Source organism: Erpetoichthys calabaricus, chromosome 6 (assembly GCF_900747795.2).
Source record: "Erpetoichthys calabaricus chromosome 6, fErpCal1.3, whole genome shotgun sequence".
NCBI lineage: Eukaryota > Metazoa > Chordata > Cladistia > Polypteriformes > Polypteridae > Erpetoichthys > Erpetoichthys calabaricus.
Genome location: NC_041399.2, coordinates 202383336 through 202455424, shown reverse-complemented (window position 1 = coordinate 202455424; position 72089 = coordinate 202383336).

Here is a 72089-nt window from a genome sequence, read left to right as displayed (position 1 = left end):
TTTAAATTCCGTGGCTGCAGTGACTAGTTGCCATTTTACTCGCTACTTGATTGGTCACAGTGCCAACAGACAGACAGACAGACAGACAGACAGACAGACAGACAGACAGACAGACAGACAGACAGACAGATAGATAGATAGATAGATAGATAGATAGATAGATAGATAGATAGATAGATAGATAGATAGATAGATAGATAGATAGATAGAACTAAGCAACAAAATAACAACAAAATAATAGCCTCCCCTCTCAGACTGACTTCCATTAGCTAACCTTCTCTTGTGCAATTCCCTTTAATACACTAAATTATTGAGCTGTGCCCAGTAGAGAGCATTGGCTCAACCAGGTTCAATACCAATTAGTAACTTTTGTGAGTAAGTATGGGTGCTCATGTGAGCCTGTCCTGTGTTAGACTGGCACTCTCTTAGGATGGGATCCCATCTTTTAGCACAATGCTGTAGGGATAGGCAATTCTCATTGACCTTGACTGAATAAGCAGGTCATACGTGTCTAAAGGTGGGTTTGGGGTCATAAATGAAGGAATACTTTAGACAAAATTAACTAAATAAAATACATAAAAGTACTGTGAAATGTGACAATAATTAAAAAAAAACAGCATGAAATGAGAGAGTAAATAAATAAATATGTCCGTCATATTCCTCCAAACACAACATTAAACAGGCCTTGAATTTAGAATTGTCATTTTCACTCATCAAAGCTGACAGGGTGGGCACTAGTGATTCCTGTGTTTTAATTTGTGAATTGTCTGTAAAGTGAACTGAAACATTTGCCCATCAAATGCCACATTTACGGCAGACACTTAAGATGCAGGTTCCTTAAGAATATCCCCATGGAATTAAAAAAGCTTATCTTATCTTAACTGATCTTATTTCATCTTACCTTATCTTATCTTACAATGCCTTCTAACTTTACATTTTTATTGCCTTATATCCATTCTGGCATGTATTCAGACCAAAGTGTGTGTGTGTGTTAATTTATGTAATTATTTAAAGAGATTCTGTTAAAAGCCAAATTTTTCTCTGGCACAAATGAAGTTCTATCTATCTATCTATCTATCTATCTATCTATCTATCTATCTATCTATCTATCTATCTATCTATCTATCTATCTATCTATCTATCTATCTATCTATCTATCTATCTATCTATCTATCTATCTATCTATCTATCTATCTATCTATCTATCTATCTATCTATCTATCGTGAACTTTAGCCCAGACACAGACAGACAGACTCAGAATGTCCCAAAAACACACACATATATTAACGTTCTGCACAACAACACAGTGCACAAGCCCTACAATGCTCAGTCCTTATCTCTTTACTGTCCTTTTCTCCTGCTGCCTCCACTCCACTGTCGCAAGCTCTTTCCTCTGCCTCCCGACTCTGGCTGAATGAGGCGGCCTCTACTATAACACACCCGGATGTGCTCCAGGTGCTTCGCAATGATCTTCTGGCGGCATTTCCTGGTGTGGCAGAACTGCTGCAGACCATGGCTCCAGAACTGTTCAGGTGCTCCCTTGTCGTGGCTACGGGCCCCTGCAGGGTTGGGCTTCTAAGCTCCAGTCCCTTGGCCCCAATGTAAACCAGAGGGGCTTCCCTCTTGTGACCTGGGGGAGGTACTGCTGGTGATATGTCCACTCCCCCAGTCCTCTCCTGAAAAGGGCATCCCGACCATCTATCTATCTATCTATCTATCTATCTATCTATCTATCTATCTATCTATCTATCTATCTATCTATCTATCTATCTATCTATCTATCTATCTATCTATCTATCTATCTATCTATCTATCTATCTATCTATCTATCTATCTATCTATCTATCTATCTATAGTGCATCCGGAAAGTATTCACAGCGCATCACTTTTTCCACATTTTGTTATGTTACAGCCTTATTCCAAAATGGATTAAATTCATTTTTTTCCTCAGAATTCTACACACAACACCCCATAATGACAACGTGAAAAAAGTTTACTTGAGGTTTTTGCAAATTTATTAAAAATAAAAAAATTGAGAAAGCTCATGTACATAAGTATTCACAGCCTTTGCCATGAAGCCTCAAAATTGAGCTCAGGTGCATCCTGTTTCCCCTGATCATCCTTGAGATGTTTCTGCAGCTTAATTGGAGTCCACCTGTGGTAAATTCAGTTGACTGGACATGATTTGGAAAGGCACACACCTGTCTATATAAGGTCCCACAGTTGACAGTTCATGTCAGAGCACAAACCAAGCATGAAGTCAAAGGAATTGTCTGTAGACCTCCGAGACAGGATTGTCTCGAGGCACAAATCTGGAGAAGGTTACAGAAAAATTTCTGCTGCTTTGAAGGTCCCAATGAGCACAGTGGCCTCCATCATCCATAAGTGGAAGAAGTTTGAAACCACCAGGACTCTTCCTAGAGCTGGCCGGCCATCTAAACTGAGCGATTGGGGGAGAAGGGCCTTAGTCAGGGAGGTGACCAAGAACCCGATGGTCACTCTGTCAGTGCTCCAGAGGTCCTCTGTGGAGAGAGGAGAACCTTCCAGAAGGACAACCATCTCTGCAGCAATCCACCAATCAGGCCTGTATGGTAGAGTGGCCAGACGGAAGCCACTCCTTAGTAAAAGGCACGTGACAGCCCGCCTGGAGTTTGCCAAAAGGCACCTGAAGGACACTCAGACCATGAGAAAGAAAATTCTCTGGTCTGATGAGACAAAGATTGAACTCTTTGGTGTTAATGCCAGGCGTCATGTTTGGAGGAAACTTGGCACCATCCCTACAGTGAAGCATGGTGGTGGCAGCATCATGCTGTGGGGATGTTTTTCAGCGGCAGGGACTGGGAGACTAGTCAGGATAAAGGGAAAGATGACTGCAGCAATGTACAGAGACATCCTGGATGAAAACCTGCTCCAGAGCGCTCTTGACCTCAGACTGGGGCGACGGTTCATCTTTCAGCAGGACAACGACCCTAAGCACACAGCCAAGATATCAAAGGAGTGGCTTCAGGACAACTCTGTGAATGTCCTTGAGTGGCCCAGCCAGAGCCCAGACTTGAATCCGATTGAACATCTCTGGAGAGATCTTAAAATGGCTGTGCACCGACGCTTCCCATCCAACCTGATGGAGCTTGAGAGGTGCTGCTAAGAGGAATGGGCGAAACTGGCCAAGGATAGGTGTGCCAAGCTTGTGACATCATATTCAACAAGACTTGAGGCTGGAATTGCTGACAAAGGTGCATCAACAAAGTATTGAGCAAAGGCTGTGAATACTTATGGACATGGGATTTCTCAGTTTTTTTATTTTTAATAAATTTGCAAAAACCTCAAGTAAACTTTTTTCACATTGTCATTATGGGGTGTTCTATCTATCTATCTATCTATCTATCTATCTATCTATCTATCTATCTATCTATCTATCTATCTATCTATCTATCTATCTATCTATCTATCTATCTATCTATCTATCTATCTATCTATCTATCTATCTATTTAAAGTCATTGCTTCATACAGGAATTCTGGGTGACTTTTTATTGCATTTGTTTTCGTTGTGCACAGTCACAAATCTGAGTACTCACATTAGTAAAAATGGTTTGGGTAAGTCAAAGAAATGAAGGAAAAGGAAATCAGAGGGAAGGAACAATTGAAGAACCTCCCCACTTTTTAGTACACAGTATGTAAACAATCTGAACAGGTAAAACGATGTAATCAGTAACCATGTAATCAGTAAGCTTGTTACGTTTGCAGATAATTCCAAACTAGGTGAAGGGCAGATAATCGAGAATCGGATAAATTAATACAGATTTGCGGCAGATGAAATTTAATGTCAGTAAATGTAAAGTGTTACATGTAAGAAGTAAAAATGTTAGAGTTGAATAAACAATGGGAGGTCGGAATCTTGAAAGTACATTTTATGTGGAGGACTTATAAGTCATAGTAGACTCCTCATTACCTATATTCAGACAGTGTACAGAAGCAATCAAGAAGGTGTTAGGTTACACCACAATGTATGGAGTACAAGTGAAGATTTAAGTTATATGACACACTGGCGATGCCTCACCTGGAGTACTATGTGCAATTTTGTTCCCCATATTAGAAAAAAGACAGAAGCACTACAGAAAGACCAGAGGGGAATGACTGGGCTGGTTCAGAGACTGAAAGGTAAGAGCAATGAAGAGAGGTTGAAGGAGATGAACCTATTAAGTTTAAGCAAACAGAAATTAAGATTGAAGTGTTTAATATTACGATAGTGGTATAGTAAAACCCAAGTTTTATTTTAAAATAAATATTTTAACTAAAACTCATGGACACAGTTAGAATATTGTTAAGTGAAGCTTTCTTCACACAAAAAACCATAGACATTTTGGGGCCGAGTACAGGAACGACAGACAACAAGAACAATATTTGAGGCATCCCATTTAATAACAGTCTAAAGCAAATGACAGTAAAGGCCGTATTGGCAAGCGTGCCCAGGCTTATGGGCCAAAGAAAAGTTTCTCTACTAATAATTAACAAAGGAACCAAAAAAAAGGTTTTATCGTCAAATTGCATTTGGAGCTCCGTCTCTCAGCCAAGTTATCGTGTCTTCCAGAAGTTGCGGTACCCTTATATGTAGATGGGGCGAAGTCAAAACTGCATGGCTTCACGTTGCTGCAGGAGAAAAGGAATAGAAGACCATTAGCGATATCGCCCCCCCCCCCCCCCCCCCCCCAATCTCGGCAGATTATTGCAAGTACATACCTTGGCAGGGCTCAGGAGGAGAACACCAAACACACATACATGACAACGTGAACAAATACCAAGTAGTGTGGCAGAGAGTGGAACTTTATGGACTTTCAGATCTCGACTTGATTTTATTTTGGCCCAATCAGGTGAACAGCATGGATGAGCTTCTTGGGATAAATGGTATGTTCTCATCACGATTTTTCTTATATTCTAATGTGTAACTCATAAAAAAAAATGCATTACCTGATGTGATCGAACATTTGAATTGCATTCCCTTTTTTCTTATCCTTATCGTCATTAATCAATCAATCAAATGCCTGAATCTTACTATGTAACAACTTGGAAAAGCATGCCTACTTATTGTTTAATTAAATATTTCCGAGCGGAAAGTTTTGGTAATGACACATCTTAGTTCAAAAGTTTATTTAAACTACAGTGCAGGCCACAAAAGAGGAATTTATCCCTATGGTTTGCACACTTTGTTTAAACAGAAGTTTGAGGTTTTCACAATATTTTCAGCTCGGCTCAGTTTCCGGTCTAATCCACCTGTAAAAAGTTCAAATGTTAACTGTTAGTTTTGAAGGAATTCGTTACAGTCAGTCCATTTCTTTCTTTCTTTCTTTCTTTCTTTCTTTCTTTCTTTCTTTCTTTCTTTCTTTCTTTCTTTCTTTCTTTCTTTCTTTCTTATTGATTTTAATTAGAAGCAAATAACATTTCATACAATCAAGTCAAACTTAACAAACCAAAATTCAACTCCCACCCAAGAGAAAGAGAGGAGAGCCAACAACCTTAGCAAACCTTTAAAAGCAACAAGGAAGGAAGGGTATCTTTTTCCCTGATATAAAAGCTTGCTCTAAAATGTTATTGATTAGATCCTGCCATGTTTTAAAGAAGTCTTGAACAGATCCTCTGAGTGAGCATTTGATTGTTTCCGTTTTTCAGTATTGTTTTCAGTGTGTCTGAACCTCATTTCACCAGCGTGCCATTTCTATTTCCCGTAAAGCCTTCTTCTCAGACTCTGTTGTTACTTTTAGAGGTGCCTTGCTCGTCTCCTGTCCTTTGTTATACTTCCCATCTTTGAAGGCAATTCTGAGTGTGGCTCCTGTGGCTTTACTCTTCCTCGTGTGTCTCACACTTGCACTTCCCCAACTTTGTCACCAAAGCCAAATTGACCAATCAGATTGCAATTAGCAACTATGTGTTTATTATATAGCAAATGTTAACATTTTTATTTATGTTTATTCTTCATGAATTTTTGTCCATTTATGTTTATTATTTAGTTTCATTGTGTGAGAATTTATTCTACCAAGTTCTCCCTATATTATGTACACCCTAGCAGTGGCACAGCTTAACCCTAACCCTCATTTAGTGCTACAGAAAATCAAAATCCAATGAAAATCAGGACACATTAGAAAATAATTGTAAAGTATCCTAATCTTGAAAGCACTTCCAAGTAAAGGAAGCTGAAAAAGTAAACAGCAAAAACAAAAATTTATAGGGTGCTTAAATTATTATCAAGTTAGACTTTGCAGGGTTGTTAAAATGTTGAACTGTCTTATGGATGATATGGGCTGGCATAATGTTTAGGACAACTGGCGTCACAGGTCTTTGTGATTCCTCAGGTGGATTTTATTGCTTCATATGATGTGCTCCCTGTGATTTTTACTTGTTGCCAAAAATCAAAATATTTTTCTTCAATGGATAAAGTGAAGACAAAAACGGCAAGCCTGTTGAAGAGCCTCAATGGAAGATACGTATGGAGCGGTGTAGAGATTGGGAGGGGGAGTATATAGAAGGTGACAATGTTTAGAATGCTGGAATTCATCATTAAATATTTTTTTTTTTTTACCAATCCGGTTATTTTTGTGTCTCACCTTGTATGGCTGCAACAGGTCCTGGCACACTTATGATGATGGGACTGCTGACGGCAGTCGCATGATGAATTCTGAGGTGTAGAGAAATATCTGATTCACTCAAGTTCAGCAAATGCCTCCAAACTCATTGGATGACGCTTCATCCTACAAGAAAACAATAATCCAAACATATTGCTGGGGCAACACAGGAGTTTTTGTAAGCTGAAAAATGCAAAATTCTTGGCCAAACAATCCACCCGATTAAAATCCTTATGCTGAAGAGAAAACTTAAGGGACAAGCCCCCCAAAACAAGCAGGAGCTGAAGATTTCCGCACTAGAGGCTTGGCTGAACATCGCCAGAAAAGACCCTCAGCACCTGGGGCCTCATGTATAAACAGTTCGTATGGACAAAAATGTTGCATACTCCCGTTTCCACGCTCAGATCGTGATGTATAAAAACTAAACTTGGCGTAAAGCCACTCACATTTTCACGCCAGCTAAATGCTTGGCGTACGCAAGTTCTCCGCTTGGTTTTGCAAACTGCCGGCACCCAGTGTAAAAGCAGTGCTTTTGTTCCAGTGTGGTTTCCCTTTCTTTTTTAGATCCACATCCCTGATCTTTATCAAATACACTGAAATTAACAGCATATTGATTATTAGTTTAAGGATTCTGATTGTAATTAACCTGTAACAATATAATGGTCCACAGAATGGCCAGACTATTCCAAATACCATAGCTGCTTTAGCGTTGTTAATCTCAAGTATTTATTCCACTGTGTCTGAGCGTGGAATCACAGCTCTACAGCAGCTGATTGGAAAGAGAATTATCGGTATACAGCATTAAGCACACGCTGCCTCAGCCATGCTGTCTATTTGAACTGCTCTCATACGACAAACACTTCAGAGTCTTTCCTGTATGGACCTCGCAGTTCAGAAACAGTTTCAACCCAAGAGCTCTAAACACACTCAATCATTCCATCAAGTGCTCCTTGTAGAACTGTTTGTACTTATAAGTACAATTACCTCATTGTAAACTTGCGATACAGTTATAATATTGCACAACCTGAGCCACTTTATAAAGAGCATATTTACATATGATGACAATATCATTTTTAAGATGAAATGCAGCAAAATCTGTCTATTACATTATACAGATAAAATGTTAACATCATAATCTATATTGTTAATATATTAATATGTGAGGACAAGTTGGCGCACCGCTAGCGATGAGCTGGTGCCCCGTTCAGGGATTGCTCCTGCCTCATGCTGTATTCTTGCTGGGACTGGCGCAACCCTGGATGGATAGATGTATAGAATAATTAAACACGAAGATATTTCAATGTTCCTTAAATGTTTTGAAGAATCGGCGTTCTAAGCTTACAGATGGTTTGACATCTCAGATCTGATTGTGTGGTGATTGGATACTTGGAGAAAGAAAATTAAGGACAGGAATTGGAGGTTAGTACGTTTGAAAGAGACAGAACTGCTGCAATAATTTCATCAAAGGTCGCGCACAGCACAACAAGCATCTTGCGGGAGGCAGGAACAATCACTGGACAGGGCGCCAGCTCGTCACTATCACTGCACCACCATGTTCCCATGTTTAATAACATGCTTTCATTCCTATCATCATGAAAATGATATCACGTATACATCTCAGTATTTTAATTATTCAGAGAGCTGTAATATTATGAATGTAATGGTTTGAGTAGTGAGAAAAGCACTATATAAATGCAAAGAATTATTATTATTATTATTATTCTGTGTCCTGTCGGAGCAAGAGAAAGCACATAGTGATTCACACAGACAGAGCACATAGAAGAACTCATACAAAACAAAGCATTTAACGTGCTACTTTAGTTACAATGAGATTTGAGAAACTAGTAAATTAAGCGATTTTAAGATGAAGTTTATGATGTTCTACTTTAATGACAAAATAAACTATGTGATTAAAGTGGAAATTTCAAGATTAAAGTTGACATTTCATGCTTTTTTCCCACTGTGTGCCTATTTTTTTTCTCTGTATCCTAATAAGCTTTCATATGACGCTCAGACGGTGGGATGCGACTCACCTTTTCACAGCGACTTTGATATCTGACAACTTCTTTTTTATTTCGAGCACTGTGCAACTTTGTGAACTTGAGCTTTCGAGTTTCTCCAACACTCTAAGTCACTCAATCAACTTCCTTTTGTTGTTAATACCACTGTTTAAACCAACAAATAGTAAGTTTTCCCTTGCCTCCACTTGGTATTCTCTGAAATTCTTCTATTTTCCCCCGTGCTTTTACCATTGTCTTTTCACGGAACGCTGCGCTTAAGGGCTATTTATATTGATTTGCATATTCAAAGAGGCATAATACTGGGAGGAGTTGGGGAGTGGTGGCAGGTGCGTGCACCTGTGTTGCTTTTCATGCTGACCGGGATTTATGGAGCGGAAGAATGTGGAAGTTGGCGAACGCACAAATTTATGCATCTGGATTTTTTGTGCGTGCGCACATTTACGCTTTTGTCCGTATGCCATGTTATAGTGTGAATTCTATGCACGGCGTTATGCATGAGGCCCCTGGTGATGTCTATGAATCTCAGACATCAAGCATTCATTGCATGCAAGGGATATGTGACAACGAACTAAATAGACCTGCCATTGCTGAGTGCCAAACATTATGGTGCCCAGAAATGGGGGGACCATGTCAAAAAAAAAGTGTTGTCATTTCCACATGGCATGACCGAAATGTATGCAAATCCCCTTAAATGAAAGTGTGCCATGTGCACTTTAATCACAACATCTGACTTGTTTGATTTGTAATTTTAAACTGTGGAGCAGAGAGGTACATCCAGGACAAATGTATCTTTGTCCCAAACATTATGGAGGGCAGTGCATGTAGTCTTTTTAGAAGAAACAGTCAGACAATGTGTGTATTAAAAAAGGACGTGCGGTCGTTCCCAGGTCAGGAGATGTCAGCATGTCCTCTCCACCCCTAACCTGTTTTGGCATTTAGTGAAATGTGTTTGGGAATTGAGACCCATTGAAGTCAGAGAGTTTTAGATTACACTTTTCAGCCGTGCACACATTAATGAGCAACTATTTTGACAAGAATGTGTCACAGTGATGTGAAAGTCTAAGGAGCAGAAGAGTCAATGCGAAAATTTGTTTTGACACCGGTTTTTAGTTTCAGTGTTGGTAGAAGTCAATTCTCTTTATAAAAGTTACATTAAAGTTAAAAACAAACAAACAGCAGTAGAATTTCAAAGCACAATTATGGAAGATGATGGAGAATACACATTATGCTATGATGTACAGTGCTGTGAAAAGGTGTTTGCCTCTTCATGGCTTCTACTATTACTGCAAAAGTGTTAATGAATTCTTAACCCTTAAACTGGCACATACCAGGGGTGGGGGGGGGTGGGGGGGGGTGGGGGGGGGGTGGGGGGGGGTGGGGGGGTAAAATATTGGACACCAAATATTTTTTTGCTGCACTTCTTAAGGAAATGTCACAATTCACCAAGAAAAAGTGAAATTTTAATGGAACAAATATTTTTTTCATGCAAAGACCATCACGATTACTGCAACACTGATCATTTTACACACTGCCAATGAACTGTCAGTCAGTCAGTCATTATCCAACCTGCTATATCCTAACACAGGGTCACAGGGGTCTGCTTGAGCCAATCCCAGCCAACACAGGGCGCAAGGCAGGAACAAACCCCGGGCAGGGTGTCAGCCCACCGCAGGGCACACACACACACACACCCACACACCAGGGACAACTTAGGATCATTAATGCACCTAACCTGTATGTCTTTGGACTGTTGAGAGAAAACCCACGTAGACATGGGGAGAACATGCAAACTCCACACAGGGAGGACCCGGGAAGCAAACCCAGGTCTTCTTACTGCGAGGCAGCAGCGCTACCACTGCACCACCGTGCTGCCCCAAACGAACTGTTAAAACTAGAAATAAAACTACTGCAACAATCTATTATTATATGTACTGTAGAAGGTGCAACTGATGCCATTGATGAAATTCAGTAAATCACCAAGCCAACTGCGCTTCAACTGGCTGCATGCAAGCACACAGAGGCCAACGCTGATGCTTGCAGGCCAGTGTAGTGCAGCGGCTGAATCCCACGGACAGTGAGGCTGCGGCAGTGGTCATGAGCTGGCTGCTTAATGAATGCATGACACGGACTGATCAGCTCCAGTGTGCTGGCAAGTTGCATTGGGAACCGACTTTAGTCAGTTGTGGCAGTTAAACTTATGTGGCACCTTATGAGGGGGTACTGGGCTGTTGTGAAAAGACCCTGTGATGCCCAATATTGACATATCATTTAATGCCAGGTGTGTTTGCCTTTTTCTGTAGCAGGTTTACTGCTAAGACCAACAGGCATCAATTTAAACTACCACAGAAATTTTCAGCATTTCCTTGGCAGCTTTTCTGAAAATTTAATCTAGAAAAATAAGATGAACTGAAACATAAGAGCTCAAGAGTTCAAGAGGCATCCCACATGGAGTAGGGAGTGTGGAGTCAACCCAAACCGTCATATACTCTGTCCCTTTAAATCAGGAGGAACTGTAGTGGCAGGTTTTAATTTAAAAAGTCTGAGACGTTAATTGCTAGTGTGCTGCTGTTAATGGGAATTCAGATGACCAGCTGGGCAAAGTGTGGAGAAACTGGGGGGGTCAAAAAAACGAAGCCTAGCCACAGATTAGCTAAATTTGGGACCGATATTGTTCCACTGTTCACTTAGACCTGCCGATCATCTCCTTTTAGTACTTTACTACATAGTCTAGTTTTCATCGTCACTTTAAAGCAGGTTAATTTGAACAGAGGCAATATATCTATTCACGTTCTCTTAGAATGAAGTGCAGCATTTGACACCATTGATCACGGTGTTCTTATAAATCGCCTTAGACAATGGGCATCTTAAATTGGTTTCAGTCTTATTTAACAAGTAGAAAATTCTTTGCTAGTTGTGGTGATTGTACTTCTGAGATCTATGATAATGTATTATGGTGTACCACAAGGGTCTACAGTCTTCTGTGTTGGATGTTTTGTTCAGTCTACATGCTTCCATTAGGCCAGATTATACTGAAATACAAGCTGACCTACTACAGCTATGCAGATGACGCACAGCTTTATGTATGAATACTACCTGATGGCTCTCTGATTCAATTTCTTAATAGTGTTTCTGATTGGAGGAGGGGCGTTTACGCATGGCGCAGTGGCACAGTGGGTAGCGCTACTGCCTTGCAGTTAGGAGACCCGGGTTCATTTCCCAGGTCCTCCCTGTGTTGAATTTTTGTTCTCCCTGTGTCTGTGTAGGTTTCCTTCAGGTACTCCGGTTTTCTCCCACAGTCCAAAGACATGCAGGTTAGGTGCATTGGCGATTCTAAATAGACCCTAGTGTGTGCTTGGTGTGCGTGCGCCCTGCGGTAGGCTGGTGCCCTGCCAGGGGTATGTTTCCTTCCTTTGCGCCCTGTGTTGGCTGGCATTGGCTCCAGCCATCCCCCTGTGACCCTGTAGTTAAGATATAGCGGGTTGGATAATGGGTGGGTGGATGGATGGATGAGTGGATGAGTAGTAACTTTCTCAAACTAAATTATGGAAAAAACAGAAATCTTAGTGATTGGCAAATATGGAAAAAGTGAGGGTTTTAGAAATAAACTTGATCCCTTAGATTTAAAAAGTCAAGGCCATGGTAAAGAATTTAGGTGTAATCATGGACTCTGACCTAAACTTCATATCACATATTTAACCAGATTAAGAAGATTAACCAGATTTCGACGACTGCATTTTTTCACTTAAGGAATATAGCAAAAGATAGGCCTCTTATAACATTTCAAGATGCTGAAAAATTAATGTTTTTAGTCGACTAGATTACTGATATGGACTCCTAATCAGTCTACCTACGTAAGACGTCAAACAGTTTCAGTTAGTGCAGAATGCAGCAGTTTAACCAGAAAAAGAAAATCATCATTGTTTTGTCTTGGTAGAGTAATATATTACTCTACTTTCCCCTTTTGTATTATTAATATGCAGCCTTTGTCAGAATGCCTCAGATCTCACAGACTCACCACTGTTTATAAGGTATTATAGTCTATAACTTTTCCCCACCTTCCCTACACCTACATCTATAACCTCAGACAAGTAGGTGTAGTAAAAGACAAGCTGGAGTTAAGTTACATGTAAAATAATGTATTATTGATAATATTCATAAATAATAACAATATGCAAAGTGCATTTGAATATTGGCAACCATACAACCTAATAAATGGTGATGTGTAGTTTCAGGCGGCACACAGACTTGGTAGTTACTTAAAATGTCTCTGGTTAAGGCATCATTTGTGGTCAGCTTTCTTCAGAACAGGCCGCATGCCTGTCTCAATATGGCTCTTCATTGTGTTGCCCTTTTCAGTTCATGGTGTGTGTGAGCTGCTCCTTCATCAGTTGGTAAGAGAAAGAGAGGGTGAGATAAAGCAAGCAAGTTTATGGGTTTTCTGTCCAACCCCTACAGCCAATAGGGCGTCATGGTACTTAAAGGCTTTTGATACAAGCCAATTCCTAACAGCCATAATTCAGACCAATGGGGCAAAGAACATCTTAACACCTGGCACCCCCCAAAACCATATGTTAAGGTAAAGCTTGGCAGTTAGTCAGTCTGGCATTTCCTATGGGAGTTGAGACACTTCAGACAAACATTAACCAAACTTGTTTCAGGCACTCCCCCCCACAACCCTATCGTAAAATTCAAAGAGACCCATTCCTAAAAGGGGGGTTGGGGTAAACATAAATGCTTCTCACTAATGTAACGCTAATATTACATTGCTTTGCCTAAGTTACAAATAAAGACATACAAAATATTTATAAACTTGTATGCAAAAATTTCACATCACAGCAATCATAATATCTTATCCAGGTAAGAGCGGCGTCATTAGCATCCTTAAGATCTTCATCGGTACATGTAGGGCCTCGGGAACATTTATGGAGAATGTGGTGCATTGTTTAGGTGGGCTCACCGCAGGGACATTCGGCACTTCTTGTGAGGCCCCATCTAAATAGGTTGTCCCCTGTTTTGCCCACCTTTGACCTAGCTCAGTTAAGTGCGACCCAGTCTTTCCTAGAGAGGGATGTTCCATTGGATAGATGCTCTTGAGGTGTAGGAAGAGCTTCATTGGGAGGGCTACAGTCAGTCTCTCGCCACCTCTCAAGCCTATGTCTTGTGGACTGCTTTGGATTAAGGGGTTCCATTGTGGCGAAACTCCGACGAGAAGTTAGTCAGCGATTTACCTCCTGGTGATGGTGAAGTGGGTGTCTGGAGTCCATCAGTTGCTTGAACCTGTCTACTCTTGAACTACTTTCTCGTCATATATGGGGAGGTGCGATCCCAGGCAGCCTGTATAAAGCAGGAAGGCACGTTGTTCGCAATGTGCCGGTGATGATTCGGCATGCACTGTTTAGCTCAGGGTCAACCTTGTTGGCATGGGTTGACCTAGCCCACACTGTTGTGCAAAACTCTGCTGTTGAATAACGGAGTGCCATAGCCATTGATCGCAGGGTCTTAGGGTCTGCTCCCCAGGATGTGTTTGCTAGTTTGCTAAGGAGATTATTCCTGCTGGATATCTTCTTTTTGAGTTTAAAAATATGTTCTTTAAAAGATAGTGTCCTGTCCAGATTGATGCCTAAGTAAGCAAGATGTTTGGTGTTCTTCAGTACTTCGTTATTCTGCCTGATCTCTGGAGTTGTGTTTGCTTGTCTGTTGAAAGGTACAGACCTGTGTCTTCCCTGGGTTGGCATTAAGGAACCATTTAGTGTAATACTCTGGGAGGTTGTTGAGGGCATTGGTAAGTCTCTTTTGGATATCTTGGAAGGAAACAGACTGGGAGGCTAAGCAGAGATCATCTGCATAAATGGACCTCCTAATGTTGGTCAACACAGGCTGGTCGTTGGTATAGATATTGAACAGAACAGGAGCCAGCACTGAACCTTGAGGAAGTCCATTTTTCTGATTCCTCCAGCGACTCTTTCTACCGTCCAATTCTACGTAGAACCTTCTGTTGAGCAGTAGTGACTCGATTATATGAACCAATGGAGTGTTTTGTACGGTTCTAGCAAATTTCAAAAGAAGTGCTCTGTGGTTCACTGTATCATAGGCAGTGGAAAGGTCTACAAACACTGCCCCTGTAATTAGTTTCTGCTCAAACCCATCTTTAATGTATAGAGTTAGGTTCAAGATTTGGCCACAACAGGATCGACCGGGGCGAAAGCCCGCTTGCTCTGGTGACATTTGATCCACGATGGTTGGGGATATGCATGCCAGTATTATCCTTTCATATACCTTATATAAGATGCATAACAGTGAAATTGGGCGACAACTTTTTGGATCTTCTGGGTTTTTTCTCAGGTTTCAGTAGTGCCACAACTTTTGCTCTTCTCCAGATCTTCAGGATGCAATATATTTAGTTTTATCACCAAAGTGCTGTATGAATTCTGTTGTAATCCAGCTTTACCACGCTTCAGTTTTTTTAAAGCGTTATTCAGTTCTTCTATTACAAATGGATGTTGCTGGTGTTCATGACTCAATCTATGTCTCTTTTCATTTTCTTGAGATAACCTTTTTCCTTACTTGGTGGTTTCCCGTGAAGTAACAACTGGTGTGCCACCTCATTAGGTGTTATAGCTGCCGTACGTTTGGGAGGTTTCTTATCAGAATTTAGTTTCCTAATTGTAGCCCAAGCCATTTTGCTATTACTAGTCATATCGATGTTCATTATGACTTCCTTCCACCGATCTTTCCTTTCCCCACTTAACAAGGTCATTAGGGTTTCCCCGAGCTCTATTGTATTCTCAGCAAAAGGGTCCTCATTATATACTTGAATGTAATCTCTGTAAAGCCTTAGTTTCTTCGCTGAGGCCTAAGATGTACTCTTTCCTACAGCCCCTTGGGATGTTACATTTAGAGCACTCCCATACAGTATGCTGGAACTCTGCATAGCACTGTGGGACGGGTCTAATATTTAAGATGTCAGCTTCCAGGTCTGCTGCAAATTTCTCCCATTTGGCTTTCCGAAAGTTAAACCTTGGTTTTGATTGTGTCTCTCTAGGTCTTATTATAGGCTTGATGTCAATTAGGATCGGTCGGTGTTGGGATTTAGGTATGGGATTTGTGGTGGACTTTTTGAAGTTTGGGTAGTGTCTTGATGAGGCAAAAACCAGGTCTGGAGTGTGCCCTCATTTCCAGCGAGCACTTTGGAAGGATGGCTTGTCTTTGGCATTGTAGAGAATTGTGAGGTTATTAGCTATTGCCCATTCTTCCACAGCTTCACCATCTTTATTGGTTTGACTGTATCCCCAGATGGTATTGTGACTATTAAAGTCACCTACTATGACAGTGGTTCTCAAACTGTGGGGCGGGCACCCCTAGGGGAGCGCGAAGATGTGAAAAAAAGAAAACAAGAATCGAAAATATGAAAACTACATCTATTGAAACCAAAACAAATTAACTTAAACTGCATTCTGATACTAGAAAAATCAATATAGAGTTAGATAAGTGTCAAGAAAAGTTAAGTAGGTATAATAAAATATGCATCTATGATATATCATTAATTTAAAGAGAACAAATTGGTATTAGTGGGCTCCATTCAAAAAACGTTAGGGGGGCGCATTTAAAACTGTTATGAAAACTCGGGTCGCAAATACTTAAAGGTTTAGAAACGCTGTACTATGAGGTGAGCTTTTGGTTCAAGCTGGACTTCCTGAGGCCAATTAAATTAGGGTTGGAGGTGGCTTGTATAATAAGATGATGTTCAGGTGTTCCATTTCCACAGACAGGATCTCAATCCCCTCGTTTGTAAAATCTCTGCTTGTCAGGATGGTGGAGTTGTCTCGGACATATATCACACTTCTGTGAACTGAGCTTGGATGGAAGATGACAAGGTCCATTCCTGGTATTGTGGGAGGTGCAGAGGTCTTATGGGTCTCCTGTAGGCATATAACGTCAGCATTGAGTGATTTAAGGAGTTGTGCTTTGTTGGCAGACATGCCTTCAGCATTGAAGGTAACAACTCGAAACTTGGACATTTTCAGGGCTGAGGGTTTATCCTTTTAGTACCCCTGGATGAGTGCAGTGGACTGTGTAGTGTAGCAATTGGTCTCTGTCTGGTAGGGCAGATTAACAGTGGCACCACGAGAAGGTTTGCTACATGCTCCCAGAAAAAGAAAATGTGAGCACATCATACCAGTCTTAGCATCGTTACATTGGTTACCCATGTCATTTAGAACTGACTTTAAATTACTACTAATGGTGTTGTAATGGACAGCATGCAGAGACTAGTATCCCAGCCAGGAATTAATATTAATTCTTACCCGGCCCGGGAGGCCAGCACAATGGAAGGACTGGTGAAGGTGAACACTAATCAATATTTTCTCCCCAATATGCCAAATAGCAGCCATCCTGGGTTACAATTCCCACACAGACATCCACAGGGCATGCTGGGACCTGTAGTTCCAGGAGACAACCCTTTTGGGTTCCATGGAGGCCACCAGGGGGAGCTGATAGGATTCACAATTCCTGCTTTATGGGACTTCCAATTGAACTGTGAATCCCTATATTTTGGAATGCCTGTCCATCTCTACACTCTTTGTTGTAACCTTAGATCTTCTAATGGCTGTCTGCTTATAAGAGCCAAGCTTAAAAGACGTGGTGAGGCGGCCTTTTGCTGTTACGCACCTAAAATCTGGAAAACTTTACCAATAGAAATTTTTCAGGCTAATACTGTGGTGCATTTAAAAAAAAACTGCTAAAAATCCATTATTTTATCTTAATTAATTATCTTAATAGATTACATACTGTCACACACAGGCACTTAGGAGGCAGTCAACAAGCTCAAAGGTGAGTGAAACATCACGAGACAAAGGGGTTGATTTGCGGTACTAACGCCTCTCTCTCGTCAGACAAAAAGAAGACAAAACATACCGTAATTCCGATTTCCAACATGGCCGCCCAGAAATCACTTCCGGCACCTTCTGATGACTATACTTCCGGCTCCTTTCTAACTAAGGCAGAGGTGTTGAACTCCAGTCCTGGAGGGCAGCAGTGGCTGCAGGTTTTCATTCTAACCACCTTCTTAATTAGTGACCTGTTTTTTGCTGCTAATTAACTTCTTTTGCCTTTTTTTTAATGAATTCGACTCAGAAGCCTTAGTTTTCTTTTTCCTTAATTAGCAGCCAAGCAATAATGAGACACAAAACAAGCAAACAGGTGACCAGCTAACCACATTATCTGAACATAAAGAAAGGTGAGGGTCTGAGTAAGGTTGATCTCTCAGGTTAATAATCAGAAACAAAAAATCAACAGTTTGGGAAATGTCTGCTGTTGGAGAATGAGAGCAGCAGCAAGCCGTGGAATTAAACAACGGGTTTAATTAACAGCAAGAATTGGCTTTTCATAAATGAACTTGTTCGGAGTGAAATTGGTTGTAGTTTGAAGCTCTAGTTTAGCTGGTCATCTGTCGGCTCGTTTCACATCTCATTTCTGTTTGGCTACCATTTAGTGAAGAAAAGAATCAATTGAGAGGACTGAATCCTTAAAAACAGGGCTATTAAAATGAAGGGAAAAGGAGATAATTAGAAGTGAAAACTGGTCAATTGTTAGAATGAAAACCTGCAGCTACTGCGGCCCTCCAGGACTGGAGTTCAACACCCGTGAACTAAGGGGTCTGAGTCAAGTTAATTAAAACTAAGGCAAAATAAGTTGATTAGCAGCAAACACTGGTCACTAATTAAGAAGGTGGTGTGAGATGTGCCCGAACACCACCAGACAGAGACCATGTCTTTATAAAAAGCACACGTTTATTCACAGTTCTCCAAACACACACAGTGCTTCCAGCACCAATCACCCCTAATACGAGCCTTTCTCTCAGTGTCTGTGAGCTGCCTTTCCTCTCTCCACGGGAGCTTCGTCCTGTTCCCATTCCCGACTCTAGCTCCCGGATTGTAGGAAGGTGGCCCCTTTTATGTTCACCCGGACGTGCTCCAGGTGCTCGATGATGCTCTTCCGGCAGCACTTCCATGGAGTGGCGGAAGTACTGCTCTTGCACCCAGAAGCACTCTGGGTGTGCTTGGAAGGATCTTCCTCCATCTTCCCAGGTGTGGCGGAAGTGAATGTTTCCCGGGCTCTCTGAGGCTCGGGGCGCCCCCTGGCTTTCGCTACGGGCCCCAATGGGCTTGAACCTCCTTGCTCTTTTCCCGTGGTCCTCTCAAGATCCAGGGCGGTTGCCCCCTCGTGGCCTGGGGGACATATACGTCACCTCCCGGTCCTTCCAAGAGTCCCGGCTGGGTCTGTCCCCCAGCCTCCTGTGACAGTGGTTAGAATGAAAACCTGCAGCCATTGCGGCCCTCCAGGACCAGAGTTTGACACCCCTGATTTAAGTGCTTACTAATATTAGGCAGAATGCCCAGGGTGGGGTGGGTTTTTTGGGCTGGGTGGTTTTTTGGCCTTGGAAACCTTGAATTTTTTTTTCTCCAGTATAACAGGAGTTTTTTTCTTTTTTTTTTTTGTTTTCATCTGTTTCTCATGGCCATCTGACCTTATCACCGAACTCATCTTTGGAGACCTACATTATCATATTGAATACTAGGGGGCTTTGCCCCCTGCTCACTTCGCTCGCCAAACCCCCCACCCCCACAGCCTGTGCTACATGCCAACCACTTCATGTCTCTGCCACTCACTTTCACCAAACCACAAATCTTTTAATTCTCAAGGATAGGCCTCTTCATTGAGAAGAAACACTACTTTTCCCTGATGGCAACATGAACAAGTCTCCAACTTAAAGTTTAAATCCGAACAATATATTCAATCTCTTTTCGCTGTTCCATTATTTCACCAAATAATAATTTCCATTTGTTTGCGCTAATGCAATCTTTACTATCATTTTTTTGAGACTTTCAAATTTCATACTTTCATTATCTCTAACGGGCGGCACGGTGGCGCAGTGGGTAGCACTGCTGCCTCGCAATTAGGAGACCCGGTTTGCTTCCCGGGTCCTCCCTGTGTGGAGTTTGCATGTTCTCTCTGTGTCTGTGTGGGTTTCCTCCCACAGTCCAAAGACATGCAGGTTAGGTGGACTGGCGATTCTAAATTGTCCCTAGTGTGTGCTTGTTGTGTGTGTGCGCACCCTGCGGTGGGCTGGAGCCCTGCCAGGGGTTTGTTTCCTGCCTTGCGCCCTGTGTTGGCTGGGATTGGCTCCAGCAGACCCCCGTGACCCTGTAGTTAGGATATAGTGGGTTGGATAATGGATGGATGGATTATCTCTAACTTGCTCTGCAACGTTTTTGAATTCTTTATGACATTCTACTTTGTCATCTACTCTTTGTCTTTTATTTCCAACCCCGGCGTGGTTAAATCTTCTTGCACAAAGTCTCGTCTCGCGGAATGTGAAAGTGTCTCTCAGAAAAAGTCACATCTCGTCCCAGGATATTTTTTAATATTACAGTAATCCCTCCTCCATCGCGGGGGTTGTGTTCCAGAGCCACCCGCGAAATAAGAAAATCCGCGAAGTAGAAACCATATGTTTATATGGTTATTTTTATATTGTCATGCTTGGGTCACAGATTTGCGCAGAAACACAGGAGGTTGTAGAGAGACAGGAACGTTATTCAAACACTGCAAACAAACATTTGTCTCTTTTTCAAAAGTTTAAACTGTGCTCCATGACAAGACAGAGATGACAGCTCTGTCTCACAATTAAAAGAATGCAAACATATCTTCCTCTTCAAAGGAGTGCGCGTCAGGAGCACAGACTGTCAGAAAGAGAGAGTAAAGAAAAGCCAAGCAAAATGACACCTTTTATTGGCTAACTAAAAAGATTACAATATGCAAGCTTTCGAGGCAACTCAGGCCCCTTCTTCAGGCAAGAGATGAAAGCAAACAAATCAATAGGGCTGTTTGGCTTTTAAGTATGCGAAGCACCGCCGGTACAAAGCTGTTGAAGGCGGCAGCTCACACCCCCTCCGTCAGGAGCAGAGAGAGAGAGAGAGAGAGAGAGAGAAACAAACAAGCAAAAATCAATACGTGCCCTTCGTGCTTTTAAGTATGCGAAGCACCGTGCAGCATGTCGCTTCACGAAGCAGCTGCACACAGAAGGTAGCAACGTGAAGATAATCTTTCAGCATTTTTAGACGAGCGTCCGTATCATCTAGGTGTGCGAACAGCCCCCCTGCTCACACCCCCTACGTCAGGATCAGCGAAAGTCAGCGCAAGAGAGAGAGAGAAAAGTAAGTTGGGTAGCTTCTCAGCCATCTGCCAATAGCGTCCCTTGTATGAAATCAACTGGGCAAACCAACTGAGGAAGCATGTACCAGAAATTAAAAGACCCATTGTCCTCAGAAATCCGCGAACCAGCAAAAAATCCGCAATATATATTTAATTATGCTTACATATAAAATCCGCGATAGAGTGAAGCCGCGAAAGGCGAAGCGCGATATAGCGAGGGTCACTGTATAGAGAGACAACTCTTCTACTAGTTATATACCTGTTTTTTATTATCATATACATTCATTTGTTTTCCTTTCTCTGTTACCTATCCTTTAATATTATTGCCTAATCTTATGTGTTTTTCTTTTCTTGTAACTTTCTCTTTGACATCTTGTAAAGCACTGGTTTGAAAATGTGCCATAGAAATAAATGTTGTTGTTGTTGTTGATCCACTGCTAGCACGGTACACTGAAACTGACCGTTTAGGTCTGCTGAGCAGAATACCTGCATTCTGAAAATTACAACATAAATAAAATACAGAATGACAGCTAAATTGTGCATTTGCTTTTGCATAACTAATGAGCTTAACAAGCCTTTCTGGTTCTGAGTAAAAGTAGGCATTACAACATTTGAGCTGAAAAGACATGAACTACAAAGAACCTTTAAGTCATAAATAATCCTCAGTCTCATTACTTAATATTTCACTGGATGGGAGCTTTTCCAAATCCCCAAAATGTTTTATTTCTTTTTCCAACTAACTAAAATGCAAATTCTGTTTTTATTGGCCAATGTGTATGGGAGTAGAGCTTGGATCACTGATTCCTAGCAGGTATTCACTAATTGCCAACTATGTTGACACCATGACATGATTAATGACTTCACCGCTGCCTGGACACACAGCAAGATGTTAGAACGTTCCTTTGCTAACAGGCATTAGGATTAAGGGTCTCTGCGTTTCATCCAGACATGACACAGTAACAGGCCGTCTGGTTCACAACTGTCAGCTTCCTTCACCCTTTCCTCAGTTTTGTTACGTTTTGTTTATAGATTGCAGAGAATGGGCAGACCCCTGTGCAGCGGGCTGACTGTGACTTACAGGACATTAAAAATAAAAAAAAAAATAAAATAAAAAATAAAGACAGATGACACGCCAAAGAAAACAGCGAGAAAACAGAAGTCATAATAAACAGCCGGCTCATAATGGCCTCTCCAGTGACAATGGCTTTGCAGGGAAATGTTCATTTAGTTCACTTACTTGATTGTGGGGGGCATTCTTACAGTTTTTTTCTCCCTTAGTTTTAAAATTTTAACAATACATTTAACAGGGGGCACCACCGAGTCCTCCCAAACCCCAGACAAAACCACACCAAGAGAGTCCTGGGTGCAAATAAACATTTTTTGTGTTCACCAAATACTTTTTTACAGTCCAGTTCACAATACTCCTACTTCTCCTCAGGTGAGCTTCGCCCCTCTGGGCTGGATGGCTTCCTTTTATGTTGGACCTGTGAGTACTTCTGGATCCAGGACATAGCCCGATGGTAGCACTTCCGGATCAAGTCGATGCCCAATTGAAACAGGGAATCCTTCTCCCTGCAGCACCCTACTGGTGGCACCCAAAAAAACACCAACAGGGTTGTCCCTCAGGACTACAAATCCCATGGATCCCTGTGGGTGTCCATACTGGTTCCACGGCAGTGGAGCACTGCCATCTATTGTACTGGGGGAGGAACTGCTCTTGAAAAACAGCCCCCCACCACCCCTAGTCCATCTATTAATCTTTCCCCCCGAACTGGAATAATAAATAATATGCCTCCTCTCATGATGTCCTTCCATTATGGTTTCTCAGCCGGGCAAGGATCTACCATCCATACCAGTTGGGATGCCAGTCTATCCACCATGCTGCTTACACAGTCAGTGTAAAGTCAGTTGTTAATTTAAATAACAGATAAACATCATAATTAAGAAGTCATATGAATTTAAAAAAAGAGAAGGGCATCGAGCTGAACACAGTTAGTTAATGTTGAATTATGTAATGTATCCAAAATAGTAAAGTTTCAAAATTTTCCCTAGACTTCTCTGTGTAAATGAATATTTGCATATGCATTTTATGTGCTACAGCCTCACATGACAGCATGCTGGATTCAAACCCAAATAGACTTTTAAAAATCCTGGTTCTTTATTGGCACTTTATGGTTCTTTACTGAGTTGTGTGGTACCTCATAGAACCATTGCTTGACCAAGCACACTATTTCAGTCTTGGGAAGGGTTCTTTACATATGAAGCTTTTTCTTTGGGCTTGGAAAAACGTCCTAATATGTACAAAATATCTTGAAATCTTTAATGTATGGTAGGCTGCAGAACACAAACGGATTAAGAAAACCAGGACTTGGCCTGTTATTGGAAAAGCTGTGCAACCAGATGGAGTCAGACCTTGAGTTCTTAAGACTTGTGCTGACCAACTTTTGGGGTGTTCTCTGTCACCTGTTCAGTCTGTCCCTAAGGCTTCAGAAAGTGCCACTGCTGTGGATTGGATGTATGCAGCAAGAGTCCTTTTCAAATCGTGAGCTTCTCACAAATCTAGTCATAGTTATTCACTGTATGGAGCCTGTTACAGATCTAAATAAATAAATGGACCATTCTGGAACCTTCATGTGGATGGGTCTTTGGGGAACCAAAAATGTTCTCCCTTATGGCATCGCTCTGAAGAGCCACTCTGGTACCTTTATTTTGAAGAGTGTGCTTACTGTCTGTGTTAGGTTTGCACATTCTCCATTAACCTCCCTGGGGTTTCTTGTAGGTGGGCCTAAAACTGCCCCATGTGGACTGCTTAATTTGATTCAGGATCATCGTGGGCCCACAGTATGTCTAAAAGAGCTGAGCCATTTCAGTTTAAGAAAAGGAAGATTAAGAGGTGACATGACTGAAGTGTTTCAAATTATGAAGAAAACTACCCGGAACAAGGGGTCATTTCCCACTCAGTGTGACCCATCGAATGGAGCTCCATGGAACGTCAGCCTGAAAAGAGCTTCTTGTTTTTGTTATTGTGCTCAACTGGCCATTTTCTTTGACGACTAAGGGGGTGATCATCTGGTTAGTGCCCCAACTTTTCAATGTTGTTCATTATCATAAGGACATACATATAGCTGTGCAGTGGTGGGATTGCTACCATATGAGATCCCTGGTTTCTGTGTGGAGTTTGTTCATTCTTACTACGCCAGCTGTCCCAGTTTTCCTCCATCGTCACCAAAGACAAGCATGTTTGGGGAATCGGCATTTTCAAATTGACTGTGTTTGGGTGGGTACATTAGTGGGCCCTACAATTTACTGATGCCTGGTATCTTCTTTGCTTCTGATGCATGCCAAGACTGGTTCTGGCCCCTGATAACCCTTGTGAGGGATGGCCCATGTCCTTACCCAGCCGGGACACCCTCAGAATGGAAGTAGAGCATGCATAAGGCATTATCTCCCCTGGGTCCCAGCAGTGCCTCAAATTCCCACAGGATATCATGGGACATGGAGTTGTTTGACTCAGCCTTATTGGGTTCTGGGGGTGCTCTTAGGGGGTGATGCAGGGCCTGAGGAGCCCTACTTCATCGGGCTTCCACAAGTGTTTATGGAAGACCAGAAGTAATCCCGGGTGGAAGATAAATGGAGCTGCCTACCTCACAAGGACTAGCCAGGGTCAGGAGGTGGAGGACAAAGCTTCCTGGAGGAGGAGTGGAGACGGAAGAAGAAAGAAAGAGAACTAGAAAGACAAGACAAAGGAAAGAAAAGAATTGTGCTTTATTGCGCTTTGTGGGTACTGTGCTGGGTGCTGGTGGGAAACGATTTTCGCTCGGGAAAAGCATTTCCCACTGAAATAAGAGCCTTGTGTGTTGCAGAGACTTGTGCCTGTGTCTGTCTGTGTCAGGTTTGGACAGTTGGTGTTGCCCCCTGCAGGCCACATCCCTGACTTGGAAGCAGTGGGCTTAGGAATGTCATGTTCTAATGCTATAATGTTGCAAGATTATAGAAATTCCTTGTTTTCCTGTTTTATGTGATCGCTGTATTCTACCATAACACTACCCAATGTTCAGATGTTTTCATAAGTTACTAACAGCCTAATCTTTGTAAAATCTTCTGCACGTGCACCTGGTATTTGTGTTCTTTCTGTCATTTATCAGTATACATAGTCTTTATTTGTTACTGCAGGACTTCGTCACATGCTTTTTGCTATCATAACTGCTGTTTTTTTTAGCTTTATCAGTGATGCAGGCACTTCATAGACAAAACACAACCTGAGCACAACATCTTTCAAACAGATCTGTCTTTCACGTGGTGTAAGACATCATGCACTGAATAAGCTGTGTACTGTAAGGAACATTTTTGCTTTTATTTTTTCGTTTGAAGTTTTATCTTCCCCTGCTGCCTGGCAAAGGGTAGAAAACACAGTTCTGCAGGGTTTATGTAATGACCCTCAGACCATCACTGAAGACCAAGTAAGGAGACAAATGAGGAAGATACACACTGGAAAAGCTGTGGGACTAGATCTTTGAGTTCTTAATGCTTGTGCTGACCAACTTTTGGGGTGCTCTCTATCACCTGTTCAGTCTGTCCCTAAGGCTTCAGAAAGTGCCACTGCTGTGGAAAACATCGTGCATGGTTCCTGTTCCAAAGAAGACAGGCCCCTCTTCATCTAATGACTACACATCAGTCTCCCGTCATTAAAACCTTTGAGAGGCTGGTCCTGGACTATATGAGTCCTCTTGTGGTAGACCACCAGGACACACAGCAGTTTATGTATCAGACCAAGACTGGAGCGGAAGATGTAATTATCTGTCTGCTCCACAAGGCTGGACAAAGCTGGCAGCACTGTGAGGATCATATGTTTTGATTTCTCCAGCGCCTTCAATACAATCTAACCAGCCCTGTTAAGGGGTCACCTCAGAGATCTGCAGGTGGATGAGCCTATGGGGTCCTGATAATGGAGTATCAGTCAGGCAGACCACAGTTTGTGAGACTCAAGAACTGTGTGAGCAACACTGGAGCACCACCAGGAACAGGCCTGTCTGCTTTTCTCTTCATTCTGTACACCTCCGACTGTAAATATAACAGCAGGTCAGGTCACCGGCAGATATTCTCAAATGATTCTGCACTTATGGGGTGTATTGATAAGGGGGAATGAGACAAAGGTGAGGAGTTGGGGGGAGAACTTTAAGAAATGCCTGCAAGTTCACATCAGCAACATCAAGGAACTGCTTATTGACTTTCACCGCTCCAAAGAGCCTCCATGTCCGGTCCTTATTCAGATTATGGATGTAGAGGTGGTCCACTCCTACAAATACTTGGGGGTTCACATCAATGACAGCTTGAACTGGTCTTGGAACACAGAAGAGCTAGAGAAGAAAGGGCAAAGCAGGCTCTTTTATTGTAGGAGACTGCATTACTTTAATTTGAATAGTGACATCCTTCACATCTTCTACAACTATGTGATGGCCAGTGGGATTTTCTACACTGTGGTGTGCTTGGCTGATGACATCACTTCAAAAGAGGCCCACCGAATTAACAAGCTAATTGAAAGGGCAGGCTCAGATATAGGATGCTTTTTGGAACCCTGGGAGCAGGACCAGTACCAACATTAAGGTGAATTAGGCATTCGCAGATCATAAGGGGGAAAAACCCAGCCACTTGGGTTAGCTAAGCTTGGCCTAGGGTGCAAAATAACCAAGACCTGGCACTGCCCATGAGGTCAACATGAGGGAAGAACAAAAACAAAACTGAGTGCCATTATGAGCAATGCTGTACATCCTCTCTGTGACACACAAACACTGAGGACTTTCAGCCAGTAAATTATCAGCAGAAGTGTGTTAGGAAATAAAGGGGGCTTCCTTTACACCAAAAGCAATATGTCTGCATAATGCCTCACTGGAACTGGGACTGCAAATGTCAGAAGTTTTCTTTTTCTTTCTTTTTAATTTTCTTGCTTTATAGTCATTCTGGTGTGTGTTCAGACCAAAGTGTGTGTATATTGATTAATTTATTTACTCATTTACTTATATACCTTTTTATGTCATCATAAATGTGTGCTTAGGAGACAGTTTTATGGGCTTGAAAATAAATGTTTCTCAGCCAAGCCAAGGGGTGGAACTGTCCAGTAATAAGATGCTGCAGATGTTCTATCAGACAGTTGTGGCGAGCGCCCTCTTCTACGCAGTGGTGTGTTGGGGAGGCAGCATTAAGAGGAAAGACGCCTCACGTCTAGACAAACTGGTGAGGAAAGCAAGCTCTATTGTTGGCATGGAGCTGGACAGTTTAACATCTGTGGCAGAGCGAAGGGCGCTCAGCAGGCTCCTATCAATTATGGAGAATCCACTGCATCCACTAAATAGTATCATCTCCAGACAGAAGAGCAGCTTCAGCGACAGACTGCTGTCACTGTCCTGCTCCACTGACAGATTGAGGAGATCATTCCTCCCCCAAACTATGCGACTCTTTAATTCCATCCGGGGGGTGGGGGGGGGGTAAACGTTAACATTTAACATTATACATAGTTATTGTCTGTTTTTCACCTGCATTATTATCATTCTTTAATTTAATATTATTTATTGTATCAGTATGCTGCTGCTGAAGAATGTGAATTTCCCATTGGGATTAAGATTACATCTTGCCTGAAGAAGGGGCCTGAGTTGCCTCGAAAGCTTGCATATTGTAATCTTTCTAGTTAGCCAATAAAAGGTGTCATTTTGCTTGGCTTTTCTCTACATTCATAATGGCTAACACGGTACAACACCCTAGTACCATTGGGATTAATAAAGTATCTATCTATCTATCTATCTATCTATCTATCTATCTATCTATCTATCTATCTATCTATCTATCTATCTATCTATCTATCTATCTATCTATCTATCTATCTATCTATCTATCTATCTATCTATCTATCTATCTATCTATCTATCTATCTATCTATCATATAGTGCTGTATCTTCTATCTATCTATCTATCTATCTATCTATCTATCTATCTATCTATCTATCTATCTATCTATCTATCTATCTATCTATCTATCTATCTATCTATCTATCTATCTATCTATCTATCTATCTATCTATGCAATGGGGACATTTGGATGCATAAAGCAGCAGAAACACAAAACCTAAATATGCAGACAAACAGTAAAAGTAATACAATCAATCAATCAATCAAATAAAAATGAATGAATAAATAACTGGTATACTCTAATGATGCTCTCTTGAGTTGGGCCTGGATGGACACCCAGGTTATCCTTCTCTATTTCCCTGGCTAAGGGATTAAGGATGTTGAGGGAATGCTGACTGAGGTTGACCTTGAAGTTCCTGGACTTCTCATCTTGCACCCTGGTCAAGGAGCTTTGACAGGTTTACTTTATATGCCATAAGACATCAGGCCACCATAGTCCTGTATTTTTTTCATCCCTAACCCTTCAATGAAACTTCTAGTCTGACACTCCCTACATGTTAGCATTTTACTTCCAGAAAAATGTTATATCAAAATCTACACCAATCAAGCATATATTTTTCTCTCATCTGGAAACCGTTAAAGCGTGGCAAAATTTATTTTGGTACAGGGCATTAAAGGGGCACAGCTAGAGAGGAAACACTTGCAAGCACTTCACCACTGCTAGCATCCATTGGCTAGGCTTTGTGGATGCTGCCAAATTACATTGACTTAAAGAGTTGGGGAAAGTGAGCCCAGATGGCATCCCCTCTGCCCCTAAATGAGTGGTCCAACACAGAACCACTGACAAGAACATGCAAACAGCCAGTGCTGATGCATGGTGCTGGTGTGTGGCCGAGGAAAGAGTCAGTGGTTTGGGCTATGCAATAACCCTTAGGGAGTGACATTCCTTACTTTCCACCCCAAAAAATTTGGAAAGCCCATGAAATCTCATTTAAGCGAGTTTTGCATCTTGCAATTGTAAAATCTAATGCAAAGCAAATATTAGGGGCCATTACCTGAAAGTGCATGCAAAATAAATGATTACATAACATATTTAACTGAGATATAGATTTTATTATATAATTAATATTTCTTTATTTCCAATTCTAGTTTCACTTACATTTATCAAAATTTTGAGGTTTAATATTATCTTCAAAAGCATACCTACATTTGGATTATCAGCTAATTATTTCAGGGTATAATACTTGAGTAACGGAAATATTTTGGTTCAAAAGTTCATTCTTTACTGCAGCACACAAAAGAGGAACTGGTTTTGTGGTATTAAATGAACTTCTTGTCCTCAAGTTCAACCCATTACATACATTTTAAATCTTCACATGCCAATCTTAACTTGTTGATATCTGAGCACCTCCAGTCCATTTCTGACCTGATTTTGTTCTTAAGCTGAACTGTTGCTAGTGGGTCAGGGTGTCCTGTTTTCTTGACAGTGCACAGCACGTGACGTCATCATGATGACACTGTAAAATGACACTCACTAAGTAGTGGTGGAGAAAGACAGAAGGTGATCATACTGTGTATTATTTCCAGTATTGGACTGATTGAAGCCTTTCAGAAAATTATTATTCATTAAACTGCCTGTTCTGTAACTTAAAATTGTGTCTGGTTGAGTTGTGTCTGGTGTTTGAGGCTCTGGGGCACTCCCTGGTGGCCACAACAGGTTTGGACTGATTGAAGCCTTTCATAAAATTATTATTTATTAAACTACCTGCTTTAAAATTATTTATTAAACTACCTGTTTTAAAATTATTATTTATTAAACTACCTGTTCTTTAACCTTTAAAATTATTTATTAAACTACCTGTTTTAAAATCATTATTTATTAAACTACCTGTTCTTTAACCCAAAATTGTGTCTGGTTGGGTTGTGTCTGGGAGTTTGAGGCTCTGGGGCGTCCCCTGGTGACCACAACAGCAAATAAAAACCCTGTCTGTAACATAACATCATGGACCTTGTGTACCAGCGTGCATCATTCAAACATTCACCTTACTGTGCCCAGATCCACTGTATCTGTACATTGAGTAGTTTTCCATGGTAGGGCAAGGAAGAGATTTTACATTGCTTCATTAATTATCAATTTTCCCTGAGGAAATCCTGGCAATTAACTAATTAATTTGGTTCGGCTCCTACTTTATTTATTTCCACACCTTTATCCTTTGCAAAAGGCCAGTTCCAACCGTTAGAGCTATATCAAGGTAACTGAAGCACACTTGTTTAAGGAAACAGAAGAATACAATTTACTGCTAAACACCAGGATTATAGAAACACACATAACTTGCTGATATCTGAGCACCTCCAGTCCATTTCTGACACGATTTTGTTCTTAAGCCGAGCTTTTGTTAGTAGGCCAGGGAGTTCTGTTTTCTTGACAGCGCCCTGCACGTGACGTCACCATGATGTGCCAGAGTAAAATGACACTCGCTGAGTAGTGGTGGAGAAAGACAGAAGGTGATTAAACTGTGTATTATTTCTGGTATTGGACTGATTGAAGCCTTTCAGAAAATTATTATTCATTAAACTACCTGTTCTGTAACCCAAAATTGTGTCTGGTTGAGTTGTGTCTGGTGTTTGAAGCTCTGGGCCGCCCCCTGATGGCCACAACAGCAAATAAAAACCCTGTCTGTAACATAACATCATGGATCTTGTGTACCACTGTGTATCATTCGAGCATTCACCTTACTGTGCCCAGATCCACTGTATCTGTACATTGAATAGTGTGATGGATGGCCGGCGAGAGTTTCCGGCCCTCACCCCCAGGCCGCCAGGAGGAGCTCTCCCGACAGCATGGATGTGCCCCGAATTCCAGCAGGGCCTCATGGACTTTGTAGTTTTTATACACAGCCCTGCTGGATACCTTGGGGACCGCTGGGAGTCGCTGTAGGGAGGCTCTGGGACTCTTACGTGCCCTATAACCCGGAAGTGTGTCATGATCACATGACAAGAAGAAACGACGTGCTTCCGGGTTGAAGAAAAGGACTTTTTACCCTGGCCCGGAAGTAATAAGGACTTGTGGGTTATGGAACAGGAACACCTCCGGGTCAGGGGGTATAAAGGACCATGGGAAAGCCCAGACATTGAGCTGAGCTGGGAGGAAGGGTGGCGAAGTGTCTGGGAGAGGAAGATTGGTATTGTGATTGTAGAGAATAGTGTTTATTGATTATATGAGTAGTGAGGAGTGGAGGGTGCTTTGTGCATGTGATTATTTCAACATAAATAAGTCTTGGACTTTTACCTGGTGTTTGGAGTGGTACCTGATGGTTCAAGAGGTTGATAAAAGCCCCTACTGCTACAGTAGTTTTCCATGGTAGGGCAAGGAAGAGATTTTACATTGCTTAATTAATTATCAATTTTGCCTGCGGAAATCCTGGTAGTTAACTAAATAATTTCGTACGGCTCCTACTTTATTTATTAACAACACCTTTATCCTTTGCAGGAGTCCAATTCCAGCTGTTAGTGCTATATCAAGGTAACTGAAGCCCACTTGTTTAAAGAAACAGAAGAATACAATTTACTGATAAACACCAGGATTATAGAAACACACATGCCAATCTTAACTGGCTGATGTCTGAGCACCTCCAGTCCATTTCTGACACGATTTTGTTTTTAAGCCGAGCTTTTGTTAGTAGGCCAGGGAGATCTGTTTTCTTGACAGCGCTCTGCACGTGACGTCACCATGATGTGCCAGTGTAAAATGACACTCGCTGAGTAGTGGTGGAGAAAGACAGAAGGTGATCATACTGTGGATTATTTCCAGTATTGGACTGATTGAAGCCTTTCAGAAAATTATTATTTTAACCTGGCAGGATCTGATCAATATTATTTTAGAATAAGAGAAATAACCATTACCGCATTTAACTCCCTTCTCTATCTCTTATTTACATATATATTTATTTCTCCCTTTCCTTTGCTTAATGTTGTCTTAAAGTAGTAAATGACTTGCGGGTAAATGCAGACAGAGGCCATTTATCTGTTCTCATCCTCTTAGATTTGAGTGCCGCATTTGACACTATTGATCATAATATTCTTAAGAATCGCCTTAGTCAATGGGTGGGCCTCTCTGGCAGTGTCTTAAACTGGTTTGAATCCTACCTGGCAGGGAGAAAATTCTTTGTTAGTTGTGGTAATTATAACTCAAAGACACATGATATTCTATATGGTGTTCCACAAGGCTCTATCCTGGGTCCGCTGCTCTTCTCAATCTACATGCTTCCATTAGGTCAGATTATCTCGGGACATAACGTGAGCTACCACAGCTATGCTGATGACACACAGCTGTATGTATCAATAGCACCTGATGACCCTAAATCTCTTGATTCGCTAACACAATGTCTAACCTGTATCTCAGAATGGATGAATAGTAACTTTCTCAAATTAAATAAAGAAAAAACCGAAATCTTAGTGATTGGCAATAATGGATACAGTGAGGCTATTAGAAATAAACTGGATGCATTAGGATTAAAAGTCAAATCGGAGGTAAAAAGCTTAGGGGTAACCGTTGATTATAATCTGAATTTTAAATCGCATATTAATAAAATCACTAGGACAGCATTTTTTCACCTAAGGAACATAGCAAAAGTTAGACCTCTTATATCATCGAAAGATGCAGAGAAATTAGTTCATGCGTTTGTCTTTAGTCGACTAGATTACTGTAATGCACTCCTCTCAGGACTACCCAAAAAAGACATCAATCGTTTGCAGTTAGTGCAGAATGCAGCTGCTAGAATCCTTACCAGGAAAAGAAAATCCGAACACATTTCTCCAGTTTTGATGTCACTACACTGGTTACCTGTGTCATTCAGAATTGACTTTAAAATTCTGCTTATGGTTTTTAAAGCTTTAAATAATCTCGCCCCGTCTTATATATCGGAATGTCTGACACCTTGTATTCCAAATCGCAACCTCAGATCCTCAACTGAGTGTCTCCTTAGAATTCCAAGAGCAAAACTTAAAAGAAGTGGTGAGGCGGCCTTCTGCTGTTATGCACCTAAAATCTGGAATAGCCTGCCAGTAGCAATTCGCCAGGCTAATACAGTGGAGCACTTTAAAAAACTACTGAAAACACATTACTTTAACATGGCCTTCTCATAACTTCACTGTAATTTAATCCTGACACTCTGTATATCCAATTCATTATAATAACCATTCAAAATCTGTACTAACCCCTACTCTCTCTTCTGTTTCCTTTTCCGGTGTCCTATTGGTGGTGGCTTGTGCCACCACCATCTACCCAAAGCACCATGATGTTCCAACAATGATGGATGGATTAAAAGCCAGAAGTCTGTATAACCATCAGCATCAAGTGACTCCGTGAGAACCCTAACTACAAAGAGGACTATTTCATTTATGTTAGGTAGAATGCCCAAAGGGGACTGGGCGGTCTCGTGGCCTGGAACCCCTACAGATTTTATTTTTTTCTCCAGCCTTCTGGAGTTTTTTTTTGTTTTTTCTGTCCACTCTGGCCATCGGACCTTACTCCTTCTTATGTTAACTAAGGTTGTCTTATTTTAATTTCTTATTTGTCTTTTATTCTTCTTTTCTTCATTATGTAAAGCACTTTGAGCTACTTTTTGTATGAAAATGTGCTATATAAATAAATGTTGTTGTTGTTGTTATTAAAAAGACCTAAGCAATTCTCCTTTAGCTAAGCTCTCCTTCTCAGGGGTGGGGTTTGATTTGTTTTTAATTTGTTTGGTTATAAATTGATCTGTTTGTATGGAATGATTACAATAAAATATTAAAATGAAGAAAATTATTATTTATTAAACTACCTGTTCCGTAACCCGAAATTGTATCTTGTTGAGTTGTGCCTGGTGTTTGAAGCTCTGGGCTGTCCACTCGCAGAGTAGTGGTGGAGAAAGACAAAAGGGCGTGGTCTCTGGGGTCGTGACCTCGAATCAATCAGTAGAAAAGATAAAAGATCGTCTCTTTTGTGCTGAGTATTAACAAACCTTCGAAACCTTTTTGAGTTCTCTTTGTGATTATTTTTCACGCCTTACCTGTTTTTTGACTGCTTATTGACTGAGATTTTTGCCGCTCGTCTGGGTTTCAGTCACCTTGTTTTATTTTTTATTTTTGTTTGTTTTGCCCCTTTGCCCGTACCTCCCGGTTTAACTCAAGATACTAGTGATCTGTTGTTCCTGCTGAGTCAGGACAGTAGTGTGTCAATGCTGTGCTTCAAGGGGAATTCCTGTAGATGTGTCCTTGCAATGAGTACCTACAGTATGTAAAAGGACGCCCTCGGGGGGGATCCCCTCCCAGTCACCTGCCTTACCTGACCAGACGCTGCGTTTCTGCAGGAGATGAAACGTTTGTCAAAGTAGAAATTAGCAGAAACTATAAAGACCAAACCCTAAACACCAACACCAGAAAGAGATGATAGAATCAGAAACCAGAATGTGGAGACAGAACACGTGTTTCGTTTGATCGAGTTTTTATGGATACCGAATGAATCTTTCCTCTAGATTTAAACAGTTGCACTAACAGTGTCAGAGGGGAACATTTTTGTACACTGTGTGGTATTCTTTTTTCCTCTTTGGCAAAGAAACTTGTAAATATTAAATGTAAAAGCCAGTAGATGAAAGGGCAATAGACACTCATTGTTGGGACTCGGGTGATAAGTGGAAAGGCAGATTTCCTGAGTAATTATATCACAGGTTATTGTGGCTGGCTGTTTACACGACGTAGATATTTACCTGTTTTGATTCAGTTGTTTAAACAATGAACATATTGTGCAGGATGGCTGGGGACTCTACCCAGCTGGGACGCCTGGAAGGACCGGGAGAGGGACAATACCTCTCATGGACCATGCATCGGGGCCACGGGATCGGAGCTTGGAGGCTTGGCCCAGTTGGCACACCCAGAGTGCTTCCGGGTGATCATGTGGCACTTCCGCCACACCAGGAAGTGCCACCAGAAGATCATTGCAAAGCACCTGGAGCACATCCAGGGGTGTTATAAAGGGGGCCGCCTCACTCCATTAGGGGAGCCGGAGTCGGGAGGAAGAAGACAGAGCTTGTGAGGAGAGGAGTGGAGGCGGCCGAAGAAAAAGACAGAAAAGAGAGGAAAAGGACAGTGAGGCATTGTGGGGTTTGTGCACTGTGTGCTGTGTGTAGCAGAAGAAAATAATAAAAAGTGTGTGCTTTTGGACATCGTTGTGCCTCGGTGTGTGTCTGTAACCGGGCTGGTTTTTTACAATATGTTGTCACACACGTGAGAATGGGAGCCAGCTAAAGGGCTGGAATAACATGCCAGTCCAGGAGGTGGTGAGGTGCACTGACTGTTTCTCTAGATCCTCTACAGACCATTCCCAGGAAATCCCACAGGGCTCCGGCACCTACGAGGACGTCACTTCCAATTCTGGTGCCTATAAAGACATGACGTCTCATTCTGTTCCGGTGCCTACTTGGACATCACTTTCCGTTGCCAGCGCCAATGAAGACGTCACTTCCATTTCTGGTGCCTACAAAGACATGACGTCTCATTCTGTTCCGGTGCCTACTTGGACATCACTTTCCGTTGCCAGCACCAATGAAGATGTCACTTCCAGTGCTGGCGCCTATGAGGATGTCAATTTCGGTCCCGGCGCCCATGAAGATGTCATTTCCGGTCCTGGGGCCTCATGTATAACGCCGTGCGTAGAACTCACACTATAACATGGCGTAAGCACAAAAGCGGGATTGTGCATACGCACAGAAAAATCCAGAAGCAGGAATCTGTGCGCACGAAAACTTTCACATTCTTCCACTACATAAATCCCGATTTGCGTGAAAAGTAACGCACGTGCACGCGCCTTCTGTCCCGCCCCAACTCCTCCCAGAATTACGCCTCTTTGAATATGCAAATCAATATAAATAGCCTTCTGTTAAAAGACAATGGGAAAAGCACAGGGGAAAATATAAGAATTTCAGCGAATACCAAGTGGAGGCAAAGGAAAAACATACTATTTGTTGGTTTAAACAGTGGTATAATCAACAAAAGAAAGTTGATCGAGTGACAGAGTGTCGGAAAAACTCGAAAGATCAAATTCACAAAGTCGCACAGTGCCCGAAATAAAAAAGAAATCACATATCAAAGTCGCTGTGAAAAGGCGAGTTGTAGCCCACCGTCTGAGTGTCATATGAAAGCGTATTAGGGTACAAACAAAAAACATAGGCACACAGTGGGAAAAAAGCACGAAATGTCAACTTTAATCTCGAAATTTCCACTTTAATCACGTAGTTTATTTTGCCATTAAAGTAGAACATCATAAACTTCATCTTAAAATCGTTTATTTTACTAGTTTCTCAAGTAGCATGTTAAATGCTTTTTTCTGTGTTCGATCTTCTATGTGCTCTATGTGTGTGAATCACTACGTGCTTCCGTTCTTTCTCTTTCTCTGACAGGACACAGAATGCATTACATTCGAGATATTACAGCTCTCTGAATAATTAAAATACTGAGATGTATACGTGATATTATTTTCATGATGATAGGAATGAAAGCATGTTATTAAACATGGGAACATGGTGGCGCAGTGATTGTTCATATCTCACGCAAGAGGCTTGCTGCACCATGTGCGACCTTCGATGAAATAATTTATTACAGAAGTACTGTCTCTTTCAAACGTACTAACCTCCAATTCCTGTCCATACTTTTCTTTCTCCAATCGCCACACAATCAGCTCTGTAATAGACGTTAAGCCATTTGTAAGCTTAGAACGCCGATTCTTCAAAACTTTTAAGGAACATTGAAATATCTTCGTAGTACATGTTTAATTATTCTATTCGTCTATCCTTCCAGTGTCGCGTCAGCACCAGCAAGAATATAGCGCAAGGCAGGAGCTATCCTTGAACTAGCTATACGCTGCGGCACCGTGTCCTCACATGTTTAATTATTAGCAATACAGATTATTTAAATGAAGTTAAAGTTTTATCTGTATACTATAAGCAACATATTTTGCTGAATTTCATCTTAAAAATGATATTGTCATCATACGCGCTTTATAAAGTGGCGCAGGTTGTGCAATATTATAACTGTAGTGCAAGTTTACAGTGAGGTGATTGAGTGCGTTTATAGTTCTTGGGATGAAACTGTTTGTGAAACGCGAGGTCCGTATAGGAAAGGGTTTGACGCTTTTTGCCGTGGTTGAGGTAGTGTGTACTTGAAACTGTATACCGATCATTCTCTTTCCGATCATCTGCTGCTGTGATTCACACTCAGATACAGTGATATAAATACTCCAAGTGGTGCAGTGAGAGTAATATGGAAAAAGATGATCCGCAGTGGCAACCCTTAACGGGAACAGCAAAAAGAAGAACAAGATGCAGTGAGCGTAACAACGCTAAAGCAGTTCTGGTATTTGGAATACTATGGCTATTCCCTGGACCATTATATTGCAGCAGGTTAATTACAATCAGATGCATTACACTAATAAACAATATGCAGTTAATTTCAGTGTATTTATAAAGCCGCGTCAGGAATGTGGAGCTAAGAAAGAAAGGATGAGCACACAGGAACAGTAGTTTGACCATTCTGTGGACCATTATATTGTTACAGGTTAATTACAATCAGATGCATTAAATTTATGAGTGATATGCGGTTAATTTCAGTGTATTTGATAAAGCCACCGCCGTGGATGTGGATCTAAGAAAGGGTAACCACACAGGAACAGTAGCACTGCTTTGACGCTGGGTGCCGCCAGTCTGCAAAACCGGGCGGATAAATTGCGTACGCCAAGGTATGAGTTACCGTGGAAATGTGCGTGGCTTTACGCCAAGTTTAGGTTTTATACATCGCGATTTGAGCATGGAAAGGTTCGTACGCAACATTTCTGTGCGTACGCACCGTTTATACATGAGGCCCCTGGTGCCTACAAGGACGTCACTTTCGGTCCCAGCGCCTACAAGGACATCACTTCCAGTCCTGGCGCCCATGAAGACGTCACTTCTGGTCCCGCTGATGACTTCACATCCGGTTACAATGACGTCATTTCTGGTCTCGGCCTTTGAAGCCACCATCTTTAATCACTCAAATCACTTCTGTTTTGGACTTGAACCTGAACACAACTCAGTAACTAATACCTATAATATACAAATGGCTGCCCCAAACTTTTTTGATGTCTCGTGTCAATCCTTGTCACAATGTTTACACTACTGCTGATCAAAGCCAATTGGTATGTACCATTGTTTGATAAATCATCATGTTGATCTAGGCAGGGACTGAAGCAGATGTTTAATTCTGGGCAGAGGGTGGTGCAAAGTGTGGAACGGTCCACTGAGAGTGCTGCCAAGACCACTCGCACAGAGCCCAGGGGCTCGCAGGCAGGCTACAGTACGTGGCTGGTATGACGTGAGGCGCATGGACGGCGACACCTACTCCAGGGAGGAAGAAACAGTTCCACAGGAGAGACGCCAGTTGTGGTTCCATGTGGACTGTACCAAGAGGGAAGATTCACAAAAGGTCCAAGAGAGAAGCGAGGCGTGCTTAGGTCATTGTAGCAACCGTGGAGCCCAGAAGTGAAAAACAGAACGCTCAGGAAGAGATGCTGACAGGGATTTGACAATTTGGCATAAGTTCTGTTGGGGAAACGAGTGTCCAACAATCAGAATGCATCCATGGACAGTTGGACGATCATTTGTTGTGGTAACACAGTGCGCAAACTGGACTCTGCACTCCACTTTTATGTTTTTAACAGACTTTTAGAGTGTGAACTACGTGCTTTTCATTTTTAAAAATGGTTTTCGTTTCCTGATATTTTTAGATTTTTATGTTATTTTTATCTTCTTGGTGTACTTTAAATTGTCTTGTGTAATACAAGTTACTGTTGCTTACACGGCTGCTATTGCTGCCGTGTCTGGCACTGTGTGTTTACTCACCACCCAATTTAAAGAAACCTGTGTGCTGTTTTCTATAAATCTCAAGAGTTTCCAGTCTCTTAATAAAGCTGGGTGGTGTCGTCGGATATTTTAACTCTGTCTAGAGTTAGGGTTAGTTAGGATCAGGTGCCTGCAAGTACGACCAGACACCCGTCACAATCACACAAGGCGCAGTGTCGTGGCATCAAACTGCCTTTGCAACCGGGAGCTGCATGTCAGTAAGGTGCTAGAGAAAAAGCCACCCAAATTACCATGTTGTTCTAAAAATTATTTTAAGATTACATAACAAAATTCTCAAAGTGCACAATTTATAACAATTAAAGCCTAACAGAATGGGCAATGCCCACTTTGTCCTACATGATTCTTGGCTTAGATGTTCCTTGTGGTGACTGTTCTCTTATCATCTAAAGCTGTGATTGTTGTCTCTTTGGAGTGATTGTGATATACCTGTACAGTACCCTGATTGTGCTGACAGGATGACAAATATCTGTCTTCAGAAAGTGTGTGACTCTAATATGTCAACACACTAGATTGACTGCATTTTCAATATACAGTGTGGCAAGTGGCTGGGGGCGGCACCCAGCCGGGATGACCAGAAGGGCTGGAGGAGGGTTTACGCTTCCTCCTGGTGGCTTTGGGGACCACGGGAACTGAGCTTGGAAGCTCAACCCTATAGGGGCCCGTGGTCACTGCCCGGATTCCTAGAAAGCCCTGGTCCTCCACACCCAGAGTGCTTCCGGGTGCACAGCCGGTACTTCCGCCACACTGGGGAGTGCCGGTGGAAGATTACCGGGAGGCACATCTGGGTGATTATAAAAGTGGCCGCCTCCCTCCGGTCTGTGACTGGAGTCGGGAGTGGAGAAGACGAGGTCTTGGAGGAGAGGAGTGGAGGGGGACTTGACAGGCATCATTGTGAAAGGCCTGAACTTTGGGGGAGTTTTGGGGTTGTGTGCTGTGTTCACTTGTACTGTATATAGTAGTTGTATAATAAACGTGTGGTGGTGATTTAAACATGTCTACCTGTCTGTGTCCGGGCCAGCTTCCACAACAGTAAAACCTTGGATTGTGAGTAACTTGGTTTTGCAAGATGAGCTAAAATTTTTAATTCATTTTAACTTGATAAACGAGCGAGGTCGTGCAATACGAGGAGTACGTATATGCTTTGTCTGCCGAGCGTCACTTGATCGCAACTGAGCCGATGGTTCTTCTCTCTCTCTCTCTCTCTCTCTCTCTCTCTCTCTCTCTCTCTCTCTCTCTCTCTCTCTCTCTCTCTCTCTCTCTCTCTCTCGCTGCGGGATTGTGGGTAATCATCTCCTATTCTTGATCTCGGTCAGCGTGCCTCACTCATATAGTCAATCCATATGAGCGCATACTATTTACCATACATGGTGACTTCGTGTGTGTGTGTTGTAACGTGCGAGTCCTTGTCTGGCACCCAAAACATGAGGCTGAGTCTCAATTCTTTAGCAACAACAGCTTTATTCAGCTTGAAACAGGAACAGCGCGGTTATTTATTGTAGCGGGATCTGCCACTCTCCTATACACAGACACAGCAGTCAGACAGGGTCATGGCCAGGTTAGTGGCCAAGTAATACAGTGCCCTGTGCATTTATAATGTTCCTTGTATCACCCATCAACGCCAGGCGCTGATAGCATGACCTCGATCTTCTCGGATTCGCTTTTATGGTGAACTGCTACAGCGCTGGGAGCCTGCGGTTGCTTCGAGGCACACTTCTGTGTGTCGTCCCATTGGGGGGGAATCCCAAAAGAGTTTAGAAACCTTACAGTGTGTAAAGCATTTTTTTTTTAAGTTTGTGTACAAGTGTAGTGACTCTTCAGGCAAAAGCAGCTGTCACTGGATAGGTACCTTGTTACAGTCGCAAAAAAAGAAGAAGATTCCAGTGAGCCAACAGACAGCAGGGATTCTGTTAGCTAGAGTGAAAGTCATCCTACACAACAACCCTCCTCCTCCTCTCTTTTGTCTCCCTCACACCAGCCACGATTCTTTTCAAAGGTAAAGTGCATGTTAATTTGTTTAATGTATTTTTTTACTTTATATATGGTATTAATCATTTTTATATGAATAGTTTTGGGTTGTGGAACGAATCATCTGAGTTTTCATTATTTCTAATGAGGAAATTCACTTTGAAATACGAGTGCTTTGGATTACAAGCACGTTTCCGGAACAAATTATACTCGCAATCCAAGGTAAAAATTCCATGGTGCTCATTTCAAGGAGATTTCCTGCATCTGTTGTGACCAAAAGGGGGCGACCCCCAGAGCCCCTGACTCCAAGCACAAGTGCACAAACACAGTCAAGGGTACAAATAAAGTGCATTCATTTTACTAAATACCTTCTATAGATTCTTCTTTTGATACAAATCACAGTCTCCATCTAATATAATAATTCCTCCTCTCTCTTCCAGGCAAGCCTTGACTTCTACCTCCCAACTCCAACTTCCTGAGTGAGGCAACTTCCTGGAGTACTTCCTGTGCCACAGCATTGCATCACACGGATGTTGCCCATAACAGGAAGGTCCCAAGGCACCCAAAGGTCCCCGAAAGGTTGCCCTCCTGCACTGCAAGTCCCAGGCAGGTGTCCAAACTGGGAACCGGTCAGCAGAGCACTGCCTCCTTTCATTCTGGGGGATGAACTGTCCATTGCATTGTCAACACTGTGTATGGTGGGGATGGTGCGCTGCTGACCTCGACTCGGGACGTTGTGGGTTGGTGGGGGGGGGAGTACTTCGAAGACCTCCTCAATCCCACTAACATGCCTTCCAATGAGGAAGCAGAGCCTGGGGACTCGGAGGTGGGCTCCCCCATCTCTGGAACTGAGGTCACCGAGGTGCTCAAAAAACTCCTTGGTGGCAGGGCCCTGGGGGTGGATGAGATACTCCCGGAGTTCCTCAAGGCTCTGGATGTTGTAGGGCTGTCTTGGTTGACACGTCTCTGCAACATCGCATGGACATCAGGGACAGTGTCTCTGGATTGGCAGACTGGGGTGGTGGTCCCCCTCTTTAAGAAGGGGGACCGGAGGGTGTGTTCCAACTACAGAGGGATCACACTCCTCAGCCTCCCTGGAAAAGTCTATTCGGGGGTTCTGGAGAGGAGGGTCTGTCGGATAGTCGAACCTCGGATTCAGGAGGAAAAGTGTGGTTTTCGTCCTGGTCGCAGAACAGTGGACCAGCTCTACACCCATATCAGGGTCCTGGAGGGTGCATGGGAGTTTGCCCAACCAGTCTACATGTGTTTTGTGGACTTGGAAAATGTTCCTACCCTCACCTATGGTCATGAGCTATGGGTAATGACCGAAAGAACGAAAATCGCGAATACAAGCGGCTGAAATGAGTTTCCTCCGCAGGGTGTCTGGGCTCTCCCTTAAAGATAGGGTGAGAAGCTCAATCATCCGGGAGGGGCTCAGAGTAGAGCCGCTGCTCCTCCACATCGAGAGGAGTCAGATGAGGTGGCTCGGGCATCTGATCAGGATGCCTCCTGGACACCTCCCTGGTGAGGTGTTCTGGGCACATCCAACCGGGAGGAGGCCCCGGGGAAGACCCAGGACACGCTGGAGGGACTATGTCTCTCGACTGGCCTGGGAACGCCTTGGGATTCCCCCAGAAGAGCTAGAAGAAGTGGCCGGGGAGAGGGAAGTCTGGGCATCTCTGCTCAAGCTGCTGCCCCCGCGACCCGACCTCGGATAAGCGGAAGAGGATGGATGGATGGATGGATGGATAATGTCCATTCATTAATTGTTCTTCCTGAACGGGATAAAAATGTAAGATTTTTGCAAGCTGGGTTGCTCATCTATTCTTGCCCTCACTCCATTACGGCCTCCCGGCTGGTTAGCAACGTTTCTTCAAACCGCAATGGACCGCCACTCCACCCCCTTTAACACTTACACTATATGATACCAATATATATTTCATAAGGATGAAGTGGCTTTCGGGGACTTTTAGAGTACTGGTGCCCATGTGTACTAGGGAGTCTTAATTCTCTTTGAGCACCTCCCTCCCCCACAAGAATGATAAATAACTGTGGAAAAGTCTGCGTTAACCCTGGCATACCAGTCGTTCGCCCTCATTAAGGAGCCATCAGTCAGACAGCACTTGACAGAGCGTTCTGATACTATCACTTCCAGAAATAAGCAGGCCGGAGCAGGACCAGCCTTACCAGAGCCGCTCTGTGCTATCAGCAGTGGCTACCAGCATCACAGCCTGGATGTATCAGCACTTTTTCATGTCTTCCACACACAGCAGACATCTCTAGGTCAGCAAACAATGAGACCTTTTAATGTCCTGACAGAACAACAGTTATCGGGTCTCTCAAACCCTTCAGAAGAGCCTGAGGGTAATTAAAAACAACTGTGAGTCGTCATTATTTAGTGAAGACCTTTATTGTTTCGCTGGCCGCAGAGTGCAGACTGTTTTATTTTTTGTTCTCCCCCCCTTGTCTTTTTTTTTTTTTTTTATATAATGTGTCATAAGCATATTACGAAATGCCTTTCCTCGGCTGCATTATTTAGTGAAGCAGACAGATAGACCCTCGCTGATAAAAACTTAACTCTCAATTGGTTGCTGCAGTAAAGGCCTCCGGTTTCAGACATTTGATGAAAATTGTCAGCTTCTTTTCTTTAGACTTTATAGATAGGAGTTGAGGGGCTTTTGGTCTTTAAAATCTAATTCGACAGATGATGATTTTGCTCTTTTGCTTACAATCTGGGAGGTTGCCAGTTCACATCCCATTACTGCCAAAAGGGGTCCTTACTCTGCAGGGCCCTTAACCTGAAAATTGATCCAGGGGCATTCTGACCCACAAAGATCATATAAAAAGACAATTTCCACTTATGGATTAATGAAATATATTGTGGAGTGAGCCCCGGACACAGACAGGCAGACATGTTTAAAAGCACCACCACACATTTATTTACAACTATTATTTACAACTAGCCAACCCGCGCCGCATAATTATGTATTGATGGGTGAACACTTCCTGAAAGACACAGTTGTCCAAATGGGGTGGGTTTGAGGATACGACTGTAGGTGAATGAAAAGATGGAATTCTGGAGAGGGCAACATACAATTGTCCGTGACTGAAAACTGTAGGACCGCCGTTGCGCCTCCACCTCCCAGAGCAAGGGACGGGGCTGGACGGCACTCAGGTGCGGAGGGCGGAACGGGGGGAGAGGGTAAGGACACCCATTCCGCCCCCTCTGCCCCGGCCCCCCCCGCCATTCTAGTCTGCTGATTTCTTAGTCATCTCTTAGTTATCGTTCAGTATGCACTGCCTGTTCATGTGCCCGCACCCAACTCCTCACCTGAGTCGCTTTCGTCTGTGTACAGTCCACATGCACCTCTGAGTCACGTTGACGTTTCATTGTTCTTTGCAGTTCCGGCTGCTTTTCTATATATAATCCACCATGTCACCCGACCATGGTAGTAGCGACGGGGGGTATCGCTCATGTGCCCGCACCCAACTCCTCACCTGAGTCGTTTCCGTCTGTGTACAGTCCACATGCACCTGTGAGTCACGTTATCGTTTCATTTTCCAAACACCGCCTCAGTTGCTTTTGTCTCTACTACAGTCCACATGCACCTCTGAGCCACGTTGACGTTTCATCGTTCTTTGCGGTTCCGGCTACTTTTCTATATATAATCCACCAAGTCACCCGACCATGGTAGTAGCGACGGGGGGTGTCGCTCATGTGCCTGCCCCCAACTCCTCACCGGAGTCGCTTTCGTCTGTGTACAGTCCACATGCACCTGTGAGTCACGTTGATGTTTCATTGTTCTTTGCAGTTCCAGCTGCTTTTCTATATATAATCCACCAAATCACCTGACCATGGTAGTAGCGATGGGGGGTGTCGCTCATGTGTCCGCCCCCAACTCCTCACCTGAGTCGTTTCCGTCTGTGTACAGTCCACATGCACCTGTGAGTCGTGTTGACGTTTCATTTTCCAAACACCGCCTCAGTCGCTTTCGTCTCTGCTACAGTCCACATGCACCTCTGAGCCACGTTGACGTTTCAGTGTTCTTTGCGGTTCCGGCTGATTTTCTATATATAATCCACCAAGTCACCCAACCATGGTAGTAGCGACGGGGGGTGTGTACAAAGGGCAGGGACTTAATCAGTATGAGTGTATGACCCGCACTTCCTGGGAATTCCTCGCCACTTGTCCCTCTAAGAAGTTGGACGCCGACCGCTCGGGGGTTGCATAACTATTTAGCAGGAGGGAGTTTTGTTCGTTATCGGAATTAACCACACAAATCTCTCCACCAACTAAGAATGGCCATGCACCACCACCCACAAAATGGAGAAAGAGCTATCAATCTTTCAATCTTCTCTGTGTCTGGGCCAGGTGAAGTTTCCTGTGTTGAGTCAAATGAAGTGAAAGGCTCCACACCTGGTGGTGCCCTTCCGTCAATTCCTTTAAGTTTCAGCTTTGCAACCATACTGCCCCCGGAACCCAAAGACTTTGGTTACCCGGTCGGCTGCCCGGCGGGTCATGGGAATAACGCCGCCGGATCGCCAGTCGTCATCGTTTATGGTTGGTACTACGACGGTATGTGATCGTCTTCGAACCTCCGACTTTCGTTCTTGATTAATGAAAACATTCTTGGCAAATGCTTTCGCTCTCGCTTGAATTGTTGGTGGGTGGGGCTCTGTGAGTTGGCGGGCGTGGCTCTGTCTTGTGTGCGTCTTGCTTGCCATGGACTAGGGAAATTCTTAGAGTTGGTGGGCGTGGCTCTGTGAGTTGTCAGTGGGCATGGCTCTGTGAGTTGTCGTCGTATCCCATGGTCTTAGCGTTGGTGGGCGGGTCTCTGTGAGCTGGCGGGTGTGGCTATGTCGCGTGCATCGCATGGTTGTCTTGCTTGCCCTGTCGGCTTAGTGAATTATATATATAGATTAATGTGCCACACAACCCACAGACTCTCCCAAAGTCCAGGCCTCACACTGCCTCTCTCTTTCTTCAGGCCACCTCCTTGCCTCTCCTCCTCAGCTCTGTCCTCTACATTCCCGACTCCAGCCATTGAATGGAGGGAGGCGGCCCCTTTTATAGCCACCCGGATGTGCTCCGGGTGTCCCTGATCCTCTTCCCCCCAGCACTTCCGGGTGTGGCGGAAGTGCTGATGTCCAGGGCTTCAAAGGCATTAGGGTGCCCCCTGGCGGTGACCACGGGCCCCTACAGGGTTGAGCTTCAAAGCTCTGTACCCGTGATCCCTCTAGCCACCAGGGCGGTCGCCCCCTCATGGTCTGGAGGAGACGTAAGCCCTCCTCCGGTCTTCCTGGGCGTCCTGGCTGGGTACCACCCCCAGCCGCGTGCCACAATATATATATATATATATATATATATATATATATATATGGTTGAAATAGTTTACTGTCAAATAAATGCAAAGAGTACACGACACGTGTTTCGCCCTCATTCTGGGCTCATCAGGTGTACACACTCCACTGCACTCCCTCTCGGGAATCGAACCTCGGACGTCAGCGCCATATATATATATATATATATATATAAAAATGCAGTTAAGGTTAAATTCATTTGATGACTTTTCATCACAGAAGTGTTCATTCTCTGTATTGTCATGGTTAAGTCAGAATTCCATCCTGGCTTATGTTTAATTCTTTTTTTCTCTGTCTACTTTGTTCATTTTTCACTATTGTTTTCTATCATTTCTATTAATATTTTTGCTTATTTTTCTATTGGTCTAATTATGAATTTTATGGCAATTTTGTTTTGTTTACCTGTTCTGTGTACCCCCACTGGCCACTTGATTAGGTACACCTGCTTGTTAACACAAATATCTAATCAGCCAATCACATGGCAGCAACTCAATGCCTGTAGATATCGTCAAGACCACCTGCTAAAATTCAAACCAAGCATCAGAATGGGAAAGAAAGGGGACTGAAGTGACTTTGAACGAGGCATGAGTATTGGTGCCAGACGGGCTGGTCAGAGTATTTCAGAAACTGCTGATCTACTGGTATTTTCACACACAACCATCTCTAGGGTTGACAGAGAGTGGTCTGAAAAAGGGAAAACATTCAGTGAGTAGCAGTTCTTTGGGCAAAAATGCCTTGTTGATGCCAGGGAATGGCCAGACTGGTTCGAGCTGATAGAAAGGCAACAGTAAGTCAAATTATCACTCATTACAAGCGAGGTATGCAGAAGAGCATCTCTGAACACACAACACGTCACACCTTGAAGCAGGTGGGCTACAGCAGCAGGAGACCACACTGAGTATGACTCCTGTCAGCTAAGAACAGGCAACTGAGGCAACAATTCACACCAAAATCGGGCAATAGAAGACTGGAAAAATGTTACTTGGTGAGATGTGTCTCAATTTCTGCTGTGTCATTCGGATCATAGGGTCAGAATTTGGCATCAACAACATGAACACATGGATCCATCCTGCCTTGTATCCACAATAGTGATGGGTGATTCACAAACAACTCATTGTTTTCAAAATGACTCTTTTCAGTGAATCATATCAAACCAATTTGTGAATACAAACAATTGATTCAGTGAAGCTCAACAGGAGTTCTAGCGTGTGTGCATGTCCTGTGTGATGTTGTTAGTGTCTTCCATTTCACTGGTAGATATATATTTAAAGCGCATGTGCAAGAGTCATCAGTCACGGATCATTTGATTTCTGAACATGTCACTACCCACAAACCAGTCGAATGATTCTTCTTCATTTGATTCACAAACAAATCACTACCCGAGAATCAGTCTAAAGATTCTCGTTTATTTGTTTCATGAATGAGTCACTAAACGAAAATCAGTTTAATTATTCTCGTTCATTTGATTTGTGATTGAGTTACTACCCCACAATCAGTCTAATGATTTTTGTTCATCTGATTCATGAGCAAGTTACTACCTGAGATTCAGTCTAACGACTCACGCTCATTTGATCTGTGAATGAGTCACTACCTGAAAATGGGTCTAACTATTGTAATCTACCCGAGAATCAGTCTAACAATTCTTTTCTACCCTAGAATCAGTCTAACGATTGTAATCTACCTGAGAATCAGTCTAAGGTTTCTTGTTTATTTATTTCATGAATGAGTCACTAAACGAAAATCAGTTTAATAATTGTCGTTTATTTGATTTATGAATGAGTTACTACCACAGAATCAGTCTAGCAATTCTTGTCTACTGTAGAATCAGTTTAAAGATTGTAATCTACCTGAGAATCAGTCTAATGATTCTCGTTCATTTGATTTGTGAATGACTTACTACCTGAGAACCAGTCTAATAATTTTTGTCTACCCCAGAATTAGTCTAATGATTGTAATCTACTCGAGAATCAGTCTAACGATTCTTGTTCATTTGTTTCGTGAATGAGTCACTACCCCAGAATGAGTCTAACAATTCTTGTCTACCCGAGAATCAGTCTACCGATTCTCGTTCACTTGATTTGTGAATGAGTTATTACCCAAGAACCAGTCTAATGATTTTTGTTCATCTGATTCATGAACAAGTTACTACCTGAGATTCATTTTAACGATTCTCGCTCATTTAATTTGTGAATGAGTTACTACACAAGAATCACTCTATTGATTCTCATTCATGTGGTTTACAAATGAATCACTACCTAGGAATCAGTCTAACAAATTTTGTCTAACCTTGACTAATGGACCTAAAAATTCTCATTAATTTCTTTCATGAACAAGTCACTACCTGAGAACTAGTCTAATGATTAACATTCATTTGATCTGTGAACAAGTCACCACCCAAGAATCAGTCTAACAATTCTTATCTACCTAAGAATTTGATTAGCAATTCTCGTTCATTCGATTTGTGAATGAGTCACTACCCAAGAACCACTTTAATGATTCCTGTTCATGTGGTTTGCAAACTAATCACTACCAAAGAATCAGTCTAACAATTTTTGTCTAACCGAGAATCAGTCTAACGCAGTGGTTCTCAAACTATGGGGCGCGAAGTAACAAAAAAGGGGGCACGAATGTTGCCATATGTGGCATAATTTCGCTATTCATAGGAAAATTTTAAACTTGTAACGGTGTATCGGCAGCAAAAAATATAGGAATAAATTTTATTGGGGTTTCAAAAAAACGTTATGGGGGCGCGATTAAAACTGTTATGAAAACTCGGGTCGCAAATACTTAAAGGATGAGAAACGCTGGTCTAACGAATCTCATTCATCTGTTTCATGAACAAGTCACTACCTCAGAACTAGTCTAATGATTCTCATTCATTTTATTTTTTGAATGAGTTACTATCACAGAATCAGTCTAACGATTCTCGTTTATTTGTTTCATGAATGAATCACTAAACGAGAATCAGTTTAATAATTCTCGTTCATTTGATTTGTGAATGAATTACTACCCAAGAACCACTCTAATGATTCTCGTTCATATGGTTTGCAAACAAATCACTACCCCAGAATCAGTCTAACAATTCTTGTCTAACCGAGGATCAGTCTAACGAATCTCATTCATTTGTTTCATGAACAAGTCACTACCTGAGAACTAGTCTAATGATTCTCATTCATTTTATTTTTTTGAATGAGTCACTATCTCAGAATCAGTCTAACGATTCTCGTTTATTTGTTTCATGAATGAGTCACTACACGAGACTCAGTCTAATGATTCTCGCTCATTTGATTTGTGAATGAGTCACTACCCCGGAATCAATCTAACAATTCTTGTCTATCCTAGAATCAGTCTAACAATTGTAATCTACCTGAGAATCAGTCTAATGATTCTCGTATATTTGATTTGTGAACGAGCTGCTACCCAAAACCACGCTAATGATTCTTGCTCATTTGATTTACCAATGAATCATTACGATTTGCACAGTTCTCATTCAGTTTTAATTCGTTAACAAAAAGTCTTATTTTAGTTCTGCATGTGTTATCTTGCTTTGTGTATGGAAACAGGAAAATTGCAAGTGAATTATCATGTTAAATACATAATTAATTGGATATTAATATCTAATTAATTATATGTAAATTAATACAAAAAATATTATTTTATATACAGTACATACATAAAAACTTGTATATCAAAGTAATGTATGAATTATTAGATTATATACCGTACTTGTGATGCAATCAGAGGGGATTCCCAAACCCGTAATTTTCATGTCCATCAGACTCTAAATGAATCAAGAGAACCGATTTAATTCAATGGGAAGTTCGAAAAAACCAAATCAGTGAAGTGAATTGGAATGTCTTTCACTAGTCCGAAACATGCCCCCCAGAGTGTTTATTGTTATTTTTGGTTTGCTTGAACGTCTTCTGTGTGAAACGCAACCGAATCCACCTAACTAGAGACTGAAACAAAGTAACTAATTATCTCTGGATTCGGCACAAAGCAAATGGACTTGGAATATGAAAACATCTTAGCGTGTCTGGTTTAAGGCTCTGGAGCTGTAAGGCAGCAGAACTATCTAATGTGTCTACCTATATATACTGAAAGATAAATGTGTTTAACTGTGCTTTTGCTACTTCAAGTAAGTATTAATACATCCTAACTGACCGCTGGTGTTCCTCTGATCAGTGAAATGTGACCTGTTGATTTTTATTTTGGTATTTTTTTGCTCCTAACCATGTAAAGGTGTACAAAGAAGTCAAAATGGACAAATCCTTCAAAAGTATTTAGCTTCATTGTATCAGGAAATCACCACAAATAGTAGGAACTACTGAATTTCCTTCATTTAGTACAAAGAGTTACAAAAATCTGATAAAAACAAAATTAATAAGAAAATTCTTTGCTGGAGCTCCCATGCCGATTCCCAAAAGGCAGATTATTGAAAATGCTTGGCATGGCGCTCTTTGGGCTTGACTATTTGTTTTGAGACTAGTGGGGTGCCGGCTAACCTTTGATCACATCTACGTCCTGAGGGCATCCCCAGGCCCCGGGTTCACAGGAGCACTTTATCGTTGGGGTCAGTCTGGTCACTTAGCAACAGGAAGAGAGCAGTCGAAGGCTAACAGTGGCTGATGAAAGTTTCCAGAAGATTCTAATCAGAAGAGAGTCGGCATTCATTATGATAGAAACCATCAGTCATCTCTAGATAAGACCCCTCTTATTTTTTTTTTATTATAGCTGAAAAGTAAAGCAAGCAGTTAATGTAGGAGACAACAGCTAACATTGTGTAAAACACAAGAATGTTTCCTGTGCCACTGGCCTTTAATTTAGATACTCATTACTTTTCATTACTTTTTCCTGCAGGGTTGTGGGAGCAATTTTTTGGTAAGGGGTGCTGGTAACTGCAAAGATTATATAGTATACATACACGGTCCACATAGGCCTACATGACCCACATACATTACACGCGTACAAAATGAGTTTTCATGTCTTGACAGTTTTCAGGCTCTTTTGTCAAACCTCCAATAAACTTTACCTATTGTTCAGTAGAGCAGTTCAGTAATTGCACAATGCTTGTATCACTTAATAATTCTTTGCATTTAGATAGCACTTTTTCTCACTACTCAAAGCGCTCAGCAATTGCAGGTTAAGGGCCTTGCTCAAGGGCCCAACACAGCAGAGTCCCTTTTAGCGTTTACAGGATTCGAACCGGCAACCTTCCGATTGCCAGTGCAGATCCCTAGCCAAATGACCAGAAATGATTTACTAACAAACAGGTACGCTGACTGTCATGCATGCATGTCAGAGAATCTCCTTATGAGCTCAATTGAGGCCTGTAATAATCTGCTGGGGTGTCAGGGGGCGCTGTCGCTAACATTCTCTTTACCTTCTCTCTCCACAGCAGTGAGGAACTGCACAGTGACGGCTCTTAGCCCCGCACCTTCCTGGTCATTAGCTATTAGATAGATAGATAGATAGATAGATAGATAGATAGATAGATAGATAGATAGATAGATAGATAGATAGATAGATAGATAGATAGATAGATAGATAGATAGATAGATAGCCTTGAGCATGGGAAAGGCGCTATATAAATAAAATGCATTATTATTATTAAAGGCAATATATAATATATATTATAATATATTTGGCTAATATATGAATTATATGAATTGAGAAATGGTTAGAAAATCAATTAGATAAAAGAAGAACATTTTATTTTTGTTTGTCATAATATTTATATTATTTCCCTAAAATGGAACATTTCAACAGCATACTACTCAATCAATCAATAAAAACATAACAGGTAAAATTTACTTCAAAATCAAGCCAAAGAAAAAATAAATAAATAAATAAAAACAAGTTTCATGGATAGATAGAGATTCAACCCAAATATTTAAAAATTTTGATGAATTGGCGGCAGCCAGATTATGCATTGGGCCCACTGGGCATGTGCCCTGGGCTTCTGACTCCAAGTTTTCAAAGTTCCTCATCCATATTCATGACATTTGTGACATATTAATTCAACTAAAATATGCTCAAAAAAGGTATGAACAGTAATTAACTAATTTAATTACAAGTGATCTTTTATTTTTATGGGAAATTAGGTTGAAAATGTATTTAATGTCTTTTACCTACTTTTAAAAAGTAAAATTAAATACAATACAAAATCCTTGAGTGTGATGTTTAGAATTTAGATAGATAGATAGATAGATAGATAGATAGATAGATAGATAGATAGATAGATAGATAGATAGATAGATAGATAGATAGATAGATAGATAGATAGATAGATAGATAGATCGTAAAAGACAGACAAAATAATCCAGTCAATCAGACATTGTCCAACCCGCTATATCATAACACAGGGTCACGGGGATCTGCTGGACCCAATCCCAGCCAACACAGGGCGCAAGGCAGGAAACAAACCCCGGGCAGGGCACACACACCAAGCTCACACTAGGGACAATTTTGGATTGACAGTGCACCTAACCTGCATGTCTTTGGACTGTGGGAGGAAACCAGAGCACACCCACAGGGAAAACATGCAAACTCCATACACGGAGGACCTGGGAAGTGAACCCAGGTCTCCTGACTGCGAGGCAGCAATGCTACCACTGCGCCACCATGTCAGTCAAGTCCCTAAAAAGAATTCCCAAAGGACCATTTCAAAGTTTGCATTGTTCCTAACGTCAGGAGAAGCTTCATCTGAAGTTCATTAGGCATACATTTTAAGAACATGACAAAAAAAATCAACATAATAATATGTCCTTGGGGATATTTAAAAAACTTTATACATTTGTTTATTACCTTTTGAGATAAAACAAAAAAAAGCTTTCTCTCTCTCTCTCTCTGTCTCTAGAGCAATGCAACAATAATATCAGGAGCTGCTCAGGTGTCAGTTTGAAGTATGGCGCCACCATCTGGGAGCAGGCTGGCTTTACCAAGCTGGTATTGGAAGGGGTGGAGCCTTCTATGGGTATTGGGGTGGGGCTAGGCATTTTCATTGATTGTCTTTTCCTGGCTGCAAAGGAGAAAGGAGAAGATCATATTAATTTTAGCGCCCCCTTTGTTCTTGCAGTGGTAGTGCCAGAAGATGGTCCCCAGGCACGAATGTGTTACAACAATGAGAATCACTGTATTTCAGTGTATTTAGAAAAAACAACAGAATTAAAAGCTGAATTAGGATTATGATAGATAGATAGATAGATAGATAGATAGATAGATAGATAGATAGATAGATAGATAGATAGATAGATAGATAGATAGATAGATAGATAGATAGATAGATAGATAGATAGATAGATAGATAGATAGATAGTTTGCTTCATTGCAATAGAATATCAGTTTCTCATAATTACTTGAAATATGGTATAGCCCTTTACACCCTGTAAGTTAGCACAAAATAGAACTTTCTTAGCCATATTGTTAAAACAGAGTATTAATTAAGCCAGTTAAGAAATAGTCTTACTGCCAGCATGGACTGTTAGATATGTGTCATTCCATTTTATTATATATACCTTAATTATATATACATGGTGTCGGAGGATCTCTCCTCACAGGCTCGATCGAGTTATGTAATTACCTGCCAGGGCATGAGGGGGCGCTGTCGCTAACATTTTCGTCTCTTTCTCTCCCCACAGCCCCAAGCAACTGCCCAGTGAGGGCTGTACGCCCTGCCCCGTCCCTACTGGTTCATCTGCTAGCTGCACCCACACTCCTGACCACGCTTACAAGATTCCCCGGGGAATTCTGAGGGGACTCTGGGTGCAGTTGAGTTTGTTGAGAGTTTTCAAATCATTCAAATATGGCTACAAGTTATGCATTCCAACAGTAGGTTGACTTGTTGTACAAAAAAAAAACACAATCCAATTGTCTTTGTTTTAAAAATTTTTGTGAAATTGAAAGAAACACTTCACACAACCTGAGGACAAAAAGCTAATAACACACACAAAAAAAGAGAATAAGGGAGAGATCTTCTCTGTGGTATTCTGCTTCAGGCTTAAGTATCTAAGTTAAGTTTCTGAAGGTTTCTATCTGTTATCACATACACTAGGACCTAACGTACATAACGGTCAGAAATCTACTGTATATGCCCTTAATGCCTGTCTGACTAACAGCTCATGCTTATTTCTAGGTGTCTAACTTCAATCTAAGGGCTGTTCTACTGTGACACAGAGCTAAACTGGGTGCAAAGGAATGGACAACTGTAATCAAAATCTCTCAAAGAGGAGATATCTTCAAAGCATTTTTTAAAACATGGTAAGAATTCATTAGTATAATTTTAGAGTAAACATGCCAGGCCTGTGATTGACTGTCCTATGTTGTTAATTGTTCCATTAAATTTATAATGTAAGATTTTTTTTTTCTGCTCACGTCTCTCTTCTTTTTCTCACTCTCTTGTATTTTTTTCATTCTATTTATTTCTATCTTTCTTTTGTCTTCTCTGGATTGATTTTGAAGAGAGCTGCTGCATCTGTTATATTATCATCATTTATTTCATCGAGTAGAATGCTGTTGTAATTTTCTGCCTTTTTTCAAAAATAAAAGTAAAATAAAAAAATAACCCCACACCCCCCCTCCAAAATGTGTTCTTTTCATTGGTTCATGGCAGGTGACCTCTGCCCTTCACTTATATGAACTGCTGCTCTGACCTTGGTGTCCTCAGACCCTGCCTTTCACTCTTTTATGTAAACCCACCGGTCTATGAGCCTTTCCAGACCCGGCAGTCTCATCGTGCGCATTCAGTTTTATCAGACATTCCAATCATCCTTTAAAGGTATTTAAGAAATAGGACCCCAAAAAAGGTAGCGGAAAAGACCATTTTCAGCAAGGAAACCTTACATGATGAACTCTGCAAAAATTTCCACTGCACAAAAATATTTTATATGAAGTCAAAACTGCATAGCCACATTCATCTGATTTTTGAACCCAATAAAGGAGGGCCTAAAATGTCCCAGCAGCACTGGGTGCAGGGAAGGATATAATCTTGTATGGGACATCCATTCAACATAGAACATAATTACACGCCTCTAATTTAGATAGATAGATAGATAGATAGATAGATAGATAGATAGATAGATAGATAGATAGATAGATAGATAGATAGATAGATAGATAGATAGATAGATAGATAGATAGATAGATAGATAGATAGATAGATAGATAGATAGATAGATAGATAGATAGATAGATAGATTAGAACAATCTAGAGAATGTCAAGTTATTCAGCCCAACAAAACTTGTCAGTTCTATTCACTTAATTCTTCCAAAATAACATCAAGTCAAGTTTTGAAGGTCCCTAAAGTTCGATTGTCTGCCACACTCCCTGGTTGCTTATTCCATGTGACAATGGTTCTCCATGTCACATTTACCCTTAACAAGTTTCCAACTGTGTCCCCGTGTTCTTGATGAACTCATTTTAAAATCACAGTCTCGATCCACTGGACTAATTCCCTTCATAATTTTAAACACTTCAATCATATCTCCTCTTTATCTTCTTTTTCCCCTTGTTCTTGTTGAAGTCATTCTAAAGTAACCACTGGGATCCTTTTTAATAATTTCTTTCCAAACTTTAAAAACCTTAATCATGTCTCCTCTTAATCTTCTTTTGCTTGTCCTGTAAAGGTTCAGCTCTTTTAATCTTTCCTCATAACTCATCCCCTGTAGCCCTGAATCAGCCCAGTCGCTCTTCTCTGGACCTTTTCTAGTGCTGCTATGTCCTTTTTGTAGCCTGGAGACCACAACTGCACACAGGACTCCAGATGAGGCCTCACCAGTGTGTTATAAAGCTTGAGCATCACCTCCTGTGACTTGTATTCCACACATCAAGGCGCTATATAACCTGACATTCTGTGTGCCTTCTTAATGGCTTCTGAACACTGTCTGGTGGTTGAGTCCTTCTCATGAGGTGTACTTTCAATTTTCAGACCTCTCATTGTGTATTCAAATCTCACATTTTTACTTCCTGTGTGTAATATTTCACATTTACTGACATTAAATTTAATCCAATTAAGCTAACTTTCATTTCTTTGGCATGGTAGAGAAAACTAAGTTCTAAACCAAATGAAAAAAGTCATGATGATTTTGGTCTCAGGTTGGAAAACCCTAAAGTTTTATCATTGCACTTTCTGCACACTTCAGACTTCAGACTTGGATACATTTGTCATTTTTGCCCACCAATCTGCTCTCAGGAATCCATAATAGCAAAGTAAAAACTTGTTTTTATGAAGTTTTGCAAACTAAATAAGAAATCAACAACTGAAATCTCTCATTCCTAGAGACCCCCTTTGACAGCAATTCCAAATTTGAGTCTTCCTGGGTAAGTCTCTACAAGCCTTGCACACCTGGATTTGGACAGTTTATCCCATTCTTCTTGACAGATCCTCTCAAGCTCTGTTAGATGAGATGGGAATGTGTCTGAAAAATGTCATCTTCAGATCTCTCCACACGTCTTCTATAGCAGAGGTGTGGTGTTCAACTCCGGTCCTGGAGGGCCGCAGTGGCTGCAGGTTTTCATTCTAACCCTTTTCCTAATCAGTGAACAGCGTTCACTGCTAATTAACTAATTCCCCTTCATTTTAATAGCCCTGCTTTTGAGGATTCGGTCCTCTGAATTGATGTGTTTCTTCATTAAATGGCAGCAAAACAGAAATGAGATGTGAAACGAGCCGACAGATGAGCAGCTAAACTGGAACATCAAACTCCAACCAATTTCACTTCAGCCAGTTTCTTAATGAGAAGCCGATTCTTGCTGTTAATTAAAGCCGTTATTGAATATCAGGACTTGTTGCTGCTCTCACTGTTGACTTTCTGTTTTTTTCTAAGACCACCGTCAAGATGTTTTGGTGACCTGAGCAAACCAACATGACCGAGACCTTCATCTTTCTTTATTTTCAGGTTAGCTGGCTTGCTTTGTGTCTCATTATTGTTTGGCTGCTCATTAAGGAAAAAGAAACAACTAAGCGGTCTGAGTCACGTCAATTAAAACGAAGGCAAAACAAGTTAATCAGCAGCAAAAACGGCTCACTAATGAAAAAGATGGTTGGAATGAAAACCTGCAGCCACTGTGGCCCACCAGGACCGGAGTTGGACACCCCTGTTCTATAGGGTTCAAGTCTTGGCTTTGGCTAGGCCACTCAAGGACTGTCATAGACGTGTCCTGAAGCCACTCCAGTGTTGGTTAAGTTTGACACCCCTGTTGTAGCTTGGCTTTTAGTGATTTAAGTATTTTGGTGCTATTTAATGTTTATTTTCTGTCACCTTTCAGCTTACCTGGACGTTTATTGGATCTCCCTAGTGGGTTGTAGCCCCCGGTTGAGAACCACTGCTTTAGACGACCACATACTAAAGTCACCAATACCAAGAGTTGGTGTTAGTTAACAACATTTCTGAAAACAATGGATGAGACAGTACAGGAATTTGAATGCTGAGTATTCTTAAACCCACCCATCCATTTGTTTTGTAACTTATTATACTTTTCACAGTCCCATGTAGCTGGCAACAGTTGATTCCTGATGGGAACCACCCCTGAGCACACTACTGTTCCATCACACACTCACACTTGATCATATCAGGCCCTCACTCTTTAACCAAACCTGTATGTCCCACACAGACTCAGCAAGAACATACAAACCCCTTGAAAACACCGCTCAGAATCAGAAGCGCTAGCCCCTGCTCCATTAAATAATCCAGAATGTTCAGATGAAATCCTCTTTCTCTGCAGTATTCCCTTTTTAATGTGACACAAGTGACCTGCTTTACATTTTGAAATGCAGAATCCTAGATGTTTTAATTATAGAGTGAAACAGTAAAACAGAGAATTTCATTAGATACATTTCGACATCAGTGGGAACCTTACCAAACAGTCTGTCATATCCAAGGAGGTAGAAGATCAAGGCCACATTCAGACCCTTGGTGCAGCCCAGAACGTAAAAGCCAGACAAAACAATCCAGTCAAGTCCTTGAAAAAGAATTCCCAAAGGACATTCCAAAGTTTGCATTGTTCTTAAGGTCAGGAGAAGCTTCATCTGAAGTTCATTAGTAATACGTTTTAAGAACATGACAAAAAAAAAAAATCAACATAGTATTATGTCCTTGGGGATATTTAAAAAACTTTATACACTTGTATATTACCATTTGAGATAAAAGTGAACAAATGTCTACCTTTGCTTGGTGTTCTTTCAGAAACAACTGAAAACAAACAAAAAAGCTCTCTCTCTGTCTCTAGAACAATGCAACAAAATATCAGGAGCTGCTCAGGTGTCAGTTTGACGTATGGCGCCACCATCTGGGAGCAGACTGGCTTTACCAAGCTGATATTGGAAGGGGTGGAGCCTTCTATTGGTATTGGGGTGGGATTAGACATTTTCATTGATTGTCTTTTCCTGGCTACATAGGAAAGAGGAGAAGATCATGTTAGTTTTAGCGCCCCCTTTGTTCTTGCAGTGGAAGTGACAGGAAGATGCGTTACAACAGTGAGAATCGTCACAAGGTGCATTTCAAAGTAAACAGAATTAAAAGTTGAATTAGGATTATGATAGATAGATGATAGATAGATAGATAGATAGATAGATAGATAGATAGATAGATAGATAGATAGATAGATAGATAGATAGATAGATAGATAGATAGATAGATAGATAGATAGATAGATAGATAGATAGATTTTTTTTTAACTCAAACTTTATTGAATAAACACAGGAATAAATTACAACAGTAAACCAATCTCAATCTTAAGTCTACACAAAACATGTACACACATTCCTAATGATGAATATCCTGTTTCAAACAATTCATATTCATATTTTTCTTGGAATAAAAAATATATTTATATATGCCCTCCCATTGATTCCACCCTCCAATCCCACTTATCATTAGTATTATTTATTATCCCAATTTATAAATACAGTAAGTACAACTACAAACTCAGAGCACGATAGATAGATAGATAGATAGATAGATAGATAGATAGATAGATAGATAGATAGATAGATAGATAGATAGATAGATAGATAGATAGATAGATAGATAGCCTTGAGCATGGGAAAGGTGCTATATAAATAAAATGCATTATTATTATTATTAGGAAAGGCAATATATAATATATATTATAATATATTTGGCTAATATATGAATTATATGAATTGAGAAATGGTTAGAAAATCAATTAGATAAAAGAAGAACATTTTATTTTTGTTTGTCATAATTTTTATATTATTTCCCTAAAATGGAACATTTCAACAGCATACTACTCAATCAATCAATAAAAACATAACAGGTAAAATTTACTTCAAAATCAAGCCAAAGAAAAATAAATAAATAAATTAAATAAATAAATAAAAACAAGTTTCATGGATAGATAGAGATTCAACCCAAATATTTAAAAATTTTGATGAATTGGCGGCAGCCAGATTATGCATTGGGCCCACTGGGCATGTGCCCTGGGCTTCTGACTCCAAGTTTTCAAAGTTCCTCATCCATATTCATGACATTTGTGACATATTAATTCAACTAAAATATGCTCAAAAAAGGTATGAACAATAATTAACTAATTTAATTACAAGTGATCTTTTATTTTTATGGGAAATTAGGTTGAAAATTTATTTAATGTCTTTTACTTACTTTTAAAAAGTAAAATTAAATACAATACAAAATCCTTGAGTGTGATGTTTAGAATTTAGATAGATAGATAGATAGATAGATAGATAGATAGATAGATAGATAGATAGATAGATAGATAGATAGATAGATAGATAGATAGATAGATAGATAGATAGATAGATAGATAGATAGATAGATAGATAGATAGATAGATAGATAGATAGATAGAACTTCATTTGTGCCAGAGAAAAATTTGGCTTTTAACAGAATCTCTTTAAATAATTACACCTACCACTCTGTACCACTTATCAGATGGGAGCAGATCATAAAGAGACAGTTTTGGGTGTTCTGTATCTCTGCTAATGTATCTAGAGTACAGTGTACAGTTTTGGTCTCCATATTCTAAAAAGACAAAGCAGTGACAGAGAAAGTCCAAAGGAGTGACTAGGCTGATTCCAGGGCTACAGGGGATGAAATATGAGGAAAGATTCAAGAGATGAGACTTTACAGTTTAAGCAAAAGAAGATTATGAGGAACATTATTGAGGTTTTTAAAATTTGAAAAGAAATTATTTAAATGGATTCCAGTGATTACTTTAGAATGAATTCAACAAGAACATGGGGAAAACAGATGGAACTGTGTTAAGGGGAAATATTTGGTACACTTTGTTAATCTCAGAGGGATAATTGTCTTTTCACATAATCTTTGGAGGTCAGAACCCAGGATCAGCCATTGTACAGCACTCTTGAGTAATTTTATGGCTAGGGGTCTTGCTGGATACCACACGGGGTGAACTTCTCCAGGCTGGTGGTAAGGCTTTCCCCCTGGTATTGCAAACAATCTTTGCTTCCGTTTGGGAAACGAGTGTCATCCCAACTAACTGAAAAATGGGACTTGTTATTCCTATCTGGAAAGGGAAGGGTGATTGCCTGGATTGTGGCAACTACAGGGGGTTAACACTGCTCTCGGGGGCCAGGTAAAGTCCTTGCTAGGGTCGTCCTCAATAGGATCCATGATCACTTGCTCACCAACCAGCAAATGGAACAGTCTGGTTTTAAGCCTAAGAAGTCTACCATCGACTGTATCCTGGCACTGAGGGTTTTCATGGAGTGCAAACTGAATATCAGCAGAGTTTCTTTGCAGCCTTTGTCAAATTTCGTAAGGCATGTTAATCGAGCTACCCTGTTGTACATCCTGAGACTTCGCCGGATCCCCTCAAGGTTTGCTGGATATCATGGTGGACTGGTACTGTGAGTGCTGTGCAGAATGGAGGCAGAACCTCTGCATTTTTCCCATATGATTCAGGGGTTCGTCAGGGGTCTGTTTTTGCTCCTACTCTGTTCAATGCTTGCATGGACTCAATGTTGAGCAGAGTCATGGGGCCCAGCGGCAGTGGGGCATCTGTTGCTGAAGAAAGATTCACTGATCTTGACTTTGCTGACAATTCTGTGATCTTCACAAAGTCAATGGAGACTCTGATCAGAGCACTCGAGAGACTGAGCAAAGAGTTTGAGTGTCTGGGCTTGTCAGTGTCCTGATAAAAACCAAGAGCCAGGCCTTTAATGACCTCTTGGGCACGGCCATCAGCAGTGTGTCCATCTGCAGAGAGAGTGTCAACCTCGGCAAGAGGTTTACTTTACTCGACAGAAACATTAATTTCTCTGACTCTACATATGAAGTCAATTGATGGATTGGAAGAACATGGGAGGTCATGAGGTTGCTGGAAAGAGGTGTGTGGCGGTCCTGATATCTCTGCAAAAGGATGAAGGTCCAAGTCTTTAGGGTCCTGGTGCTTCCTGTTTGTGAGACATGGACGCTATCTAGTAACCTGAGATGAAGACTGAACTACTTCAGTGCTGTGTCTCTTCAGAGAATCTTTGGGTACTGCTGGTTTGACTTTGTGTTTGCTCATGGAGTCCCGAATGAGGCATATTACCTGCACTGTGAGGGAGTTACGGCACTACGGCCATGTGGTGCAATTCCCCAAGGGTGATCTGGCTCACAGGGTCTTAATTGTTGAAGACCCACATGGCTGCACCAGGCCAAGGGGACCCCCACGTAACATCAGGCTGCGGCAAGTAGAGGGTCTCCAGAGGGCAGGACTGGACCGTGTATCTGCCTGGTTTTTGCCAATCAGGATCCCGAGCTGTTTCGTCATGTGGTGGGTGCGGCAATGCGCTGTGCCAGTGCATGCTCCCCAACCTGACCTGACCTGGACTTGCACAATGGCCCAACCAAGTAGGATCCCTACACATGGAATAAATGACCAAGTAGAGTGGTGGAGAGTAGAACTTTAAGGACCTTCAAATCTCACCGTGGAGCTATTTTGGACAAATTAGGCAGAGAGGATTGGATAGCTCTGTTGGGGTGAATGCCCTTTGCTTGTAAAACCTTTTCAGATGTTAATCACTGTGGCACGCGGCTGGGAGTGGTACCCAGCCAGGACTCCCAGAAGGACCGGAAGAGGGCTAACGCCTCCTCCAGACCATGAGGGGGCAACCGCCTTTGGAGCCCTGGCCCTCAGCACTTCTGCCACACCCGGAAGTGCTGGGGGGAAGAAGACCAGGGACACCCGGAGTGCTTCCGGGTACCCAGCCGACACTTCCGCCACACTGGGGAGTGCTGGTGGAAGATTGTTGGGAGGCACCTGGAGCACATCTGGGTGGTTATAAAAGGGGCCGCCTCCCTCCATTCAATAGCTGGAGACGGGAGAGGAGCAGGACAGAGCTCAGAGGAGAGGAGTGGAGGCAGACCTGAAGAGAGGCAGAGTGAGAGAGGCCTGGACTTTGGGGGAGTTTTGGGGTTGTGTGTGCACTTATTATTGTAAATATTAGTTGTAAAATAAACGTGTGGTGGTGCTTAAAACACGTCTGCCTGTCTGTGTACAGGGCTCGTTCCACACCAGATTGTATGATTTATTTTGGAATATCATTAAAATTAATTTCTTTTGTAATAATTCTAGAAGCATTGAGTGCAAAGTGGGAACCAAAACTGGACAGGGGGCCAGATGAGCACCAGTTCACTTCAGGACACACTGGCACCAGCACTAATAATACTCCATTTACCTGAAAATGTAGCCCATTTGAAATGTAAAGGTTGACTTATTGATTTTAAACAGCTTTATTTCAGTCCTGACTTCAAACAGCACTGTTTAAAGTAGACTTTGGTTCATTTAAAACTTGGGAGAAGACTTCAAGATGAATAAAAGCGTTGATTTTGTCAGTTTCGTTAAATAATTTAGGGATAGAAGGCCACCTTTAAAGCCAAATAAACTCCACTCCCAACTAGCTGTAAACTTTTTGAACTTTTCTTTTTTGCCACTTACCACATTACTCCTTTAAGCTTTTTGATTCCGGCCACTTAGCTACACATATCCCTAAAATAACACAGCCTCTGTCCACCTTGGAAAGTGATTTGGCTTGACACACTATTATTCTTGAATAAATCACTAATGAGACAAGCAAAAATGGGCAGAAATGGAGACACGAGGACCCACCCGTCACCAGAAAAAAAAAAATGAGCTCAAGTGCATAGCTTGTATGTTAAGCAAGAGATAGTGGAGAGGAATGTAGCTGAAAAAGTTCAGACGAGCAGCACACAAGATGGATTTTCTGTCACAGAAAGTGATGCAGCACCCGATAAGGCTGCCAGCCAGAGTAAGAAGGTCCGCAGCTGCTTTGGACAGCAGGCTGAAAGGGAGCGGTGCTCCTTACCGCAGGCCATTAGGTAATTATGAAACATTTTTCCTGCTTAGATTCTCAGCCAGCTTCATTCATATACAATACAATACAATTTATTTTTTGTATAGCCCAAAATCACTTAAGGAGTGCCACAAAGGGCTTTAACTGGCCCTGCCTTTTGACAGCCCCACAGCCTTGACTCTCTTAAGAAGTCAAGGAAAAACTCCCAAAGTAAGAGAAAAATGGAAGAAACCTTGGGAAAGGAAGCTCAAAGAGTGACCCCTTTCCAGGTAGGTGGGGCGTGCATTGGGTGTCAGAAAGGGGGTCAATACAATACAATACACAGAACAGAACACAAGTAATCCTTAATGCAATATAATAGAGCAATAGAAATATTACAAGTTCAGGGCAGAATTCAACAGTAGATGATATCACGTAATATGATTCTGATTTGTCCTGGAGACCTCGGCCATCAAGCTGCTTTCCCCTATTGGCCATTCCACAGCTGAGTCAGTACTGGGCCAGCCAATCCGATGAAAGCACCCCTCTATCAGATGATTCCTGTGATCCTCCATCAGAGATGACTTAGGCAGGCAAATCAACTTGGCAGGTGGGCAGTGGCACCAAGTGCCACATTTGAGTACAGAGAAGAGAAACAGAATAGGTGAGGGTTAGTAACAAATTATAACGATCATATTACTTATGTTTTAGTGCTAATAACTAACAACAGAGATGCAGGTCTGTACAGTTAATCAGCAGCTCTAGTCAGGGTGTGCTAAATTGAAGTGGTGAGTCTTTAGCCAGGATTTGAAAGCTGAGACTGAATGGGGCATCTCTTATAGTAGCAGGCAGACCATTCCACAGTTTAGGTGCCCCCTGTCACTAATAGCTCAACCCCCCCACTGCTATTTTATTAATCCTTGGAATCATAAGCAGACCAGCATCTTGAGATCTTAATGTACGATCTGGTTTGTAAGTCATGATAAGTTCAGACAAGTATACTGGACCTCGGCCATTTAAGGCTTTATATGTTAAAAGTAAGATTTTGAAATTTGCCCTAAACTTAACCGGGAGCCAGTGTAAGGATTTAAGAACTGGAATTATGTGGTTGTATTTTCTTGTTCTTGTAATAATTCTTGCAGCAGCATTTTGGATTAACTGAAAGCTGTAAAAAGAACAGTTTGAACATTCAGTGAACACCGCATTGCAGTGATCAATCCTACTAGAAATAAATGCATGAATTAATTTCTCAGAATCCTGCTTATTTAGAAAACGCCTTAATTTCCCAACATTTTTAAGATGGAAGAAACATGATTTAGACAACTTTATTATATAGTTAGTATATGTTAACATACTGTATATACTCGTGTTTAAGTTCTCATGCAGATAATTAGGGGCTTGATTTTACCGTATAATATCCGGTATTTTATAATGTCGGTCATATAAGTCAAATGCGGAAAACTCACGCTATTGGTCCAAGAGATTATGATATGCTAATGCCCACCTGAGAGAGTAACCATAGAGCACATGGCCTTTTTTTGTCTGTGTATTCTGCCTATGTGACCACACAGTAATACCTGAACTATTCCAAAGCAACATTTGCAATGATTTGTGTTTTTTTGTATCTGACATCCTCATACACCTTTATCATAAGAGCATCCCTTATCTATGATGGAGTGCTCGATCAGAAGAAAATATGAAGCTGGTTTTAAATTAAACGTCATTGAAGTGGCAAAAGAAATTGGTAACTGCGCTGCTGCAACAAAATTCGATTAATCTGAGAAACTGTTGTGAGACTGGAGGAGGCAAGAATATGTAAAAAAAAAAATATATTTTTGAATGGGCGTACAAGTCAGGGTCTGATTTTATGATCGATTTTTCGGGTTTCAAGACTTGACTTATATGCAAGTGTAAATGTTGATCGCAGAATCATTTCCATGGTGAAGAGAAACCCCTTCACCACAACCAACCAAGTGAACAACACTCTCCAGGGGGTAGGCGTATCGATATCCAAGTCTACCATAAAGAGAAGACTTCATGAAAGTAAATACAGAGGGTGCACTGCAAGGTGCAAGCCACTCATAAGCCTCAAGAAGAGAAAGGCTAGATTGGACTTTGCTAAAGAACATCTAAAAAAGCCAGCACAGTTCTGGAAAAACATTCTTTGGACAGATGAAACCAAGATCAACCTCTACCAGAATGATGGCAAGAAAAAAGTATGGAGAAGTGTGGAACAGCTCATTATCCAAAGCATAGCACATCATCTGTAAAACACGGTGGAGGCAGTGTGATGGCTTGGGCGTGCATGGCTGCCAGTGGCACTGGGACACTAGTGTTTATTGATGATGTGACACAGGACAGAAGCAGCCAAATGAATTCTGAGGTGTTCAGAGACATGCTGTCAGATCAAATCCAGCTAAATGCTGTCAAATTGATTGGGCGGCGTTTCATGATACAGATGGACAATGACCCAAAACATACAGCCAAAGCAACCCAGGAGTTTATTAAAGCAAAGAAGTGGAAAATTCTTGAATGGCCAAGTCAGTCACCTGATCTTAACCCAATTGAGCAGGCATTTCACTTGTTGAAGACTAAACTTCAGACAGAAAGGCCCACAAACAAACAGCAACTGAAAGTCGCTGCAGTAAAGGCCTGGCAGAGCATTAAAAAGGAGGAAACCCAACATCTGGTGATGTCCAGGAGTTCAAGACTTCAGGCTGTCATTGCCAGCAAAGGGTTTTCAACCAAGTATTACAAATGAACATTTTATTTCCAGTTATTTAATTTGTCCAATTACTTTTGAGCCCCTGAAATGAAGGGATTGTGTTCACAAAAATGCTTTAGTTGCCTCAAATTTTTATGCAATCGTTTTGTTCCCCCCAATGAATTAAAGCTGAAAGTCTGCACTTCAACTGCATCTGAGCTGTTTCATTTAAAATTCATTGTGGTAATGTACAGAACCAAAAAAAGTTGTCTCTGTACAAATATTTATGGACCTGACTGTTAATTAATTTAGGTCACTTTCTAGAGATCTGCTTTCACTTTGATATTAAAGAGTCTTTCTGTTAGTCAATGTCACAAAAAATGGCTTAAAACCATTGTGATTCAGTGTGCTGTACAACAATCAAATGATAAAACTTCCAAGAGGTGCAGGGCAGACACAAGGGTACATTGCGGCCCCTAGGTAGGCAGTGATGGTTGCAAGCACTCAAAAAGAGACATCCAAAAAAAGAGCCCCTCTTTTACAGTCGGATCCATAACTGAAGTTGATGAGAGGGGTGGGTCCCCCTTGGAGATCGTAGCTCTTATGATCACATATGAGTGGGGCACACATCTCCAGGAGGGGAGTCAAGGATGGTTTTGGCACCTATGTGACCTATGCCTAGAGTCGACTCAGATGTGATGAATGTTGTTGTAGGCATTGTATGTAAAGGTCCTAAGTTTGGTGTCATGTCATGTAGATTTCTTCAATCCAGAGCAAGGTTATTAGGGGTTGCAGCCTTATCCAGCTAGCATAGGGTGCAAGGTAGGAACAAATTCAGGGCAATATGATAGTCTGGGGTGCACGTGGTAATGTGAATGAGTGGCCCTTTAGTGTTGATAAAGGAGATTTGTTGGACTTGCATTCACATTCAGACGTGCAAGTTCAGCCGACTTCTTCGTTAGTGCCCTGGGGTTTGCAATTAAGGCACCTGCGCCCGCTTAAGAATAAAAGGAGCCTGAGTAGAACAGAGGGGGGTGGCAGTACAAAGGAAATGGAAAAGAAAACGAAAGTAAAAAATAAAAAAAGATGGTCTTCAGAGGTTGAAATGAAAGAGAAGAAAAAGGAGAAACAGGATTGTGGCTGTGGTGTTGCCTCAGAAAGAAGGCAAGCGGTTGGGAATGATGCCCCCGTAGGGAGCGAGCAGGGGACTTTGACAAGGCTGAGTCACTCCTGCTGAGCACAACTGGCACCATTGGAGACTGTCTGGACAGGATCGCTATGTGTAAGTGTGTGGAATATCACAGGGTGACTGGCAATTGGCAACATTTGTGACTTTGTCTGGATAGGATCTCTATGTCTAGGATCACTATGTGTAGGTGTGTGTTATCGAGCTGAAGTGACCACGTGAAGGTAATTCCATGCCAGGCCAGGGGTGGTGGGGTACACTAAACTTAATTCTGTTTCCTCTGCAGACCAAATATGGGCCTGATTCCACATTGCTGGCATCACTTCCAGTTCCGGCACCAAGGACGAAGTCACTTCCGGTTCCAATGCCAAAGGCGACGTCACTTCCGGTTCCAGCACTTAGATGACATCACTTCCAGTCAGGACCCTTTAAAGACGCCATCTTTCCTTCATAACATCAGTTCAATTCAGGACTCAAACCAACGCACATGAGTGCTTTTATCAAAAACCCATTGCAGCCAGGGGCAACATATGGGTGGCTGCCCCAAGCCTTTTTGTGTGTGTCAAGGCTGTTCATTTCACAGTGTGTGTGTGCGTGTGTGTGGGCGTGGGTGTGTGTGTGTGTGTGTGTGCGTGTGTGTGTGTGGGTGTGTAGGGGTGTGTGTGTGTGGGTGTTAGTCCGGGGATATATTTAGTGCTATAGTTAACCTAACCTATAACCTGTTAGCCTTCTTAATGGCTTCTGAACATGGTTTGGCAGTTGATTTTATTCTATGTTAATTAGTGTTCTCTTATTTTAATTCTTATTTTGTCTTTTTTTTCTCTTTCTTCATCATGTAAAGCACTTTGAGCTACATTATTTGTGTGAAAATGTGCTCTAAAAATAAATGTTGTTGTTGATTGTGTCGCGTTAACTACGACTCCTAAGACCTTCTCATAAGGTGTACTTTCGATTTTTAGACCCCCCATTGTATATTCAAACCTAACATTTTTACTTGCTATATGTAATACTTTACATTTACTGACATTAAAACATCAAACCACCTACAACTGAACACCAGCAAAACCAAGGAGCTGGTGGTGGATTTTAGGAGGCCCAGACCCCTCCTGGACCCCGTGATCATCAGAGGTGACTGTGTGCAGAGGGTGCAGACCTATAAATATCTGGGAGTGCAGCTGGATGATAAATTAGACTGGACTGCCAATGCAAGAAAGGACAGAGTCGTCTATACTACCTTAGAAGGCTGGCGTCCTTCAACATCTGCAATAAGATGCTGCAGATGCTCTATCAGACGGTTGTGGCGAACACCTTCTTCTAAGAGGTGGTGTGCTGGGGAAGCAGCATTAAGAGGAAAGACGCCTCACGCCTGGACAAACTGGTAAGGAAGGCAGGCTCTATTGTTGGCATGGAGCTGGACAGTTTAACATCTGTGGCAGAGCGACGGGCGCTCAGCAGGCTCCTATCAAGAATCCACTGCATCCACTAAATAGTATCATCTCCAGACTGAGGAGCAGCTTCAGCGACAGACTGCTGTCACTGTCCTGCTCCACTGACAGACTGAGAAGATCGTTCCTCCCCCAAACTATGCGACTGTTCAATTCCAACCGGGGGGGGTAAACGTTAACATTTAACATTATACAAAGTTATTGTCTGTTTTTCACCTGCATTATTATCATTCTTTAATTTAATATTATTTATTGTATCAGTATGCTGCTGCTGGAGAATGTGAATTTCCCATTGGGATTAATAAAGCATCTATCTATCTATCTATCTATTAAATTTGATCTGAAAAGAATGTGGAAGCCTGTATGCTGACCAAGTCCGCCTGTAATGATTCAGTGGTTTCTTGATTATCTGCCAATCCACCTAGGTTGGTATCCTCTGCAAACTTAACCAGCATGTCATTTATATTCCTATCCAAACCATTTATATACAGTATATTAATAATAGCGGCGGCCCCAACCCTGACTCCTGCTGGACACCACTCTTAACATCACCCAATTCTGATAAGATTCCTCACACCAAAACCCTCTTCTTCCTGTGTGTGAGCTAATCTACACACAACGCCCTGAACTCCCACGTCTTTTAGTTTGATGCCCAACCTCTTATGTGGCACCTTATCTTCTTTTATCTTCGAGTGATCAAGGAGCTCCTTCGTTCTGGTTGCTTGAGTAAGAAGTGACTAGGGAATCCATTCAGCCCGGGATTCCCGGCCATTTTTCATTCCTGCATTCCCGGGAATGAAACTGCTGTAATTCCTGGGAAAATGGGAACAGCCAAGCTCGCATATATAGCATGTAAAAGTGTAAAAATCTATCAAGAAATAACAGAGTTTATAGTTGAAAATAATTAAGGTGGCACCATTGCTGCAGCTTGCACTTCATCAGACAACAGCTTTGAACAGCAACTTGAAATTGCAATGCATCAGTCTATTGCATCCGCATTATCTGTGCCAAGAAACTTGCCATCACAGAATGATGACAAGAAACTGGATGCATCAGTAAAAGCTGAAATGGCGGTGTTTCAGAGCAACAGCAAGCGCGGGTGTTGTTTAGAACAAGTGTATCGGTATCTGATGACTGTGCCACCAACTTCAGTGGAGGAAGAGCGTGCTTTCTCAGCGGCTGGCATACTTCTGCATGAAGGTGCACTCTTCCCTGGATGACAGCATGCTGGATACGTTAATAATAATAATAATAATTCATTACATTTATATAGCACTTTTCTAAGTACTCAAATCGCTATCCACACAGGGAAGAACTGGGAAGCGAACCCACAATCTTCTTACTGCAAAGCAGCAGCACTACCACTGTGTCACCTGTTAGGACGTTGTGCTTTCTATGCTCTTATTACCCACAACTAAAGATACGTGTACTTATATGACAGCATGAACTGCTTGTAGATAAGGTTAGTCTTTTATTTGTGTCAATATATTGCAGTAGTTTTATTACAAATAAGTGTCGGTCATTCTAAAACCGTTCACATGTGAGATGCCCGTGCACTGTGTCATCCCCGGGAGCCTGGGATTCCCGGGAATGTAATGTGGTATTCCCAAATTCCCGGGAATGGAAAAACCCGTCCAGGAATGGGCAGGGCTGTCTTAATGCGTGTGCACGCTGGGCAGTTGCTAATCAATGTATGTTGTGACTTGCTGAGAGGGTGTGTAGGTAGGGGCCCCAGTGCCCTGCTTTGCCCGGGGGCCTATAATGCTGTTAAGAACAGCCCTGCTTCCGGGCAGTTGTGCTTTTATGACTCTGGAACAGGAAGGGGTGGAGTTAGTTGCCCTAACTGGATGGTTTCTCTGAATTGTGGAGGAAGAAGAAGACAAGACAGTTAGCAGCAGCACCCAATTTTGGACCTGGGAGGAACTCAGAGGGTGACCCTCTACATGCGTGACAAGTCCAAGGATTGGCTATTTAAGAGGAGAGAACTAATAAAATGGCCACTGAATGTGTCTCTATTTACCATTTCTTGCCTTATGTCTCTCCTAATGAAGATCCGTGCTGCTATGAACGTCAGCTTTGCTCATTCTCTGTTCTGTGCCTCAATCTGAAGTTTATGTGTGCTCAGCAGAGCCCAAGGTTGGTATTGTTTGCCGATATGTCACTGTACTTTGGGGGTTAAAGTCTATGGGTTTCGGACACACAATGCAGAGAAGGCGCTTTGTAATGGATAATGTGTCACAAGCACAGAAAACAAGGTCAGGTTATGGTTTATAAGGTATTTCATTAACTTCATTAACGTATTCTTTGTACTTAGATCAGTTCAGCTAAAGTTAAATGTAAGCAAGAGGAAAACATGGCATAAATTAAAAGTTGCAGGTTTTATATCTATGTTTACATTTATTCACTTAGCAGACTCTTTTATCCAAAGTGACGCGTAAAACAGGTCAATATGATTGAGTAACCATCAGTCTGGGGGGACAAGTGTGACAGGCCAAGGGTACCAAATTGATCATCTCAGGTGAAGAGCTCAGAACAAAATGCAGGCTTGATTACGAAAACCTAATAGCTCAGTTACACAGATATTCACCAGACAAGAGTCTTCTTAAACACATTGAGTTGAGTAAGCAATCCCTCTGGTGGTGGGCAGTTTTGTCCACCAGCTGACAGTGACACATGAAAGGAGTCTGGAATGAGATTTGATGTCATGCAGGGATGGCACCACCAGATGCTGTTTATTAGCAGATCGAATAGGTTGTAGTGTGCTCCTTATCCCACTTAATTGGGGGCCAAGGTAGACCAGCTTCATTCAAAGCTTGTGGAACAAAATATGACATCTTAGAGAGTGAGGGGACAGGTGACAAGTAAAATCTAGCAATCCTAACTTGGGTTCTGTAGCAAAATGACCACAATAGTAACATTCAGACATGCTAACCATGGTCTTGTGAAGTCGTCTTGTAGAAAAGTTCAAATTAAAAGCACTAGCAGGGACACCCCGGCCATGGAGAAACTGCTATAGTGCCACTCATTAATGGACCACTTTATCCTGAGATCAAACGGCTATCTTAGAGGCAGACATTCGATGACAATGGAAGGAGATAAAGGTGAGATGAGATTTGTGGAAATGGCCTTCAAGCTTCTACTCCCCCTGTTATTCACATTCTGAATGACCATGCAGAGGGAGATGGTGCGTTAGTTTTCTTGGATGGGACAAGAATACCCTTTGGATATTCACTACACTATTAATGGGGCTCACAATTAGGCCATAAGATTATGACGTTACTTATACATTTTTTTAAAAAAGAAGATAGCACAGTGCTGTTACATATTAGAGATACTGTATTACATTTTGAAATGTTTAACAATGACCCCATATAAACATATTTATATGAACTTTGTCGACAGAGTTAAAAGAGAACAGATGTATAGCTGATACGTATGAAGTCATCAATGGCTTTATATTTAGCAGCTCAA